The sequence below is a fragment of the Nuphar pumila genome, chromosome 13 (genome assembly GCF_984573655.1).
Source record: "Nuphar pumila chromosome 13, dmNupPumi1.hap1.1, whole genome shotgun sequence".
NCBI lineage: Eukaryota > Viridiplantae > Streptophyta > Magnoliopsida > Nymphaeales > Nymphaeaceae > Nuphar > Nuphar pumila.
In genome coordinates this window covers 39,954,752-40,026,840 of record NC_143261.1, presented here as the reverse complement: position 1 = coordinate 40,026,840, position 72,089 = coordinate 39,954,752, and the positions used below count along the sequence as shown (strand labels likewise).

The 72,089-nt window shown below is 37.7% G+C and overlaps 1 protein-coding gene across 3 annotated transcripts; it reads right to left on the bottom strand.

The window, feature by feature from the left end:
- Positions 1–24,544: 24,544 nt before the first annotated feature.
- On the bottom strand, positions 24,545–57,417 carry LOC149818267 (uncharacterized). Of its 3 annotated transcripts, none has more exons than XM_089984161.1 (5): positions 57,317–57,417; positions 56,787–57,100; positions 56,538–56,661; positions 25,772–25,939; positions 24,545–25,690 (listed from the first exon to the last, which is right to left on the bottom strand). In XM_089984161.1, the coding sequence occupies exons 2-5, from the start codon at positions 56,972–56,974 to the stop codon at positions 24,782–24,784; spliced, it is 1,389 nt and encodes a 462-aa protein (XP_089840287.1). In that variant the 5' UTR covers positions 56,975–57,100; positions 57,317–57,417; the 3' UTR covers positions 24,545–24,781. The 3 variants fall into 3 exon arrangements, with proteins under 3 accessions (XP_089840287.1, XP_089840289.1, XP_089840288.1); XM_089984163.1 differs by having other exon boundaries at positions 57,296–57,410; XM_089984162.1 differs by having other exon boundaries at positions 56,787–57,334.
- Positions 57,418–72,089: the final 14,672 nt, after the last annotated feature.

Genomic DNA, 72,089 nt, shown 5'->3' with positions numbered 1-72,089 from the left:
ATATGTTAACTAGTTTCATCTTATTGAAATTTTACCCAGCCTAACTGTATGATATTATTGTTGAAAAAACTACATGAACTTATATTATAGCTACTATATATACCATTATTGTCTTCATGCATAGCTATTGTACTTTTAAAAAATGAAGTTATTACCAAGTAATAAGGCCTCCCATGACCCAACCCAACTGGGAATAGAACCATTGTTGACCATCCTACCTGTCACCTGAAATACTATATACATGAACCTGAACAAAAAATGAACCGCATACAAAAATCCTATACTGGTCTAATATGAACATTGGACCAAAATTTGATCGGCTTAATCCAAACAGGTTTAGGGTTGCATTCACTGTCTAGACCTAATGCAAGATCAGGTCAGATGGAACTTGAACAAAACATGACCAGTTGTTGGCCACTTACACGCCTAAAACTAATACACCGGAAAGGACAAGCAGACAACCACATCTTGAATCTGGCTACAGTCGTGTGATTTTATCTTCTCTTCTTGTAGAAACATATCGATGATGATGAGATTCCATACATTTTACAGCTTTGTCAGCTCTGCCTCGAAGCTTTCTGCACTAGCAAGCTGGATTTTACTGGATTGCATTCAAAACACATCACTATTTGGACATGGGGTTAATGCAGATGATGATGTCTATTTTCTTTGATGATGATGGTCATATATTGTATCTAAGCCAAACCATTGGTCATGATGCTAAATACTCATAACTTTTGTAAATGAATGTGGTTGTAAATCACATCAATTTGTAGTTATGAAGTTACCGCGGCAATGATATGTCTTTGTTTATCTTTGTGAACAATGTCGACTTGTATTTATGAAGTTACCTTGATTTGTTTCGTTGAAGTTACCTCGATTTGTAGTTTACTAAGTCTAAACATCGTGTCAATTTGTTTATTATTTTTCTTTTCCACCTTTTATGAATCAATCATTGTGTAAATCGTGATAGAACATAGCGTTCACATTGACAAAACTTGTAAAAGCAAATCGCGATAGGACAAATTTTGTTATATTATGAAACTTAAAGAATTCTGGTTGTAAGTCGATTTGTATTTATCAATTTACCTAGATTTGTACTTTAACAATAAACACCATGTCGATTTGTTTTTTCTTTCTCTTTTTCACCCTTTATCAGCCATTGTGTAAATTGCTATATGACAAATCGTTGTACATATACTGTAATTGAATCATTATACCAGCTAGTGTCCTATAGAGATTTACACAATGACGTCTATGTCGAAGACAACAATTTGCCTTTGCTACAAATATAGGCCATATCGTTCAAATAAACAAAGCTCGTAAAGGAAAATTGCAATATCGATTTGCAACTGTTACTTAAATTGGTATCAAGTTGTAAATTGATTTGTATTTATGAAGTTACCTCAATTTGTAAAGGCAAATCGCAATAGGACATTCAAACGAATTTGGTGGGATGGGATGTATTCGATTGAGAGGATGGGTGTAGGTGGGGAGTGATTGGATTGGATTGGTTGTGAGACCCATTTAGCTCTCATCAAATCCAAACCCAATCTAAACTATTATATATAGAGAGAGAGATACACATTCATATATATATATATATATATATATATATATATATATATATATATATATATATATATATATATATATTGGAAATAAATTTATTTGGGTCTCAAATTCTATTTATTTAAGTAGGATCCATTTGGAATTTAGATAGATCCAAAACTTATTATATTCTAATGAAATTAGTTTCATTTAGATCATAAGTGAATCCAAATCTTTTTTTCTTAAGTAGGATCTATTTGGGTCACAAATTGAATTCAGATCCAAACAAATTCATTTTACCTTCATGAGATCCATTTAGGTCTTAAGTAGATCCAAAAGCCTTATTTACTTATTAGAATCCAATTGGATCTCCAAATGGGTGCAAATGTTAATTTATGTAATGGGATCTAATTGAGTCTTCAAGTAGATTTGATATCTTACTTTCTTAGTAGGATACAATTTGGTCTCTAAATGGATCTAAAATACTTTTTACATTAGATTAGATTTATTTGGTTCTTAAATGGATCCAAATCTCTTATAGGTCTGGTCCAAACCTTGATTTATGTCTAAACTCTTTCCATATCCATGATGGTCATGTATTGTATATAAGACAAACAATTGGTCATGATGTACTTTAACTAAATACACATATTTTAGTAGTTATGAAGTTACCGCGACAGCGATATGTCTTTGTTTAGCTTTATGAACGAAATTGATTTTTATTTATGTAAATCACGATAGGATGTATTGTTCACATAGAGAAAGCTCATAAATGTAAATCGCAATATGAATCTGTATCAAGTTGTAAATCAATTTGTATTTATGAAGTTACCCTATTCTTTGTAAAACCCTATCCGACCTAACACGACCCATTGTCCAGATCTAAAACCCTAATCTATTTAACCTCTATTCCTCTTTTCTGCGGCAATGCAACTTCTTCTTCTTCTTCTTCTTCTTCTTCTTCTTCTTCTTCTTCTTCTTCTTCTTCTTCTTCTTCTTCTTCTTCTTTCTCCTCCGCTTTCTTCTTCTTCTCCTTCTTCCTTGTATTTTGATTTCTTCTTTGTTCTTCTATGTTCCTTCTACCTGTGTTTGATAGATGGGGTTTGATGCTGATAACTTAGTTGTTTCACGCCGTGAGGAAAGATATGGATAATTTTCGATGATGATTATGGTGGTTATCTTCTGTGTATACATTGATATATTCATGACACATACAACTGTGGCGTATTTGTCATGAAGTATATCGAAGTTTATACAGAATATAACAAACATAATCATCCTTAATCATTGCCGCCATACTGGAGCAAGCACAGACATTCTGCATGATAGACAGGGGGTGATGCTAATGACCATCTATTTTATCTATTCCTACTGTCGAACTCTCCATTGTTCGCAAACCATCCTTCATATTTGGAAATATATCTGCCTAATCTTTGTTATACTTCATAACAAATATGCTACAGTCGTATGGGCTCCATCTTCTTTGCCTATTGGGATTCATACCTTCTGCAGCTTCGTCAGCTCTGCCTCGAATCTTTCTGCACTAGCAAGCTAGATTTTCTGCATACCTGGATTGTGTTCGAAGCATATCACTATTTGGACATGGGGGTGATGCTGATGATGATGTCAGTTTTTTTTTTATGATGATGGTCATGTATTGTATCTAAGCCAAACCATTGGTCATGATATATCGTTGAAGATCATCGATTTCTTCTTTACTAAGTCTAAACATGGTGTCGATTTGTTTATTATTTTTCCTTTCTGCCTTTTATGAATCAATCATTGTGTAAATAATGATAGGACATATCATTCACATAGACAAAGCTCGTAAACACAAATCACGATAGGACAAATCATTTCTGCTTTATGTCTATTGCTGTATAGATCGTGATAGAACACTTCTTTTATAAAATAGTGATAGCGATCTGCAGTTGTTACTTAAATAGGTATCAAGTTATAAATTGATTTGTATTTATAAAGTTACCTTGATTTATACTTTTCTAAGTCTAAACATCGTGTCGATTTGTGTACACGTGCGTAAAACCCTATTTTATGTAAAACCTTAATATAGATCTATGTAAAATCCTATTCTATGTAAAACTCTACCCCACCCCACTCGTTCTCCAGGTCTAAAACCTAAATCAGTTTAACCTCTTTTCCTTTTTTCTGCGGCAGCGTAACTTCTTCTTCTTCTTTTTTCTCCTCCGCCTTCTTCTTCTTTCTTGTATTTTTCTTTCTTCTTTGTTCTTCTGTGTTCCTTCTACTTGTGCTTGATAGATGGGGTTTGATGTTGATACCGTAGTTGTTTCACGTCATGTGGAAAGATCTGTATAATCTTTGATGATGATTGTAGTAGTTATCTTTTTTGTATACATTGATATATTCATGACACATACAACTATGGCATATTTATCGTGAAGTATATCGAAGTTTACACAGAATATAACGACCATAATCATCATCAATCATTGCCACCATATCGAAGCAAGCACAGATATTTTGCATGATAGAGAGAGGGTGATGTTGATGACCATCTATTTGATCTATTCTTACTGTCGGACCCACCATCATTCGCAAATCATACTTCACAGCTGGAAAAATATCTACCTAATCTTCGATATACTTCATGACAAATATGATGCAGTCTTGTGAGCTTCATCTTCTCTACGTGTTGGTATCTCATACAATCTGTAGCTATGAAGCTTTCTGCACTAGCAAGTTGTATTTCATGTGCACCTGGATTGCATTCAAAGCATATCACTATTTGGACGTGGGTTTGACACTGGTGATGATATTTGTTTTCTTTGATGATGATGGTCATGTATTGTATTTAAGTCAAACCATTGGTCATGATGTATTGTAACTAAATACTAATATTTTTTGTAAATGAATGTAGTTGTAAATCATGTGGATTTGTAGTTATGAAGTTACCGCGACAACAATATGTCTTTGTTTGTCTTTGTGAACGAAATTGATTTGTATTTAAGAAGTTAACTCGATTTGTATCGTTGAAGTTTCCTTGATTTGTACTTTTCTAATTCTAAACAGGACGTCAATTTGTACCGTTGAAGTAGTCATTATGTAAATCATGATAGGACATATCATTGACATAGACAAAGCCCGTAATAGCAAATCGTGATAGGACAAATCTTTTTCGCTTTATGTTTGTGGTTGTACATGTCATGATCGAACACTTTCTCTATAAAAAACAATTCGTGATCTGTTATGGAAAGAATTATATAATTATAGAATGTTACGTTACATAATGAATTATAATTGGTTGCAAGTCAATCGGTATCATGCAAATCGTGATAGCACGTAGTCTTCATACATACAAATTGCTTCAACCTTTTATTAATCATTATGTAAATCACGATAGGAAGACCATAAAAGAAAATCATAATTTCCATTGTACACAACGCTAATCGCTTTTACGATTTTTATTTACGAAGGTCGAACATTACAACGATTTGTTCAGTGGCACTAGTATTTTACACTTATTAAAAAAAGAATTATACATTTATAGAATGTCACAAAATATTATGAACAAAATATAGAATATCAACTATTACTTAAATCGATTTATACTTTACTAATTATAGAATGTCCTATCGTGATTTACAACCACAAACATTTCATATATACATCGTGACCAATGGTTTGACTTAGATACAATACATGACCATCATCATCACCGACCCGACCCGACCCGTTGTCCAGGTCTAAAACCCTAATCTATTTAACCTCTCTTCCTCTTTTCTGTGGCAGCGCAACTTCTTCTTCTTCTTTTTTCTCCTTCGCCTTCATCTTCTTCTTCTTCTTCTTCTTCTTCTTCTTCCTTGTATTTTTCTTCTTCTTCTTTAATTGTTGTCGCCATACCGGAGCAAGCACAGATATTCTGCATGATAGACAGGGGTGATGCTGATGACCATCTATTTGATTTATTCCTACGACCAGACCCTCCATTGTTCGTAAACCATCCTTCGCAGTTGGAAAAATATCTGCCTAATCTTTGGTATACTTCATGATAAATATACTACAGTCGTGTGACTGCATCTTCTCTGCCTCTAAGGATATCATACCTTATGGAGCTTTATCAGCTCTGCCTCAAAGCTTTCTGCACTAGCCCGCATGCATGAATGAAGGGCTTGGTTGCCTATTGGTCATGTGAAGCCTTATATGTGATCGATCTAAAATAAACAAGGAGACCACAACTGTGGCATATTTATCATGAAGTATATCGACGTTTACGCAAAATATAATAATGATAAATATGCTATAGTTGTGCGGTTCCATTTTCTCTGCCTATAGAAACATATCGATAATGATGGGATCCCATACATTCTGCAGCTTTGTCAGCTCTGTCTTGAAGCTTTCTATACAAGAAAGTTTACCTCAATTTATATTGTTGAAGTTACCTCGATTTGTATCATTGATGTTACCTCGATTTGTAGTTTACTATGTCTAAATCGTGATAGGACATATCATTCACATAGACAAAGCTCATAAAAGCAAATCGTGATAGGACAAATATTGTGATATTATGAAACTTAAAGAATTTTGGTTGTAAGTTGATTTGTATTTATCAAGTTACCTAGATTTGTATTTCACCAATAAACATCATGTCGATTTATTTTTTCTTTATCTTTTTCGCCTTTTATCAGTCATTGTGTAAATCGCGATAAGACAAATCATTGTACATATACTGTATTTGAATTGTTATACCAGATAGTGTCCTACAGTGATTTACACAATGACGTCTATGCCGGAGACAACAATTTGCCTTTGCTACAAATAACAATCCAACTTATTGAAGTGTTTAGTAAAATTGAATTTTTATTTCAACCCAGAGAGATTTACATAATTTGTATACACAGTCTTACAAAATTTATATACACCATCTACAAAATCTGTTAGAAATCTATGTACATCATATTACTCCTAGGGGGTCGCATCGTTTGTTGCCTTCTAGGTATTCTTGTAGGTTGAGTTTTTTTCTCTTCCGCAATTAGAAACTTCCTCAATTTTTGGCATAGTTCTGTGCGGAATCTAGGTATATCATCCTGCAACAAAAAGGTAATGTGACACCAATATATAAATTGAATCTCCAATAATATAGGATAACAAAACATGTTTAAGTGTAGAGCATACAACGTCGAAAACAGGTTCTTGTCCATTATATATTGCTTCAATATACTTCATTACAAATACACCACAATCGATGTCATTATTTTGTAAAGGAGCATCGTGTGCGCAGTGAAACCTCCACTCACCCATGTCGACACCCAAGACGTCTTTGATGAATCCCTCTTGCGGTTAATGTAGAAGCAAGTAAATTCTGGGCCACCGTACAAGATATGATACACTTATAGATAGAAACTTACCAAATGCATAATGTCACGTTGTATACCAGTGTGAAAGTCCAATGAGTTGTAGCACCATAGTTATTTTTTCGTAAATCCATCATGTATAAGACCCAATGCTCAGAATATTGCCACAATGTAGGAATCAATATCTGCAAATTTATAATAAAATATCTTACAAATCGATATGGAAATTCATATTGATAGCTTAGAATCAGCATACAAATCGATATATTAAGAATCAAAACAATGTCTTAAATCGATAGCACAAATCATGTTAGGACTATTATGCCTTATAAACCTTAGACAACAGGTTTCTTCACTTACCTTTTCACTTGACCAAAAGTCTCTGCAGTGATCATTGTTACCTCAACATTGTAGTCCATCTTGAAATCCAATGTCATATGGCAGTCAGCGGATGAAACTCTGTTGAACAAAACAGTGATAATAGTAAGGTTAAAATAAGAAGCAACAAGAGTAAATCAAAAAAGAAAATAAATATATAAGTGAACCGATATACTGTAAACACCCCAAATTTTCCATCTTCATTCACAAGCCCTTTCCTTTGCCACTGGGACCCATTCTCTACAGCCTTCAGGGAACCAGCTGGTCGAATATCTCAACCAGGGTTGTTCATAGCCCAAATTTTACAATAAATTTCAATACTTCATCTTGCAATCAAGATTTAATATCTTATTTGGCTCGATCTCAATCATCAATTCTTGCCTTGTGAACAGAAATGTTCAAATCTTTATCTCTGCCAGGGGTCCGGGACTTCAAATCCCTCATCTAGGGTTTGCCTTTTGCATCTCATTTCATATCATCTCGCATCATTTTATGGCATTTTCGAGATCCAGCACTCTAGTTTTTCAAAATACTTAATCTAGATTCGATTTTAAAACTTTTCTTTCAAAATCAATTTCAAATCGACATTTTGCCATTTGTCAACCCCCAGGATCTTATATTCTTTTATTTTAAAATATTTTTTTTTACAAAATGATCTGAATTCATTTTAAAATCAATTTTAACTGATCTCAATTCTCAGACGAGACCCATCTAGGTGGTGTCACTTCTGGATTCCTTCATTCTTCAAATTTCTTAAATGTTCAAAGTCCTAGTCGGATCAGGACTCTATCTTTTTACCTTTTAAACCTTTTTCAAAATTCCATTTTAGTTTTAAGTCAAAGGTATGCTTATCTCTTGTCCATTTTTGTCATTTTGGCCAAAATCTTAGAGTCTCAGTCGGATTAGGATTCTTTTCTAGAGTTTTGGTCATATCAGGACTCTACTTTTCACTTTTATTTTTATCTCTTTTCGAGAAAAGAGTCCAGATTACCGATGTGATTACCGATGTGTTTCTTGAGGAACTGCCCAGATTACCTCTAAAGCGAGAGATTGAGTTTTGTATTGAGTTATTGTCTGGAACTACTCTGATTTCCAAGGCACCGTACTGTATGGCTCCAGTAGAACTTGAATAACTGAAGCGTCAGTTGCGAAAGTTGATAGAGCAAGGTTTCATCAGACCCAGTGCATCTCTATGGGGTGCACCAGTGTTGTTCGTGAAGAAGAAAGATGGATCCATGAGGTTGTGCATTGATTACAGAATGCTAAACCAAACGACGATCAAGAACAAATATCTGTTACTGAGAATTGAAGATATTTTCAATCAGTTGCAGAGAGCAAAGATATTCTCGAAGATCGACCTCAAATTAGGTTATCATAAACTCTGAATCAAGGAGGAAGATATTTTAAAGACAGCATTTCAAACCAGATACGGATTGTACGAGTTCCTAGTGATACCATTTGGGCTCATGAATGCACCGGCAGCATTCATGGATTTGATAAATTAGATCTTCCATCTATTTGTAAACACCTTTGTGATCATATTCATTGATGATATCTTGATATACTCAGAGAGTCCTGAGCAGCATCGAAAGCATTTGTGTATCATCTTGGGAGTACTTCAGGAGCACAGATTGTTTGCCAAGTTTGCCAAGTGCGAGTTTTGGCTCAAGCGAGTCATGTTTTTGGGTCATGTGATATCCAGTGATGAAGTGTCAGTTGATCCAACGAAAGTTTAAGCCATGTTAGATTGGAAGCAGCCTCAGAATATTTTCGATATCTGAAGTTTTCTTGGATTAGTTGGGTATTATCGGCATTTTATTCATGATTTCTCCAGAATTGCGCTATCGATGATGAAGCTTTAGTGTAAAGGAGTCAAGTTTGAGTGGACTGACTCATGTGAAGAGAGCTTCCAGATCCTAAAGCTGACGACCTCTCTGGTGTTAGATTTACCTTCTGGCAGAGGTGATTTTATGGTGTACACAGATGCCTTAGGAATAGGATTGGGATGTGTGCTAATATAGCACGATAGAGTTATCACGTATGCATCGAGACAGTTGAAAGTTTATGAGAGGAATTATCCAACTCACAACTTGAAGTTAGCAGCAGTAGTGTTTGCCTTAAAATCTTGGCGACATTATTTGTATGGAGATACGTTTGAGGTCTTTTCTAACCATAAGAGTATCAAGTATTTATTTTCCCAAAAGGAATTGAATATGAGACAGCATCGTTGGCTTGAGTTCATCAAGGATTATGAGTTCACGTTGCCTTACCACCCTGGTATGGTGAACGTCATAGCAGATGCCCTTAGTCACAAATCAAACACTGTTCTGGTGAGCTTGGTGTGGAGCCAAAAGTTGATCGAAGATTTCATGGCTTGGAAGCTATTTTCGATTGGAGGCGGAACCATCAGATTGTCTGGTTTGACTATTCGATCAGAGTTTTTGCCTAAGATTATCGAGGCACAAAAGTAAGACACATGTTATGAGAAGTTTATAGAGCGAGCACGTGAAGATGGCTCAATTTTTTGCATTCATGACAATGGTAGTATTCGTATGAAGCATCGACTTTGGGTGTCAGGTAACTCTGAGTTGAAGAAAGAGATTCTTAATGAAGCACATCTATCGAAGTACATAGTTCATCCTGGTGGTACTAAGATGTTCAAGGATCTTCAGCAAAAGTATTGGTGGAACGGTATGAAGCGAGAAGTAGCAACGTAAGTATCGCGGTATTTGACTTGTCAGCAAATCAAGATTGAGCACCAACGTCCCAGAGGTTCCATGCAAAGGATCAAGATTTCTCAGTGAAAATGGGAAGATGTCACTATGGATTTTGTGGTAGGTTTACTGCGAACCAGACGGAAGCATGATGCGATTTGGGTAAATATGGATAGACTCACCAAGTCTTCTCATTTCTTACCTATCCGGATCAGTCAATCGCTTGAGAGCTTAACCGATTTGTATATTCGAGAGATTGTATGGTTACATGGTGTACCGATGTCCATTATTTCAGACTGTGATCCCAGATTCATGTCGCAACTATGGGGACAGTTACAATCAGCTTTGGGAACGGGGTTGAAGTTCAGTACTGTCTTTCACCCTCAAATTGATGAACAATCAGAAAGAATGATTCAGACATTAGAGGATATGTTGTGAGCTTGTATGCTTGATTAGAAAGGTGAGTGGGATACGCACTTATGTTTAGTCAAGTTTGCCTACAATAACAGTTATCACGCTAGTATCGAGATGGTTCCATACAAAGATTTGTACGGAAGACCTTGCTGATCACCATCATATTGGGATGATATCAGTGATAGATCCAGTGAATTGTCGATTGTTCTTCAGCACTACACTCAATAAATGCAGAAGATTCAAGAGCGTTTAAAGGCAGCTCAAGATAGACAGAAGAGTTACGCCGATAAAAGATGGTGAGAGTTTCATTTCAATGTTAGTGATATGGTATTCATGAAGGTGTCACCGATGAAGAGTGTTTTTTGTTTCGGAAAGAAGGGAAAATTGAGTCTCAGATACGTCAAACCGTTCAAGATTCTCGAGAGAATCAGAGAAGCAACTTATCGGGTTGAGCTACCTCAACAATATGCCCAGATTCACAATGTTTTTCATGTGTTGATGTTAAGGAAGTACATTCCTGATCCATCACACATCATCCGATATGAAGATATGGAAGTTCAAGAAGACCTGACAATGATCGAGAAGCCTGTCGAGATCGTTGAGATCAAGTTTTGCGTACCAAGACCATTCCATTGGTTAAAGTATGTTGGCGACACCATGGCATCGAAGAATGCACATGGGAACCTGAAGCAAGCATGAGGGAGAAAATACCCTAATCTCTTTGTTGATTGATGTTTGTGATTTCGCAGACGAAATCCTTTTTAAGGAGGGTAGGATGTAAGACCCACGAATTTTCTGAGAAAAATTCAATACATTATGAGAATTTAAAAAAAAATTTATATACCTACGTGGATCCTTGCACACACACACACACATATATATATATATATAGAGATGTGAAACCCTAATATATATATATATATATATATATATATATATATATATATATATATATATATATATTGATATAAATATATATGTATGCATATCGTAATGCATTTTTCATCGAAACCCTAAGTTTCATTTAAATTTCATAAAAATTAATCGAATTGCAAACCAAAGAGTTTGAATGATTTTAAAGCCCTTTCACTTTACGTAATTTGGCAAAGAATGTATTTCTAAAGAATTATGGGTTTTACCGGAATTGAAATTGAGCATTTCAATATATACATATATATATATATATATATATATATATAATTTTAAGTGTAATTTGTAATACAACAAAAGTGGATTTGTGGGGTGTTTGTGCTCGACTTGGAGAGCCCGAACATAGACCCAGCTGGGCGTGTTTGACCAGCTGGGTGGTGGCCTAGTTGTAAATAACTCAAAGTTTTATAAAGGAGCGGCAGCCCTATGGCAATTTTGAAAGAAAAACAAAGAAGAATGTAGGTTGAATGCCTATTGGTCCCTAGGGGCGGCAGCCCTGGAACACCTTTTGAAATATTTTTAAAACCAAGAGGGCATAAGAGACCTTAAGTCAATGGCATTTTTGAAAAGCTTTTCAAAGAATTCAAATAATAGAAGCTCATTGGGAGCGTGAGAGGCAAGCTTATGGTATTACAACCTTTCCATGACCTAGATGGGTGTGAAACAACCCCAAACCATTCATTTTTTCTGAGATTTAATCACACCCACACGTTTGATTAAACCCTAGCATATAAAGATTTTGAAGGAAGAGAGAGAAGACCATAAGCTAGGGGGGATTTTTTTTTAGCTCTCTCTCTCTCCCTTTCTCCAAAACCGTGCAACCTCTTTTGAACCCACCTTGAGTTTTGTGTAGGGCTGGGTACCGAAGAGGGACTCCTCTCGACACCCAAAGCCAAGCGTAGTATCCGGCTCTCCTCCTCCTCTCCGAGACAAGGTGAGAAAATATTGACATTTCCATTTGTTTTCGTTTTGAAACAATGCATATCTCATCTCTTTTTATCAAACATGAAACCGAATGTCCTCCAATGCACTTGTGAAACGCATGGTGGATTTGGTGGATTAGGTATGTAAATGGTTGTATCTCTGTGTTCTTCTTTTCATTCACTGTAGGTAAAGCACATGTTGACTCACACACGCACAATCCCTATTTCATGTGTGCATATTTCTTTTACCATTGTGGTTTGACCCACACCTCGGCTGGGTGTCCCACGATTTCTCTATGGACATGTGGACCCCAAGCACATGGAATAAAACCTAGTATGGTGGCTGAAATGCACCCTCTCAGTCGTTGGTACAAAGGTTGTCATTCTGTCACCCCATCAAAAATATATATATAATAAAAATAAAAGTGTGTTTCATATCGGTTCTTCTTTTGCTGTGTTCCAGATTCGGTTTTGTTGGGGGACCCTGACCAGGATTTGAACCACGTGGTTCAGACATGGTCAGTCTGCCCAGACCAGCAAGCCTCTGGTCTGGTCCATTCGGACTAGACCTGGGCGTTCATCATACCCAACTGCACTTTGGGGTTTGCTCAGAACCAAATCTGCCTGTGTACAATATATATATATATATATAAGGAACCAACATTTCCAAGTCAAATCATTTTTTAAAAAAAATGCATAGGCTTTTCTCCTTTGTACTCGGTTTTTGCTCACATTTTTGGGCTGAGCAGGCGAGCCTGGACCAGCTAGTCAGCAAGCTGACCAGGCTGTGTGTCGGCCCCATTGTGGTAGCGACTCGTGGCTGCCTGGTTCAGCTGCTGGGTGCTCCAATTGCATGAGCCCGAACAGCTTGCACTTGTAGTGCGCACGGTTGCCTTTCATACACCCTGGCCGACAGGTCTGGGCCTGCATGTCAGGCCAGACCAGGATGTTTGTTGGCCCAATTGTGGGCCGTGTACCTGCCACTCCAACCCTGCCCAGCAAGGGCAGCAGCTTGTGCACTTGCACAGCAAGCCTTCGAACTCCTCCTACGCGAGAACCAGCAAGAGTCAGTGTGTTCCTTAGCACTAGGAAAACCAACCCTTGGGTCAGCCCCTTCACCGGCCCTTGTCCCGCACTGAGAGCACCTTGGTGACAGCACCTATAGTGCTGAAAACTCCTGATGTATGTTCGTAATATCAGCACTTACAGTGTTGCATTTTATGCCCCAGTGTTTGGGAGATATAGCAGCACACCTCTCACCGCGATCTCCGGCACTCGAACGTGTTTTCGGTCAGCACTAATCTGCTGCATTATTTTCCAGCATGTTGGTATTGGTGTCAGCACCTCGAATGCTGCCACTCCGTTGTGAAATCACACTTGCATGGCAGCAAACAGTTTGCTGCAAATTTTGTATGCACTTGTCACACGTATGGCAGCCCCTAGCTGCTGCAATTTTTTGCACGTGAGGCGCTTGCTGGCAGCACCTCGTGCACAGCAAACTCCATGTAGCAGTGCGCTTGCTGGCAGCTGTTAGTGGGCTGTGTTTTCCCTGCACACTTTGAGTATATGGCGGCAAGTGAGTTGATGTGATTTTCTCTATGCAATTCACACACATTTGGCAGCACATAGCTGCTGCAGTTTTCCTGCATCGTTGGCATTTTGGGCAGCACCTTGGCTGCCGTTGTTGCGACAGTTAAATCACCACTTGAACTATATATAGTTGCTGCCTTTTCATTGCACCTATGACATTTGTTGGCTGCACTTACATTTTAATGTAAATATTACAATTCGAGCCCAAACGAAGTTATTGCAACTTGAATGTGATATATCACAATCATTTCTAAGCACGATTGTGAACTTTACAATGTTAACCATGATGTTCAAATGTAGTAGCTTTTCACAATATACGTGATGGAATGACTCATATCATGTGCACTTGTCGCACATCTTGACACAATTTCAAGTATACAGATGAGCATGATATGACAAGAAAACATTAACGTGATAACATGTGGAATGATTCAAGAATCATATATGATAGTTATGGTTGTTTGTGCAATGAATTTTGTTGCTAAGGTACACTCCACACTTGCACATATTGGCACGATCTTGATATGAAGCATATGTGACATGCTTAGTTGGTACAATTCGCACTTTAGTACGTTTAAGGTATTATTGAAAATATGCATGATGGAATTGAAATGTTTACACGTGCACATGGCTCATGCAAGGGCTGGTGTTAATGAATTAGCAAACTTTTTGCAACAAGCTTGACTATGTCTTAACGCATGTGTAATACTTGACATGGCTGCGAATTTTCTATCATATGCATGATATTCAAGCATTGTGATGTTTCGCATTATGCTTAATGGAGAACACTACTTGGCACGGTTACAAATTTTACATTATGAGCATGATATGACATGAAAATATCAATGTTATAGCACGAATAAAAACTTGCCACTTGCACATCATGTCACTGAACTCAGATGGATTGATTGGATCATGCTTATAGTCAAGTGCCTTATGATTATAGTTGAACTATGAATGTGCAATGCTACTACTTGTATAAATATCTTGAATAGACTCTTGTATGATTTACATCACATGGATGTATATGCACATTTGACACTTGACTCGTCCTGAATGACAAGGAGACATAAACATCACAGTAGGGTTATGACACGTGTTTACAAATTTGGGTGCACTTTGGAACTCCATGGCGAGTTGTGTTGGGCATTGGGCCCTTTTTGTAAGTAGAGCTCACTTGTGCTTGTTGTGTCATAAACCCCTAAATAATGAATGTGTGATGGTCGCCTTCACAGGCGAAGAGCGCTTTTGTGGCCGTGTGAGGCTTGAGCACGTGAATAGGCGGGGTAGACTTTGTGTGTTGTTCGTCTTTCTCTGCGGGGAACACAATGTTAGATGGGCCTAAGTTCCTCAAAATGAGGGAATGTTGACTAACTAAAGCCCTAAAAGATAAACCGCATAGTTTCTCATTCACAAAACAGTTCACCTTAGAGAGGGTGGATGGTACAACCCTGAGTGACCGATCAATTTTATCACACGTTTTAAGAAGTAAAGGCATCCTTTGACCACTAGTCACTCAGAGTTAGGGAGGTCGAGGTGACCTATTGAGGTGCCTCAGATACTGCAGTAGTGTGGATTGCAATCTATCACATATACGAGGTTTTCTCTTAACCACGGTCTACTTGCATGAGATTTTACTCAATCTGTAGGTACTCTGGATATCACATAACATAGAATAATAAACGTCGGCGGTATTTTTCACAGAATATGAGGTTTCTTCGCATACCCGAAGGAGTAATCAAGACAGAGCAAATAAACTAACTTGCTAACTACTAACTCATGAATTAATGCTTATGTCGTAGTTCAATTCTTAGTTGTTTAACTGCTTAATTGTTCAATTGCTTACTTGATTGAATGCTTAATTTCACTTTCTGAATCATGCTAGTTATTTATGGTTGATTGCTTCTATCCTGCTTATTGTTCCTTTCTTGTTTATAGTTGCACTTGTCAATTATTGCAAATGTTTCTAACTTTTCCATCATGTTAGATTTACTTGTGTTGATTACTGCCTATGTTTTTCATAAATGGAATGTTGTGGATATAATCTCACTAACTCGCAAGAGTACTGACCCTGTTTTATAGGGATACAGGTGATGATTGTTAGTAGTGTGATCGCGACAAATGTGCGGTAGAGACTTTGGACATATGCGGTCTTGGCAGTTGGTTTTGGGAAAATCTCTAGTTTTTGGGAGACATTTTGTAAATGAAATGATGTACACTTTTGTCTCATTTTGTAACTCATTGGTAATGGAATGTTTTTTTTGTTGATCATTTTGTAACTTGCTCAAATTTTTCCAACTGTTTTTCTCTTATGATTTGTTTTTGCTTGCGCAATATATTTAAAAAAAAAAATCTCTAAAAATTTAAGGATTTTCCAAGTTGGGATTTTGGGGCATTACAAGTTGTGTAGTTGTTGTCGTCTCCTTCCTTGCCATCATTACCTCCTTTGCGACGAAACAGCTTATATGTTCAACCCACGAACACATCATTTATAAAAGAAATGTCGGTTCGTCTATTCTTTACTCATGAAGCAAAACCAATCGACACCCTCCTGAACTTGTGTGATGTGTCATTCATTTATAAAGAAAACGTCATTTCACTCTACTTGTTTTCAAAAATCGTGCATAAATAAATTCCATTGTGCATTAATTAAAAATGTCGTTTCATTTGCCTTTTACAAAAAAGAATTATAATTGTTTGTAAGTCAATCGGCATCAAGCAAAGATATGTCTTTGTTTGTCTTTGTGAAAGAAATCGATATGTATTTATGAAGTAACATTGATTTGTATCGTTGAAGTTACATCGATTTGTACTTTACTAAGTCTAAACATCGTGTCAATTTGTTTATTATTTTTCTTTTCTGCCTTTTATGAATTTGTCACTGTGTAAATCATGATAGGACATATCGTTCACATAGACAAAGCTCGTAAAAGCAAATCGTGATAGGACAAATATTGTTATAGTATGAAACTCAAATTATTGTACATATATTGTATTTGAATCGTTATACCAGATAGTGTCCTTGAGCGATTTACACAATGACGTCTATGTCGGAGACAACGATTTGCCTTTGCTACAAATAACAGTCCAACTTATTGACGTGTTTAGTAAAATTGAATTTTTATTTCAACCCACAGAGATTTACAAAATTTGCTTGTTATATATTCGACCCACAAACATGTCATTTATAAAGGAAACGTTGGTTCATTTGTTCCTTATTGATGAAGCAAAGCGAAGTGGCACCCTTCTGAAATTGTGTGACGTGTCATTCATTTATAAAGGAAACGTCATTTCACATACCGCTCGTTTTCAAAAATCATGCGCAAATAAATTGCATTGCGCATTAATTTAAAAATGTTGTTTCATTTGCCTTTTACAAAAAAGAAGTATAACTGGTTGCAAGTCAATCGGTATCAAGCAACGATGTATTTGTTTGTCTTTCTGAACGAAATCGATTTTTATTTATAGATCCGAAACTTAAACCCTAAACCCCTAAAACCCTAAACCCTAGACCGTAAACCCTATAACCTAAAGCCTAAACCCTAAACCCTTAAAACCCAAAACCCTAAATCCTAAACCCTAAACCCTAAACCTAAACCCTAAACCCTAATCGCAATAAGACATATTGTTCACATAGAAAAAACTCATAAACGCAAATCGCGATAGGATAAATCATTTTTGCTTTATGTTCGTGGTTGTACAGATCGTGATAGAATACTTCTTCTACAAAAAATAAATCGCGATCTCTTATAGAACTGGTTGCAAGCCAATCGGTATCAAGCAAATTGCGATGGCACGTAGCCTTTATACGTACAAATCATTTCAACCTTTTATCAATTTTTGTGTAAATCACGATAGGAAGACAACTCGTAAAAGTAAATCATTTTCGCAATACACAACGCTAAACACTTTTTCAATTTTTTTTTATGAAGGCCAAACATTATAACGATTTTTTCAATGGCACTTATGTGTTACACTTATTAAAAAAAGATTTATACATTTATAGAATGTCACGTTACAAAAAAGAATTATAGAATTACAACAAAGAATTATCGAGATACAAAAATCACATAATGTTTATTCAGTGGCACTTGACGACTCATATGGACTATGACATACAAACTGTCTTTTTATTTTCCTTGGTGGACTCTCTTTCCTTGGTGGCCTCTTGGTTCCCTTGATCTTATTAAAACCACTGATAATCATCTCTATCGGTGTACCATATTGTGACCGCATTTGTCTTCCCAAATTCTGTACTTGCTTCCGTAACTTCTTATTCTCTCTCTCCAATATCTCTAACCTTGTGGCAGAGACTACCCTCTTTTTTGTGAGTTGTGTTCTCTCCTCATCATGTACTGCAACTGAGGGAATCATTGTTGTAGCCGGAGAGACGCGATGGACATTTTTCTATGCTAGGAGACGACATGCTAGGGTACAAGAGGGACACCTGGGTTCCCAATATTTCCACGTTGCTTCTTCTCAATCTCCAGATTTCGACGCATGGGTTCTCAATATTGTCATTCTTTATAATCATATGCTATGTCATGAACACCTCCTTTGTTTCAGCTATCCAACTGTTTCCTGAAGCATTCGTGTCAATTCACGTTCCTGGCCCCACCACTATTTATCTTCCTTCTCACTTTCATAGGCTACTTTAGGGTAAATTGACCCAAGTCAGCTTGTAAGAGAACTCAAATACTATGATGCAACTCGGCTTTAGATTTGCTAAACAGCCAAATATCACAGCCAGACAGTCTCGCAGCCTCAGCAACAACCTCTTGATCCTCGTCATCCTCATCTTCATACGGTCTTTACAAAACCTGTACATTGGAGATTATGGTTTACGTATAGACATAATTATTCATGCTAATGAATGCTAAATATTAAAATAATTTATAATAACAAGTGCTAAATATATTACAACGATTGTTACTAATGAATGCTTTGTATTAAAATGATTTACACTAATGAATGCTATATATTACAATATTTTACAATAATGAATGCTAAATGCTAAAACGATAACGCTTTGTACTAACGAAGACAAAATCCTGCAACGATCATTACTTAATAATGCTAAAGATTACAACAATTTACACTAATGAAAGTTAAATGCTAAAGCGATAACGATTTATACTAAGGAATACAAAATCCTGCAACGATCATTACTTAAGAATGTCAAACATTAAAATGATTTATACTAATGAATGCTAAATGCTAATGTGATAACGATTTGTACTAACGAAATAAAATCTTGCAGCAATGATTACTTAAGAATGCTAAACATTTCAAAGATTTACACTAATGAAAGTTAAGTGCTAAAGTGATAACGATTTGTACTAAGGAATACAAAATCCTGCAATGATCATTACTTTAGAATGTTAAATATTAGAATGATTTATACTAATGAATGCTAAATGATAATGCGATAATGATTTATACTAACGAAGATAAAATCCTGCAACGATGATTACTTAAGAATGCTTAACATTTCAATGATTCATACTAATGAATGATAAATGCTATTCTAAACGATTTTAAATCATTTACCTCATTTAATTACAGAACATCTAAAATGAACTTAGCATCATCCTCGACATTTATTATAGTCCACCGGCCGATCTTAGGAAAACCATAAATCGCAGGGCCACACTGAGGACGCATGGCGATAATATGCTCTCACACCTAGGCCTACAAAAATAATATATTAATAAGACTATAACCTTCAACGATCTTAGTCTACAACTACCAAACATGTAATAAATAATTACCTGGACAAATGGCCAAAACCCTCCAACGATTTTTTTACCCTTACTCGCACGGTAAAGTTGACTGTACAAGTGTGCGAGCATAGCAGCACCCTATGCATAGTTGTCGACTTCATCTAAGTCTTCCAAGAACTGCAGCCATAGGTAACTTAACCTCAAACCAGACAAATCCGAAAATAGAGTAAGTCCAAAAAAATAAAGAAGGAAGCCACGCAACTATTGGTCAATTCTTTTATATGCACATGTAGCGGACCAACCTTCCCATTTATTACAGAAAGGAAAAACTTTCAGCGATGTGGAATTGCTTCCACCAAAAATACATTGACCTCAGTCCTCCATCGACATTACTAGAAGGGTCGTGCACTTGTCCCTTTGCGTTATAGTTTGAATCTCGTGCTAGGACAGCAATTTTATGGCACTTAAGACCCGTAATTCGCGTCACATCTTCTAGGGTCATGGTGATCTCAAAATAATCAAACTGAAATGTGTTCGTCTTATGATTCCACTTATTGACCAGGTGGGTCATTGTGTTCCAGCATGTTTCAAAATAATGCTGGTCCAGAAGCCTCTGAAGTGCATATTTCGTAATCGATCCTTCTGATATTCACTCAGTTGTCCATACCACGATAGAACTACAGGCCACTGACAGCGCCCTCTAAGCTTTTCACCTGGTGCTCTACTTCTCTCCTGACCTCCTTGTAACATAAAATAGTGTATTATTAATATCAAATCAAAATTAGTTTCATTTATACTTCTACACGTCGTTGTACACAGTAATTGATATATATAATAATCGTTGAACACTCGCTATCACTGTAATCGTATACACAATAATCGATATCAAAGTAATCGCTATATGTACTAATCGCTATACATAGGTTAAAGTAATCGCTATGCATAGTAATCGTTATCACAGTAATCGATATACATAGTAATCGCTATACATAATAATATCTATCATAGTAAATCTTTACGTAATCGTTATATGTACTAATCGCTATTATGGTAATTGCTATACATAGGTCACAATAATCGTTATATATAGTAATCGTTATCATAGTAATTGCTATCACAGTAATCGTTATACATAATAATACCTATCACAGTAAATCGTGACAGACAAGAGCGATTTACGTACCTTGGTCACACTTTTCTCCTCTTCATCCCCTTTCTCCATCCTCTGCCTTTCTTGTTGATTCATCATTCGCTCCTCCTCCTCCCTCATCTTCCTTTCTTGTTCTCCATTCATTCTTTCCTCCTCCTCTCCTACTCTGCCTTTCTTGTTGCTCCTTCGCTCCGACACCTCCCTCTTTTTCTTTTCTACTTCTTCCTTCCTTCGCTCATTCGCCTCCCTCCTCTGCTTTTCTACTTCTTCTTTCCTTTTCCTTTTCCTTTTCCTTTTTCTTTTCCTTTTCCTTTTCCTTTTTCTTTTCCTTTTCCTTTTTCTTTCCCTTTCCTTCTCTTCCTCCCCCTACTTCTTCATTTCTCTTTCCTTATCTTCCTCATCCTTCTTATCCTTCATTTGCCTTTCCTTCTCTTCCTCGTCCTCTTTCTCCTTCCTTTGCCTTTCCTTCTCTTCGTCGTCATCTTTTTCTTTCCTTTGCCTTTTCTTCTCTTCCTCATCCTGATGCTTCTTTCTTTGTCTTTCATCTTCCATCTTCATCGTTTGCCTTTCCTTCTCTTCCTCCTTCTCCTTCTTCTTCTTCTTCAATTGTCTTTCCTTTTCTTCCTCCTTCTCCTTCTTCTTCTTCAATTGTCTTTCCTTCTCTTTCTCCTTCTCCTTATTCTTTGTCTTTCCCTCTCCTCCTCCTCCTTCTTCATTTGCCTTTTCTTCCTTTGCTTTTCATTCTCCTCCTCCTTCTTCCTTTGTCTTTCCCTCTCATCCTCCTCCTTCTTCATCTACCTTTTCTTTCTTTGCTTTTCATTCTCCTTCTCCTTCTTCTTCTTCATCTTTAGTTCTTCTTCATCCTTCTTTTGCTCTTCAGCCTCAATATCTGATGGATAATGCTTCGCATTATACAATTTCAATGCTTTGCCCATGTCTTGATCATTCTCAATCTTCATTATATTTTGGTACCTTTCATAGCGCTCATATATATGGGACTGGCGGATAATTTCTCCAATAGTCATCCCATCGAACGGCAGGAGCTTTCTTGTCTTACAAACTTTAGTCATTGCTAATCTGCACAACACATAAAATTAACCACATCATTATATGTTACAATCGCCTCCCCAAGTATATATTATTACAAATTATCACATTCGTTAAACAATCACCAACATTACAAATCGTCATAATATTTGGCTTCATAAGTAAACATCGTTGCAAGATTTAGCAAACTTAAGTACAAATCGAGGTAACTTCATAAATACACATCGTTATTACTTTAAATGTATAAATTGTTGTTGCATTGAACGTACAAATCGCTATTGCATTAAATGTATAAATCATTGTTGCATTCCAACGTACAAATCATTGTAGAAATTTAGCCTTCATAAGTACATATCGTTGTAATGTTTGGCCTTCATAAGAACAAATTGTGCTAACTATTTTTCGATGCCTAGAAGGTGGATAGGTACAAATCAATTTGCTTCAGTATGAAAATAGGTATTATTTAGCATGAATAGTACAACCAGTTGTAAGATTTAGCATTCAGATTTACAAATCGATTTGTTTACATAACAAAACCTTAGACAAAACCCACTGAAACACCATGAGTTTTGATAATCCGACAGTGGAGGAGAAATACCCAAAAGGTAGATACAACCGATGGTGGCAACGATGCTCCCACTATTCAGACGATGACAACGGGTGCTCTGGTGACAGCAGACGATGGCAAAGGGTGCATCGTCAAAGGGAGCTCCTGTTATAGCAGATGGTGCAAACGTTAACTGCTTAGGGCAAAAACAGAACGTTTGGACTTTGAAGAGTTAACATCATCCTCCCTTTTCTGAATGAACATTTTTGTCTTTTTTTTCAACCGGCGTTTCACTTTTTTAGATGGAAGGCATTTTTGTTTTTTTTATCGAACCGTCGTTTCATGGCAAAAATAGCAGGAAAGGGTATTTAAGTCTTTGTAACCGCACCAAACTCTGACGCTAAGTGATGCCGACACACACGAGGATACGAGCCCCACATGCTTATATACGTGGTGCTTATTCGGACCCCGAACACGCACCTGTGTCTTTGGGGGGGAACATATAACCTAATTAGAAGGAAGATAATTGGCATGTTTTTAAGAATCTTATGCTGATGGACTCACGGCAAAAGCAGCATGAGACTGCGAATGATCATGCTAGTTGTCAAAAGTGGTATTCAACTGCTAGAGCCTGCACAAAAAGCAAGAGCAGAAAATTTCCAACGCCACGTGGATTGCCCCAGATATATTAATAGATGATAATTTTACAAAAACACGCTCAACTTTTCATTTATTTACAAAAACACGCCTAACCCCTAAAAAAATTACGGATCCCCCTTGATTTAAGAAACTAATTCCCAAAGACAAGCCATATTCATTTAGCTGGCTTTACCATGGTTAAATCATAGTTTAACATGATAAATTTACTTTATTGCCCTTCTTGTTTCTAATCCCCCTTTCTCTCGACCCCTTGTAAGCCTCAAACCAGCAGCTGGGTCTCCACATTATTCATGTACCCAGAACCCCAAAAACCCTAAACTACTATGTGTTCCTCAAGATGCAGCTAGAGGAAGAGCAAGCAAGCGACCTCACCCTCCTTTCTGACCAAATCCTGGCAAGAATCCTCTCAAAGCTCCCACTGCCCCATTGCTCATGCTCTTCCACACCTTGAAACCCAAGGGAGAAGGGAGAGAGAATGGGAGAGACAACCCAAGTTTAGTAGAATTAAAAGAGAAAGGGCAATGTAGCAATTTTACCATATGAATTAATCATGGTAAAGCCAGCTAAGTGAAAGTGAGGGAGAAGTGTTTTTGAGAAGGCAGTTATCCTTGATTTTTGAAAGGTTTGGTTGTTTTTGTAAATAGGTCAAAAGTTGAGCGTGCTTTTGTAAAATTTTCTTAACAAAATTCAGCCTATGCATCCAAGTATTATTCACGCAGCACGCTAAAAAGCCTTTGGAAAAAAAAGTTGGCAGGAGATTAAAAATCCGACAAGGTGCCCCGGGAACTTTCGGATGAATAGAGACCAGAGTATGACATGACTAAGGCCACACATGTTCCCCTGATCATGCCGCTTTAACGAGAGAGAGAGAGAGAGAGAGAGAGAGAGCTAATCTACAAGACAACAAGGATAACCATGGTTTCGCCTTCATATCATGCTGATCAAGCCCAGGTCCACAGCCCGCATCTTATCCACAACCCTCTTGGCATGCACACCATGCTCAACAGCGTCAGCCAGTTACACCGAATCAAATATCCAATGACTTCTAACAAATGAGGAAAGAAAAAGTAAAAAAATGGCTGCAGCCTGCAGACACTGTAAATCCTATTCTTCCACTTGATTTCAGCAATTAAAATAAACAAGTGCACTCGGACCTGCGACCAGGCTGGTTTTGGAAATCTTTAGGGAGATGCACCACAAGTTCACAGGCAGATTCTCATGAGACCTGCATCAAACCTGGGACCAGGCTGGTTTTGGAAAATCCATGAACAAACAAATTAGATCAAGATCCAAGAACCATAAGCGTGCAGAAAAACAGATTTAAAATTAACTGTGATTGAACCAACCACAAACTTTTAGGGCGCATTTGACGCCCAGAAGAAGGTTATGCCGGTCCTGGGAGAAGTTCCACCGGGCAGAACCCCGCCCCCGCCCCCGCCAGGGAGAAAAAGGCTCCTATTTTTTGAGAAACTTCCCCCAGAACGTGGGGGGGAAATCCACCCGTGTTTGCTTGGGCACGTGGGACCCACTGAAAAAGATGGGGCGTCAAACGCACCCTTTAGGATGTAAGGTAAGACCACAGTCATATTGTGGCAAGATCATGGATTACATGAAAAGCGTAGAGTTAAATGCAGTTCAACTGATCTTGATTCTGCTTAGTGCTGAAGAATTGCAGGACATGTTGGACCAGCCACAACTCAGGGATGACATCCCAGGGGATCCACCGAGTGTGAGAGTCAGGATCTCAACTTGTTTGGAAGCCACTTGACATCGGCCTTCTCCTAATTATACTTGCTCACAACGTTGCAGTTTGTTGGATTCTGTTCACCGCCTAAAAGTGTTTCCTTCCTCAGTTTCTGATCGGCCCTGCAGGTAGAAAGTCCGCTCCCGCACGCTTTCTGCTATAGTAGACCTTCCCCCTTTCTGTGTACCATATATGCTCTTTTGAGCTGCATCCATGAAATTTCTGCCAGAAGCCCTTTGGTTGATTTCCTCCCGGGCATCAACCTCCGACGCTTTCTTAAGACGTTTCCATCGTTGATCTTCATGCGTCTCAGCATCAAGTTGCATCTGACGAAGCCGGGCTGCCTTCTCTTCTTCAGAAAGTTTTCCTGATTGGAGCTTGTTTTGATGTGCGTGGGGATACCCTCTCTTTAACTCATCCTCCACACGTCGATTATCAGATGCAATATGCTGACTGGGGTGTACACGTTCATGATATTCTTTTGTTTGGTTATCTCTATTCCTGTCGGAACTTGATGCATCAGGATGAAATCTGGCCTTCCTACTCTCTTTCCTTCCACTATGATCGGTTTCTTGACTTTCCTTCTTCCTACCAACACTGGATCCAACAAGATCTTGACATCTCTTTTCCCGTTCCCTCTCACTACTACAAGTTTCTTGGTTACTTTTCCACTCATTATCTCTTGAAACAACAAGATGCTGCCTCTGCCCCATGCTTTCATCTGTTTCTCGGATATCTTTCTTCCTAACAATGCTTGACCCATCAAGTTGGCCACTTTTCTTGCTCTCTTTCTTTCTGCTACCATCCATATCTCGGCTGTTTTTCTTAGTTACACTCGAGTAATCATCATGGTGTTGTCCTCTCTTCCTCCTATGCTCCTCACTGTCATCAGTTTCAGATCCTAAGCGCCCAACCCTTAAATGCTTGTCATGATCTGACCTCTTGTGATGCTTCTCATGTTTCCTCTTCTCCACCTCCTTCTCTTTCATCTGTAAGAAAAGAAACAGCTTCATGTTATTAGAATTTCTTTTAAAAAACTTAAATTTTCATGGACGAGGACTGGAATTTACAGAGTTTCTAATGGCATCCATCTTGATTGGGTTGTTCTTTATCTTTGCCAGGGCCTCTTGCTCCTTCTGACGAATCAAGAGCAGTGGATCAGAGTGCAGTTTTCTCCAGGTATCATTTGCAGACTGAGGCTTATCGGCTGAGAATAAAGCTCCCGGGACAGATGATTGCTGCAGAAACAATTAAACAGCCACTTTAATACAGATAACAGAAGATGAAAGTAAAGGCCACCTTAAAATCAAGAAAAATCCAGAAAAAAGAATGATTAAAAAAAAGATCTCTGGACTATGAATATGCAGCATTGCTATCTAAAAGCAGTACTGGAAGGAACCACATCTTGAGATGAAAAGACATGACATGGAACCATACTGGAGATAATGGCTGCATGACCCTATCCTGCACTACCGGATGTTCATCCATCTCAAGATGAATGGCTTTGTTACAGCCCTGCTATAGAAAATACCCTTGAAAATCAGATGCAGCACATATGCAGCCAAATTCAATAATGGCAATTCACCTGACTGGCACCCACATTTCACTATCCAAAACAAACATGTTCCTACTAAGGTTAATACATCCAGAACATGGTTACCAGAGGTTTCTACATATGGTAAAGTCATTTTGGAAGCCGGAAACTAGATGCTTTTGAAGTTCACTTCACATGTTATAGGAAGCACATTCATCAACACAAGATTTTAGACACAAGTGTACTTCCATTAAAAATGCAACCAATTTACACAATTAAAGAATTGTGATCCCAATAATAAGAGTTATTTTAATTGAATTGAAAGGCAAATTATAAATGATAGTTCATTTTTAACTTCATTAACACAAAAAAAAGATGTACTTTTATTAAACAGTCTTTTAGTAATCCATCTAAAAGAATAAGGGAAGTTAATGGTGTCACATAAGAACAAAAGTTAATATGTTGCTTCTTATCAATTTTTGACATTATTAATATTGATTTTTGTTTTTTTTTAAGACCATTCATATCAAATTTTGTATAATTATAATGAGAAATAAATTTTAGATTACATGAAAAGATTTAAAGGCAAACAAGTTACCTAATTAGTAGAAGCATATAGCATGATAATTTTGACTCCTTTTAATTCTAAATTCTCAAAAACTTCCTCAGTCACATCTCAGACATCGCCCAGCCTCTTCTCATGTCCCACTTTATATGAACCTAAATGAACTCATCCCACTTCCCTCATTGCTTCAGTACTATTACTTTCCTTGGCAACCTTGGCCTAGAGGGTACTTCAACTGGAAGATTACATCCTACAAATATCAATGAGCATTTCTAAAATCTCTTGAATTAATGAACCATGTAACCTTATGTGATGGGGTTTAATAGCATCTAGGACTACTTGAAACAATCTTGTTGAGGAAGGCGTGAAATAGTTCTTCAGAAATATATTTTAAAGTTCATGGTACGTCCATAATTTTCCATTAGTTGTGATAATAAAATGTAGCAAAGTATTTTTGTAACTCTACTCACTATGTCAACAACATCAAAAGGATGTGTAGCCCTAGACATAGCTATCAATCCTTTGTTGCATTGTGTTTCCACTCGTATTTTCATATTCACTCTTTTGCAAGGCACATACTTCTAGGCAAGCTTCCAAAGGTATTAGTGAGAGGCGAGCAGCAAGTCTTGATTAAATCAAGGTTGTTGGTTCCATAGTCAAAAATATCGATATCGACTATATCTCATAAAGCTATTTCTCGCAATATTATAGATTTGGTGATAAATCTCAGAAAATCTTGATGCTTAAATTTTTTAAAAAAATATAAAAATAACAAAAATAAGTAAGAAAATATCATGTTTGGACAATAAAATACATATGTAATAAAAGAAACAAGTAAAAAATGTAAAAGAAAGAAGAAAAATATATTAAAGATGTCGGAAATAAATACAAACAGTAAAAGTAATCGATAATATCATGTTATAATCAAATTGGTGATATTTTCAAAATATCATGATATTTTGCCTATAATATTGTTTGCTGAAAATGCAGTGTTAATATAGCAATACTTTGAAAATATCACCGATATCTGTGTTAAAATATATATATATATAACCTATGTCACATGGGTGCGGGTGCGGGGTTGCAGCACTTTCAAAAAACTTGGGTGCGGGGGTGCAGCAAAAATATAAATATATATATAATCCAAAAGTTGGACATAAATGACCATGGGTGCGGTCAACACACCCAGGGTCAGGTTGACCGCACCGGGTGACGCGGGTGCGGCACCCAGATGGCCGAGTCCCTGTGACATAGTATGTAACTAGGTTGGATTTTTAGTTTTATTTTTTAGTTCTAGTTGGACTAGTCAACACAAGGTTGACTTGTCAAAAGGAGTCATTGGAGCAGGTCCAAAGAGACTCTCTACATTGTATATAAATAGGAGTGAAACCCCTCTCAAATGTAATGCTTCTTGCATGGATTCCTCTTGAATAAAATAATATTTTTATATTTGTGAGTGTTCCTTGTGTGCCCATTGAGTGGCTTTTGTGTGTGAGCCTATTTTGTGGTTCTTTGTGGTATTTTCGGTGGATCTTATTGTGATTCTTTTGGGTATCCACTTTGGTGATTTAGAGAACATTGTCGGAGGTTCTCATTTCCTTACCATCTGTGACTGGTTGATCCCCCTATTACTTTCTCTTTACTTCTTACTTGCCTATCCTCTTCCAATATTCTCTCCTCTATACTCACCTTTATGTATTTCATTCATCCTTTTCTGAAGCCTATTTTTACTTGCTTTTCATGCACTCTTCTAATTGTTCCTCATATGCACTTTAAGTCAACTACATTCTTCTTCCACCAACCAAAGGAAACAAGGAAAAGAAATAGAACCAAACAGATCAGATCATTTGGTAGTCTCTCTCTCTCTCTCTCTCTCTCTCTCTCTCTCTCTCTCTCTCTCTCTCTCTCTCTCTCTCTCTCTCTCTCTCTCTGAGATTTTGCTTCGCATTCACAGCATTTTGAATTGCCTCTGACTCTTCAACAACCTACAAGGGCAAGAGAGATAGGTTAGGAGTGTTTTTTTATATCTTCATCAAAATCATAGCAGGATGTTTTATTTTTTTCATTTGCATTTAATATCTTCAAAATGCAAAGAAAGTCGTGGATTTCTAGTCCGATTGGAGAAGGGGGGAAGGGGTCAGACCATGAATCTACTGATATGAGATTGAAGTATATCATATAAAGATCCTAATTTCAGATCCAGTTGGGGGTGCTTGAACTGCAAGATGCATTGGGGGCATTGGGGTGACGAGAATATTAAGGGAGAATCAGGTGCAATGTAATTGCACACTTTTAGTGTGCTGCTGCACCTGATCACCCTCCATTTTCCCCACAACTGACAGGTTGTATCCTAAAAATAGGATTTGAGATCAGGTGCAATGTGATTGTACACTTTAAGTGTGCTGCATCACCCACCATCTGCTGTTGGGCCCAGCAGCTGACAGGCTGTACCTCAAAGATGGTGGGTGATCACCAACTAAAATTGTACAAAAGATTGCACCTCATCCTCCCTCTAAAAATGGAGGGTGATCAGGTGCAGCAGCAGCACACTAAAAGTGTGCAATTACATTGCACCTGATCCTCTCTCTCTCCCTCTCTCTCAATAAGAAACAAAGGAAGAAGAAGAAAGGATGGCATGCATCATAAATACATTGTACATTTTTTGATATCCGTATTTTCCTGATGCAACCGGACAATTCGGTCTGATACTTAGGTTGGTTTTTATTCTTAAAAAGTGAGGGAAATCATCTGTTGATATCAGCAGACCCACAGTCAAATCTCCCTGCTTCTGAACCCTGAATGCATCATCCCACATCCAAAGTTGTTGGACAGTATTTAAATTGTCGTTTAGATCTTCTAACTGATCATTCCTATTAAATTTAAAATATTTAAAAAAAGGGGAAAGAACATGCAATATGTTTTCTGGATTGTTCCAGCCAGTGTCATTTGCTCATTTCTCCTATGAGTCACTCTTATGGCTTCTTCTTCCACTACCAATACCGTAAATTCTTCATCAGTCAATCAACTACTGAAAGGTTGGACAGATCCAATATTACATGAGAAAAATAATCACTCCTTTATCAGCAGCTATCATTCAATGGTCACCTTGATCGAACTATACCTATGCCATTGGTGTTTGCCAAGCAAGATTACAATAGGAGACCAGCAAAAGGGTTCAACTGCAAAATCTAGTTTATGTTACTATGTGCAAGAATGACCAATTTGTAGTTGTGTATGTGATGACAACCTTGTCTCCTAAAGTTTTACTTCAGATTCCTACAGGTATGCATATATCTACTCCTAAGATATGCAACATAAAATAATGTCTCGGGCTTTCTCAATTGTGTTATGTATGTGACTGACCGACAGCAACTGGGACTTATATATCGTATGAAGATATTTACTTGCAGAATCAGAATATAAAAGGATTAAGTTTCAAAATAACAAGTCTGTAGCAATGTACACAAGGTGAATTCCTCGACCATCTTTCAATAAGATTAAATCATGCTACTAGAATTTGATGTTAAGTTTAACATTAACATTCTGTCTTCAGCCAAGAAAGAAGACAGCTCCATCATGAAATCATGGTGGATGCATCTGGTACAGGTTAGACTTGAGCAAATAACTATTTTGCAAGGTTGAATTGCAACAGGGCAAGAACCAAAGCCAACTTTTTGGTTGCGGGATCGGTCCATTGCCCATGCAATCTACGCATCCAAATTAGTCAGATACCTTCCTAGTTCTTGCTATAAGGCATACTTTAATTTCAGTGTTTAAATTAATTGATCAAACAAGCCCTTGTGCATGTTTTTTCCTTTGCCCCCTTTTGTTTCTATGAAGGAACTCCACATGAATTGGATCCTAGATAAGAGAAAAGGTGTAAGGATCTTTATGTGAAAAACGAAGGTGAGATGGTGTTTCTTTTGTCAGTGACAGGTGAGAAAAGAAGGAAATAAGGAAGAAGGGGAAAAGGAAAGAAAGAACAAAAGAAGGAAAAAAGGAAAGGAGGAAAGAAGGAAAGAAGAAAGAAGGGAAAAAGGAAACAAGAAGGAAAGGAAAGAAGGAAGCTTGTCTGGAATCCCTAGATTTTATGTTTTTTCCTATTTTTTAATTTTTATTTTTTAAATATTTTCCCTAGATTTATTGAAAAACATATAATATCCCGAGATTTTGCCTTATATGTGCCAAGACCAATATTTGTGACCTTATATGTATGTATATATATATATATATATAATATATATATGGGTTTAACATTTGGTGCCTTTGAAGGCACCAAATTATATGAAACAATTGAGATGAAAAGCATAGGTTCAAGCTTTATCAACTCAATCTGACCACATAGATCAGTTGAGGAAGGTTTGTTTGCTAAGGATCAATCCTTGGATTGTGTTATTTCGATTCAAAAATATGATTTTTTGAGTCATGAAATTTCAGTGCATTGTAGACCGTTCATTTTTAAGCCCTTAAAAAACCTGCTTATGTGTCACAATCATATGATTGAAAACTCATTTCCCACTAAACAAACATTGTAGATCACATCCATAAGATTTAATTTAAAAAAAAAATAAAATGTATGATTTTCAGCTCAATAGTTCCACATAGCTTGGTACCTTCAAAGGCACCAAATATTAACCCTATATATATGTTGTGAGATTGGATCGGATCAGGATCCATATCTAAGCATTTGAAGAAATTGATATTGAGTAGGAGGGGAAGGGCAATACTTTTAGGGGAAAAAAGAAGAGAGGGAAAAGGGCTATGTCACATGATTATGGATATAGAAAAGGAACATCGTGCGGATACACTTGGTATGACAATAATTTTCATAAATTAGGACACAAGGTGTCACGCCCAAAACCGGCTCATAATGTCTTAGGGTGTGTGATTATAGTGTTGTTCATATATGTCTTTAGGTCTTAAATAAATTAGACAAAACTTTACAAAAGCAAGAATATGAATATTTGTAGAGCATTCAAACAACTTTATTTAATAATTCATCTTTCATTAAGATCTCCAATAAAATACAAAATACAACTACGTGATGATTATCATGTCATTTAAAAGTTCAAATTAACAACTCTACTACGGTTCAGATGCTTGACTTCCTTGTTGATATCCTCGTCGAAATATCTTGTGAGCGACTCTAAATTTTTGCTAATTTTATCAAAATTCTCACTCTGAAAAACAATAACATTTTATGAGCTACATGCTTAGTATGCAACTAATTACAGTCATAATAATTAGGTTTATGAGTGTTTTAAAAAAAAGACATTTGAAAAGGACATTTTTGAAAAGACAACGTAATAGATCTTAAGACACCTTTGCAAACTTCATTTGAATAACAAAACCAGTTTTTCAAAATGTAGTACATATATAAAAGACAATAAAACTGAATTTTAAACACTTTGCAAACTCATGATACTTTCTTTTCAAAATATAGTACATATAAAGGACAGTAAAATTGATCTTAAAACACTTTCCAAATCTCTGTACAACTTCAGAAAAAGTTGCCTTTCAAATCCAATACAATTATATAATTTTTTGTTTTATTAAACCTTTAGAAAACAATTTCTTTTATATTTGATTCACATTCCCATTGAAGGCTCGAAGGACCGATAAATCCCAATTTTACTTGGGCCGATGAAATCCCTCCATACTTAAAATGGGCCGATAACACTACCAATGGTGGGCGCCGCCACCCATTGGATATCCGATTGGACCAAAGATCTTGTATCCCTTTCAAAAACTCCAATGAGCCACACGTTGGTGGGAGACTCCACCTTTCTCATTGACTATTGTTGAGACTAAGAGGTTTTTAGTTAAAAGTTTTTCTAAACTAGAGGTTATTTGAATTTTAATATTTAATGAGGGACCTGGGTGTAATTTCGTTCTTTGGACTATCTCTATTTAATATAGAGATTAGCCCTAATCCAAAAAGGTAACGAGTTCTCTTTTCATACAGTCGTCTCTCTCTCTCTCTCTCTCTCTCTCTCTCTCTGTGTATTTGTTTTCAGGTCGTCAACATGGTATCAGAGCAGTAGATCTCGGGAGCGTGATCGATCTACACACCAACGAAAAAAAAATCAAATAAAACCGAAAGAGGTGGAAACAGGTGTGCTGCTCTTTTTTTTCTCTCTGATGACAGATCTTTGACACGATGAGTGTGTGTCATTAAGATCTGGATATGAAAAGTTTTTTTTGGTTGCTGAAGAAAAAAAACAAACAAAAGTTTCTGGATGTCGTGATTTCTATGCTTCTGTGTGCGCCTGTAATCGTGGGTCGTGAATCTGTGTCGAGTTCTCCTTAAAATATATTTGGGTGTTTGATTTCAGACGTGATTCCCTGCTGAGTCGTGAAATTTTTCTTCCAGCGATAACATGTTGTCATTGGTCGTGAATCTGGGTGTCGAGTTCTTCTCGGATCTTATTTGGTTGTTCATTCTCAAAACATGAATATCAGCAGTCGTAATTTCTGTTGTGTCGTGACTTTTTTTTCAGTCGTAGCATGAGTGCTGTGAAAACAGAATGTTAATAGCAATTTTTGTTCGTGGAAGCAGCAGGCGTGAGCAGCAGGCTGTGTCGTGAATTTTTTTTTTCAGTCGTAGCAGGAGTGCTGTGAAAACAGAATGTTAATAGCAATTTTTTTCTGTGGAAGCAGCAGGCGTGATTCCCTGCTGTGTGGAAACATATGTTGCTTGTGGAAAGTTTTTTTAATTAGTACTGCTGCGGGTCGTAGTATTGGCTTGTGATAATTTTTTTTAATTAGTACTACTGCTGTGTGAAAACATATGTTGCGTGATTCTATTGTTTGGGCATGGTCGTAGTATTGGCTTGTGGAAAGTTTTTTAATTAGTATTGTTGCTGTGTGGAAACATTTGTCACCTGTCAAGACTTCATTTCTAGTGTGACAGCTTGTGTAGTCGTGGACTTGCCTGACGTGGGGTTATAACACACGCCGTTGAGTAAGTCCGATTTTTTTTTTAAGCTGAAATAGGATTCAATATTCAGTATGGGTGAATCTTCGAAATGTGACTCCAAAATTGAACATATTGGGGAATATAAGGCTTTTGCAAATCCCTTCTCGTATGGTTCCTCTGTAAGGTTGAATGAAACGAACTATGCCAGGTGGTCCAGAACTTTTATGATGTCGGTATCTGGACATCGTAGAAAACATATTTTGTTGGAAGATGAACCTAATGAAAAGGTTGGAAAATACGTTACTTGGGATGAAGATAATGACATAGTTATGTCATGGATCATGAATAGTGTCAAACCCCATATTGCAGATGGTTTAATTTACTATCATACAGCCAAACAGTTGTGGGATAATCTTCGAGATACGTACTCACAAGAGACTAATGTGAGTCGTATCCTACAAGTCGAACAGGAGATATATAATTTGCAGCATGGAGATCAGACCTTGGCCCAGTACTATGCCTCTGTCAAAGCTGCGTTTGAAAGACTCAATGCTCACAGGCCTCTTTGTTGCTCGAAGCAAAAGGATCATCAAGAACAAACTATGGTTGCTCGGTTTCTTACAGGTCTCTCTTTAGAATTTTCTGTTGCAAAAGTCCAAATGTTGACTAGATCAGATGTACCTACTCTTGTTGATGCATACAATCGTCTGAATAGACTTGTGATCTCTCTTCTACAATCTCAGCCTGTGACTCAATCATCTGCTCTTGTTGTCTCGTCTGGTTATGGGCGTGGAAATATTCAGAATATCAGAGGACGAGGTCGTGGACGAGGTATGGGAGGCAGAGGAAAACTTCAATGTACATTCTATGGAAAATCTGAACATTTAGAAGATCGTTGCTGGGATAAGCAGGGTCGGCCAACCTCTTCTTCATCAAAGTCTTATGCTCATAAAGCAAATGTTACTACTCTCGAGGCAACAAATGTACAGGATAATATCTCTGCAAGTGACAGTAGTATCACCCTCAGTCGTGCTGAATATGATGAACTGATAGCTCTTCGACCCTTGAGTTCGACTCCTCCTGTAGCTGGTGTTGCCTACTCAACAGGAAATCATCTTCATCCTACTGACAGTAAGTGGATTATTGACTCTAGTGCATCCAGACACTTGTGTGGAAATTCACTTGTTTTTTCAGATCTAAAGGATATTACTGTTCATCGAGGAGTCTCATTAGCTGATGAGAGTTCCTCCCCGGTTCTTGGTCAGGGAAATATTTTTATATCCTCCTCCTTACAGTTGAAAAATGTTCTTCATGCTCCAAACTTTCCTCAAAGTCTACTCTTTGTTAATTGCCTTACAAAAGAACAAAACTGTAGAGTAATATTTGATCCGATGGGTTATCATTTTCAGGATTTGCTGACGGGGAAGAAGATTGGTGGAGGCTATGAAGAAAATGGAGTCTACTACCTACATCATCCAGTGGGTAATGTTCATGTTGCAGTGGAACACTCATTCAGTCATGTTCAGTGGCATCTTGGTCATCCTTCATTGTCAAAGATTTGGTTTGTCTTTCCTTAAATTCCTTCCACTACATCCTTTCAGTGTGAAGCATGTCAGCTGGCAAGCATCATCGAAGTTCGTTTCCTTCGAGTCAGAGTCAGAGTCAGTAATAAAGTTTTTGAACTTCTTCATGCAGATGTATGGCGTCCTAGTAAGATTCCTACTAGGACTCAGTGTCTATATTATCTTGTTATTGTTGATGATTTCTCTAAGTTGCCATGGGTGTTTTTAATAAAAGAACGATCTGAAGTTCCAAGTATTATCAAATCCTTAATTCTTGAAATAAAAACTCAGTTTGAATCTATTGTCAAGATTGTTCGCACTGATAATGTTCTTGAGTTTAAATCAAAAGTTCTGTTACAATTTTACCAAGATCATGGCATCCAACCCCAAACTTCTTGTGCCTATTCATCTCAACAAAATTGGGTGGCTGAGCGAAAACATCGACACCTGCTTGATATTGCCCAGACCATTATGATTCAATCCAATGTTCCTGTGTTATACTGGGGTGATGTGATTACCACTGCTTGTTATCTGATCAACCGCATGCCTTCATCATCTGTGGGTGATCAAATTCCATTACATATCCTAAAACCTAATGCCCCACTCTTCTCTTTCTAGCCAAAAAGATTTGGATGTGTTTGTTTTGTACACAAACTTGGACCTGACCGTGATAAATTAGTTGCTCAAGCTACAAAATGCATATTTATAGGTTATCCCAAAAATCAAAAGGGATATCGATGTTATGATCCTATTTCTCGCCGAGAGTATGTCTGTGCGGATGTATCTTTCTTGGAATTCACTCCATATTTATGTAGTACCGGTTCCCCGCTGCAGGTTGATCCAGCTGAGTCTTTTCCATTACCTATACCTCCTTTTCCTTTGAAGTCTGTGCCCTCATTACTGAACCAAACTTCATCCTCTTCAAGATTTAATGTTCCTCCATTGGTATATGTGCGTAGAGCTCCACCTCCGCAAGTGCCTTCATCTTCTTTTTTCCCTGAGGTAAGTTCTACTGACAATAGTGATCTTCATGATGATGATAACAGGCCTATTGCTCTACGCAAAGGGACACAACAATGTACCTTATATCCCATATCTCATTTTGTCTCTGATGCCAGAATTGGAAATCAGATGAAAACATTTATTTCAGCCTTATCTGCTGAAACTATTCCTCTGAACTATCAACAGGCAGAGCTTGATAACCGCTGGAAGCTGGCTATGCAAGAAGAAATGGATGCTTTAGTATCTCAGCATACATGGGATCTAGTTGATTCCCCAGCAGATGCTGACATTGTTGGATGTAAATGGGTATATACAATAAAGTATAAATTTGATGGTTCTATTGAAAGGTATAAGGCCAGATTAGTAGCAAAAGGGTATACTCAGACATATGGTATTGATTTCTTTGAAACATTTTCTCCTGTTGCACGGATGGGTACCATTCGTCTTGTTCTCTCAGTAGTTGTTCAGCATGGTTGGAGTTTGTGCTAATTAGATGTGAAAAATGTATTTCTATATGGAGATCTATCTGAGACTGTTTACATGCAACAACCTCCAGGATTCGAGGTTGAGGGAGAATGTCAGAAGGTGTGTAGATTGAGGAAGGCGATTTATGGTTTGAAACAAAGTCCTCGTGCATGGTTTCAGAAGTTGTTTGAAGTGATGTCATGCTTTGGCTTTAATAGGTCAGCGGCAGATCATACACTGTTTATCAAGAAAACTAATTCAGACATAGTTGTTATGGTGGTATATGTGGATGACATCATTCTTACAGGAGACAATGTGAAAGATATTGAAGCTACAAAGGCTCATCTTCAAAAACACTTTGTTACAAAAGACCTTGGTTCACTTAGATATTTCCTGGGTATAGAAGTTGTTAGGAGCCGTGAAGGGATGGTTTTGTCTCAACAAAAGTATGTTCTTGACTTATTAAAGGAAACGGGAATGTTAGGAGCTAAACCAGCAAATATTCCCATGGACCAGAAAGTTCAGTTGTTTGAAGAAGGGTCAAAACCGATTGATAGCAAAAGCTATCGCTCCCTAGTAGGGAAGCTACTGTATGTAACTGTGACCAGGCCGAATATTGCTTTAGCAGTAAGCAAAGTTAGTCAGTTTATGGACAAACCAACTGAGGTACACAGGAATGCAACTATAATGATTCTCAGATATCTAAAATCTTCTCCTGGAAAGGGATTATTGTTCAAGAAAAGTGGAACTCTGGAGATAGTGGCCTATTCTGATGCTGACTATGCAGGATCTGTAGTGGATAGAAAATCTACCACAGGATTCTGTGTGTTTCTGGGAGACAACTTGATTTCTTGGAGAAGTAAGAAACAAAATGTGGTTTCTAGGTCGAGTGCAGAATCAGAATATCGGGCTATGGCCCAAACAGCTGCTGAATTTATGTGGGTTCGTACTGTTCTTCATGATCTTCAGGTGAAGGTTTCCTCTCCTATGATCATGATGTGTGATAACAAGGCTGCCACATATATAGTGAACAATCCTGTCTTTCATGAGAGAACAAAGCACATTGAAGTTGATTGCCACTATGTAAGAGATATGGTGCAAGCTGGTCATATCACTACCAAATATCTAAAGTCAGAAGATCAAGTTGCAGATATGTTTACAAAGCCTCTTGCTAGACCAAATTTCTCAAAATGTTGTGACAAGCTGAGCATGATTGATATCTATGCTCCAGCTTGAGGGGGAGTGTTGAGACTAAGAGGTTTTTAGTTAAAAGTTTTTCTAAACTAGAGGTTATTTGAATTTTAATATTTAATGAGGGACCTGGGTGTAATTTCGTTCTTTGGACTATCTCTATTTAATATAGAGATTAGCCCTAATCCAAAAAGGTAACGAGTTCTCTTTTCATACAGTCGTCTCTCTCTCTCTCTCTTTCTCTCTCTCTCTCTCTGCCTCGGTTTCTGTATTTGTTTTCAGGTCGTCAACAACTACATCAAAGGGCCACTTGATTTCCCAAGACTAAGTCCAAATAGGCCGATTGCCTTTTTTTAGAAAGGGGCTTGCAACTTTTTAATTCCTAAAACTATAATTAATCACTTACCTAGTTACACGAACTGCTCATGTCATCCTCTAACCTCCATTCCTTAGCCCCATCCTCCTTCCTTTCTTTCTTTTTTTCCATACCCCTTAGGGGTATTTGTAGAGAGACTAAAGCACAAAGGGGGGTGACCCATGGGTAAAATTATCATTTCGCCCCCGACTTCTATCTTATTTGCATGTAATACTGTTTAAGTAAATTCCATTTATTTTGATTTTCTTTTTATTCTCCACTTAAGATATAACATGTAAATAAGTGAATACCCCTTTTTTGAATCCAGTTAAAAATTCAAAATCCTGAAGAATAATTAAGTCTTCAGGGTTTCAGTACAAATTCCAAAATTGTCTCTTAAAATCTTAAGTATTTCTTTGGTCTTATATTTATAAAAAATTTATCTTTGCATTTTGTGAATTTGTGTCAAAAGTCCTAGAGAAATCTTTTAGAATTTAATTATTAAAAATATTTTCCTGTTATGGGCACCTTTCACAGTACTTGGACAGATGAAGACCTAGGTTTGACTTTTATATAAATCACTATATTTGAAGCAATATTAAGGCCTATAAATGTGAAAATAGGGTGTATGTTACACGAGGACATCGACCATATACATGTACAAACACACATAGATATATGTATATATGTATGCATATTTATATCTTACCTAAAGCAATAATATAGGAATACTATAATACAAGAATATCATCTCAAGTGCAAAACTCTTGAGCAATAATTCTAAATCATTATAATTACAACATCAAATATTGAAATGTAATATAATTGAGAACAAATTTTAAAAGAAAAAGATGCACGTGAATAGAAAATAAGCAATTAATACCATACAAGGAAATAGATAAAGTTAATGACACAATATTGATTGTGTCTGACACTGACTTGACTATGTCCATGATGTGTCATGGTGTGTCCGAGTGTTGTGTCAAGTTATCATGGGATACACATGCAAAGTGAAGTGTCTATATGAGATAGGGGGATTGTGATATATTTTAAGTAAAACAAAAAGGGAGAAAGTAGGATGTGATGATATTTCTAGTAAAATAAATAAGGGGAGAAAGGGGAAGAAGAATCCCCATTTTGTCCACCATCCTCTCTCTCTCTCTCTCTCTCTCTCTCTCTCTCTCTCTTGCACAAAGCTTGAGTTCGAGCTCAACTTGTTTAAGTCAAGCCTCAACCAGTGTTGTGAAAAGCGTTGAGGCGTAGTGAGGCACTCCACCAAAAACCGAGGCGAGGTGTAATCCTCGAGGCGTAAAGCGTAAGCCTCATTTTTTTTTTAAAACTTAAAAAAAATTATAAAAAAAAAAATATCTAAAAATATAAATAAATAAAGAAATGCTTTATTAACTCCGCCTGTGTATAACTGTTTAGTTATACACTGCCGGTCCCAAGCCCGGATAGAGGAGGAGGGTTGCGGTAGGCCTGTGACAGCCAGCATAAAAACCTAGTCATACCCTTTGAATATGAACCAATATGAGAATTTCGTTGGGGTGTTCCCCACTGAGCGACGCGCTGTACTCTATAGGCCCGGAGGCAATGATAAATGGGCAAGGGTTGCTAGGTCGTCGCCCGGAAGCGACGCGTCACACCGGCGCCCGGGTGTGGTGTCAAATAGGCAAGGGTTCCCTCACGTTGTTGGACGGGTGGGGGTAAAGAAGTTAGTCCAAGACCATAAAATTAGGTTAGCCACTTGGAACATAGGATCTTTAACTGGTAAGTTGGTAGAGTTAGTAGATGTTATGTGTAGGAGAAAGATTGATATTTTATGTCTACAAGAGACCAAATGGGTAGGTGAGAAAGCAAAAGTGACAGAGCCTTGGGGATATAAGATTTGGTATACAGGAATAAATAGGAATAGGAATGGAGTAGGGATTGTTATGAGTCGTGAGTTTATAGATAATGTAGTTGAGGTTCGTAGAAAGGGTGATAGGATTTTACTTATTAAATTAGTATTAGGTACGAATTTTATTAATATTATTAGTGTTTATGCACCTCAAGTAAGTTTAGATGATTCCATTAAGCATCAATTTTGAGAAGATTTAGATGGAGTAGTACAAGGGATATCTTATGGAGAAAAGCTTTTCATCGGCGGTGACCTGAATGGGTATGTAGGCATTAGTAGGGATGGATTTGAGAGTATCCATGGAGGCTATGGTATAGGAGAAAGAAACGAAAGTGGAGAAAGGATTTTAGATTTTGGTTTGTCCTATGATATGATCTTAGCAAACACTTGGTTTAGGAAGAGGGAGTCTCACCTAGTAACATTTAAAAGTGGGGTTAATACGAGTCAGATAGATTTTTTCCTACTTAGAAAGAGAGATAGGGGTTGTTGCATCGATTGTAAGGTTATACCGGGATAAAGTGTAGCTACACAACATAGAGTCTTAATTTTAGATCTTAGAATTAGACAATACCGTAAAAGGGATAGACATATGATAGATCCTAGAATTAAGTGGTGGGCACTGAAAGAAGCTAAACAAGGAATGTTTGTAGAGCGGGTAGTTAAGGAAGTTGATTGGTGTCTCGAGGAGGATTCAGAATCTATGTGGAATAAGATAGCGGGTGGCATGAGAAATGTGGCTAAGGAGGTATTGGGTGAGTCTAAAGGCGGTGCACCGCTAGGTAAGGATACATCGTGGTGGAACGAGGATGTCAAATTAGCTATTAAGGTTAAAAGAGAGTGTTATAGAAATCTAAGTAAAAATCGTGATAATGAGAATTTGGAGAAGTATATGATAGCAAAGAAGGAAGCTAAAAAAGTAGTTCGGAACGAGAGGGATAAGGTATATAAGGAGGTTTATGACAAGTTGGATACCAAAGAGGGTGAGAAGGATATTTATAGGCTTGCAAAGATGAGAGATAGGAAATCGAAGAATCTGGGTATGGTTAGATGTATCAAAAATGAAACACAAAGGGTTTTAGTCAAAGATGAGGAGATTAAGGAGAGATGGAAAGATTATTTTGATAAGCTATTTAATGAAAGTCATGCTCAGGATCTTGGAGACTTTTCAATTCCTTTTCATGAGATGAATCGTGACTTCATGCGCAAGATTCAAAAGAAAGAAATTGCAGAGGCTTTGAAGAAAATGAAATCAAGAAGGGCAGTTGGCCCAGATGGTATACCTATCGAGGCTTGGAAATGCTTGGGAGAGAAAGGTTTAGAATGGTTGACAAATCTTTTTAACAAGATTTGGCGGACAAATAAGATGCCTAATGAGTGGAGGAAGAGTACTTTGGTGCCTCTATATAAGAATAAGGGTGATATACAAGATTGCACAAACTATCGTGGTATAAAACTCATGAGTCATACTATGAAACTTTAGGAGAGGGTGATTGAGTCTAGGTTGAGGAAGATTGTCATGATATCGGAGAATCAATTTGGTTTTATGCCTGGAAGATCAACTATGGAAGCTATACATCTTCTTAGATAACTTATTGAGAGAAATGGAGAGAGGAACAAAGATTTGCATATGGTTTTTATTGATTTGGAGAAGGCTTACGATAGAGTACCTAAGGACGTTCTCTGGTGGACAATGATGAAGAAAGGTGTTTCTCTCAAGTACATTAGTATAATTAAAGATATGTATGAAGGAGTAGTAACCAATGTCCGCACTTGTGGAGGGGTGACAACCAATTTTCCTATAACGGTTGGGTTACATCAAGGATCTGCTTTAAGCCCTTTCCTATTTGCTATAGTGATGGATGAGCTTACGAGATCGAAAATGTGCTGTGGTGTATGTTGTTTGCTGATGATATTGTTTTGATTGATGAGTCTAGAGCTGGGGTTAATGCTAAGTTAGAATTATGGAGACAGACATTGGAAGCAAGAGGTTTTAAGTTGAGTAAGAGTAAGACAGAATACATGAAATGTCGATTTAGTAAGCAACAAAGTAATGATGGGAGTGTAGTGAAGCTTGGTGAGCACGAAATACCGGTGGATGATTCTTTCAAATATTTGGGATCTATCATTCAAAAGTATGGAGAAATTAATGGAGATGTAAATCATAGAATAAAGGTTGGGTGGATGAAATGGAAGAGTGCAACTGGAGTGTTGTGCGATCGTAGAATGCCATTGCGGTTGAAGGGGAAGTTTTATAGGACGACTATTAGGCCCGCTTTACTATATAGTACGGAATGTTGGGCTGCCAAGAGACATCATATTCAAAAAATGTGTAGCTGAGATGCGTATGCTGAGATGGATGTGTGGAAATACAATAAAAGATAAGATTCGGAACGAGGAGATACGTAAGAAGGTAGGTGTTGCACCCATTGAAAATAAGATGAGAGAGAATCGTTTACGGTGGTTTGGACATATTCGACGTAGGCCAAATGATGCTCCAGTTAGAAGGATGGAGAAATGGGAAAATATATTAGTTAAAAGTGGTCGGGGTAGGCCTAGGAAGACATGGATGGAGGTGATAAGAAAGGATATGAATGCTTTGAACCTCACCGAGGACATGGCATTGGATAGAAATGAATGGAGGAGAAGGATTCATGTGGAAGACCCATAATGATTTTCTTTGTTGGTTCATATCGCCGACCCCAATTGTTTTGGGATGAAGGCGTAGTTGTTGTTGTTGTTGTTGTTGTTGTTGTTGTAAAGAAATGCTTTATTGATAAAATAACAACCAATAAGAAATAGAAAATCTCAAATAAGTACTAAAAAATATGAGATTAACATATAAAAGTAACTAAAAACTGATTACATAACTGGAAAATATATGAGATTAACCAAAAAAAGTTAAAATATACTAAGAAACGGATTACATAACTGAAATAACTGGAAAATATATGAGATTAACCTAAAAAAGTTAAAATATATGAGATTATTCTAAAAAATATGAGATTAACATATAAAAGTAACTAAAAAAATGATTACATAACTGGAAAATATATGAGATTAACCAACAAAAGATAAAATATACTAAGAAACGGATTATATAACTGAAATAACTGGAAAATATATGAGATTAACCTAAAAAAGTTAAAATATATGAGATTATTCTAAAAAATATGAGATTAACATATAAAAGTAACTAAAAAACTGATTACATAACTAAGCTTTATGAAATTAACCAACAGTGTTATTAAAAACGTGCCTCAAGACGCAAAAAGCGTGCCTCGCCTCAAGGCGAGGGGCTTTATGCCTTGAGGCGCATGTACAAAGCGCAACAGCCCCGAGGCATGCGCCTCATACCCCTCGAGGCAAGGCGCGCCTCAAGCCGAGGCGTACACGCCTTAAATTTTTTAGTCAAAGCCCTCATTTGACCAAAAATTAGAGTTTTTTTACGCAGTTTTAACTAAGCTGCTAGTAAAAAGGGCATTTATTACCCTGTTCAAGCCTGCTGACCGTAAGTACGTCCGGCAAAGACAACATCGCCAGGTCTATGATCCTAAGGGTGGTTTCTATGTGTAAATATAAAAAAATCAAACATAAGCCCAAAAAAAAACTTTCGGGGGGGGGGGGGGGAAGTCCCCCCCCCCCCCGCCAAGGGCGGCCCCCCAGACCTTGTTTCCTTCCTTTCTTTCCCTTATCAATCTTGATCTTCTTTCTTGTTTCCTTCCTTTCTTTCTCTATATCTTCTCTTGGTTATTTCTTCTTTTCTCAATATCGCCATGCCCTTCAAAAAGAAAATCACAGCCTCCAAAGGAATTCAGATCTGAATAATTTCAGATCCGAGTCAGATTTTATAATATCGTTCCAAAAAAAGGGAACAAAGTCGTTCAGAAAAAAGAGGAAAGGTAGAACGACCCTTTCAATAATTTCTTTTTCCCAAATAGTTTATTCTTGCTTCTTGAACTTGTTTCTTTCACTCTTGTTCTTGAAAAGATTTTTTTTTGCCTCTTTCATTGATTCTTTCCTTCTTTCCCGATTCTTGAAAAAACACATATATATATATTCTCAAAAAAATAGGAAGAAGGATTTGAATATTGTCTGCAGCACTCTTTTTTGGTCTGTGTTTACTATTACCGACCAGCAAAAAAAATGTGTTGGTATTGATTCCTCCTTTTGTCCTTTGTTATGTCTACCTTAGGCTCCAGTTCTCCCACTAACTATGTCACAGGGATTCGGCTAGCAGGGTGTCGCACCCGCGTCGACGCGACGCAATGAGAATGCGGCACCGGGTGTGGTCAACGCGACCCTGGGTACGGTCAACGCACCCATGGTCATTTTGGTCCAATTTTTCAGACTTAAAAAAAAAATTGCCAAGAATTTTTTTTTAATATATGTCACAGGGATTCTCCAACTAGGTGCCTCACCCACACCCGATGTGGTCAACCTGACCCTGGGTGCAGTCAATGCACCCAGGGTCATTTATGTCCAACTTTTGGATTTTATATATATATATATATATATATATATTTTTTTTTTTTTTTTGCCGCACCCCCGCACCCGGGTTTTTTGGAAGTGCTGCATCCCTGCACCCATGTGACATAGCCCACTAATTCTTCATTCCTCAGTCAGCTTGTCTCAGACTCCTCCAACTTTGTTACTTGGAAAAAGCAAATCATCCCCTTTATCAGCAACCACGGTTTGATTGGGCACCTCGACGGGACTCTATCTGTTCCTGCAGAGTTTGTATTACAGTCTGAATCAAAGGATGGCAAGCTGACGGAAAAACTTGTGCCAAATTTGTATTTCTCTATATGGTCTAAGAAAGACCAAGCAGTTGTAGCCTACATTGCAGCTACTTTGTCTAAGAAAGTCTTGCTTCATATTCCCACTGGAGTTAATGATAGCGATATATGGCAAATCTTACATCGTTGGTTTGAGCAGATCTCTACACCTAAAATCTATCATCTAAAGGAAGGATTTACAAAGGAGATTCTAGTGTGATAGATTATCTGAGCAAGGTAAAATCTATCACCGACTAGCTCGCAACAATAGGTGCACCTATTGCAGATGAAGATATATGCATGCAGACTCTTAGAGGCTTGGGAAAAGAATTCAATATGTTTGTCACTATGTACTCAAGACAGAGACTGTGACCTCCCTTCGATCAATTGGATTCTATGTTGCTAGAACACGAGGCTATGTTTGACCTTGGCACCTCCTTAGGAAAGAAGCATATGTATCCCACGTCTAATGAGGTTATGTTTATTGGCTCGTATTATGTGCCTAGTCACAGTGGAAGAGGCAGAGGACGTGGTAGAACTAATGCTTTTGGTAGAGATACAGGACTTTTACCAACTCCCAGTGGTGGCCACATCCGAATGGAAATGTCACATGTTAGATGTGTAGGAAACGCGGGTACACTATTTAAGATTGTTATTGGAGGTATGTGTCCACATATCGTCCACCAGCAGTTCCTATTCTAGCTTGTTAAGCACACTTTCAAGAGTTTCTTTTGGAGGTCAAAGGCCTCCATCACCCTCTATAGCACCATCTTCGGCGCCACCTTCGCATCTTGTGTCTGTTGCCTCATATCAGGGTCATGATGCCTTTAGCACAACATTCAGACAACTGAACTTGCAACAAGCCCAATCCGTGAATTTGTGGTTTACAGGTCCACATGTGTAGCAGAACATTAGAGGACAGGTCACTCCCTCCTCACAAGCTTCTTCTCAAAATACTTGCTGACTAGATTTTGGGGCAGTTCACCATGTGACAGGCGATTCAGATAAATTTGTGTATGATATGCCTTATCATGGATTAGGTCGTATTATTATAGGAGATGGTAAACATCACCCCATCACTCACATAGGCATTGTCATGGTACCTACCAGTTATAGTCCCTTTTATTTGTCCAACACTTCTTTCTCCTAGTATTAAGCCTAATCTTATTTTTGTTTCTCAATTGTCCAACCAAATGAATTCTCATGTTTCCTTTTTTCCGTCTTCTATTTCTGTGAAGGATATTCACACGAAGCGGATACTCGTTGAAGAGAAAAGATGTGGTGGTCTTTATGTGGTAAATGAAGTTCCTCCGTCATGTCTTCTCTCCTTATGGTTCTTCATTGCTTCTGTTTGGAGTAACTCGTCATGTTGGTGATGTTGAGATGTGGCATCGTAGATTAGGTATTTTCATTATGGTTTCTTAAGTCTTTTGTCTAATAAAAATCTCATTTTGAGAGATAAAGTCAAGGAGTCTTTTCTTTCTTGTAATGTGTGTGTAAGAGACATGATTTACCGTTTGGACATTCTAATAAAATAGCATTTACTTTTGAACTTGTTCATTCTGATGTGTGGGTACCAGCACCTCTTATGTCTTATTCTAAATCCAAATACTATGTAATTTTTTTGGATGACTTTAGCCACTATACTTGGATTTTCTTTCTGAAGTCCAAGGATCAAGTTTTTCCTATTTTTAAATAGTTAAAAGCCTATGTTGAAAGACAATTCTCCAGCAAAATCCTTGTCTTTCATAGTGATAGGGGTGACAAATATACTTTGACTTATTGTATTGAATATCTTTGCGATAATGGCATTGTGCATGAAATGTCTTGTCCAAGGATTGCAGTTCAGAATGGAACAGCTGAAAGGAAGCACCATCATGTGGTAGAAACAACTCTCATTGTGATGAATGATTCTAAATTGAGAACAAACCTATGGACATAAGCCTTTCATATCATTATGTTTCTCATTAATCGGATGTCTTTGGATGGGTTGAATGGTGAAACGCCCTTTCTCAAGTTGTTTGGAAAGCATCCTAATTATTCTAATCTTTGTGCCTTTGGTTGCAAGTGTTATGTCCATGTTGATGATTCCCTTCGAAATAAGTTTGCTCCAAAAGCTCAAGTTTGCCAATTTCTTGGATATGATGATGAGGTTAAAGGTTATATGTGCTTTAATCTAGAGACTAATTGTCTCCTTATTTCCAAACATGTTATATTCTATGAAAATGAGTGACATTTCAGCTGAAAAAGATAATTCAAATCAGTTCAAGTCATTGATAAGGTTCTAGCCCATAGCAGTTCAAACTTCAAACAACGTCCAATGATTCTCAATCACATGAGGGAACATCTTCAAGTCATATGTGGTCAAAAGTCAGCCATCTAAAGGCAGCCAGCAACTCTTGATGTGGATGTCAACCACACTGAGGTCCGTCCAACAAGATATGGAACTTCCCCAAATCCTTGCTGCCAAAACCTAGATACTAATAATATCTCAATCTTCAGATTTCCTTAATACAATCTCTCATAAGTATGGTGTTCTCCAAATAGCCTTCTATGCACCTATGTCACACGGACTCCTCTAACAGGGCACTGCACCCGCGTTGCACCCGCACCGCGACACTTGGACACAGCTTCCTTTGTGTTAGGTGAAGTCAACCACACTGAGGTCCACTTCTATCCAAAAGTAGATTCAGTTAACCCTAATCAAGTCCATTTTTATCTATATTATATATATATATAAATACATAAATGCACACACATATACATAGTGTTAACTTAAAACTGTTAAAAATTATATATATCTATATACCCTCCCCGCACCCCCACACCCAAGTTTTTTTAAAGTGCCGCATCGCCGCACCCGCATCCGCACCTGCACCTATGTGACATAGCTATGCACATAATATAAGGTTCTCCAAATTATCAGAATAACTTCCTTAGATCTAAGAAGCCAAGTAACTAGTGATCACTTCAACCATTTTTGAGTTCTCACAACTTTAATTTCTCCCTTTAGAAAAGAACACCAAGGATCAGAGCTATGTACATCTCTTAGGTATCTTGAAATCGAATTCACAATAGGACATGACATAAAAGCACAACAGCCAGTCTGGAATGAACCACCACAGCAAATCCTTCATGGAAATGTTTTGAATGTGGTCCTTAGCTACTAACCTTACATCTTATCTGTTAAAAAACAGCTGCAGTTGAAGTTCATGATGTGCATGTGATGAGTATCTTCTAAGCAAAAAGAATAGGCAACCAAATTTCTAGTTTTCTTCAAACTGTCATCTAATTATCAGAGCCTCCTTCAACCTTCAACGTGGAATTGATCAAATAACCAAGTTAATGATAGAAACCCATGGAGGATATCCCATGAGAGGAGGAGCTCATTATGCTAGCCTAGTTCACCTAAGGCTCATTGAGAGGGAAGACCATACTTGTAATGGGTTTGGGTCAACAACTGTAAAGGGTATTGGGTCAAATCAAATGTACATGAGAGGCACTAGCCTATGGGTGGAGGGTATAATGGTCTTTGTAAGAGAGCCATGGAGCTTATAAATAGGCTCATATACTCATTGTATCATCCATCCATCATTTTCTTAATGAATTGACTCTTAGTAGTCTTTGGCCCTCTCTCTAGTGCATCTAGGGTTAGGAATTGGCTTTCTCTAAAATCCCTTTAGAGTGGAGATCCACCATCTTTCCTCTCTTCTATCTCTCTCTCTACTACCTTTCTTACCTCTTCCTCTCAATTTTCCCTACCTAAGGAAGGTCTACCATTTGGTATTAGAACATAGATCCACCATCATTAGCCTCTTAGATCAAAATCCAAAAAAATCACCCTAGCTGATTTGGAGACCTACCCGATTCTCATGTGAAAATGAATAAATTTGTGTGCTACGCCATAATTCGCATGAAGAACCATCAGATCGGCTTTTGATCATGTTTAGATCACGGAAATCTACCAAATCAGACATTGAGTGAACCAGATTAAAGAGGATTCAAGCCGATTCATCAAGATCCACCATTCTTAGAGTGAAATTGGTGAGATCTTTCATTTTCATAATTAAATTGTTGTGGGTTGTTTTAAATTTTAGATCGAGTTTTTTTATGAAAATGAATTGTATGCATGACCTGGAATACATTTGAGGTGATTTGGGGGCGTTTTGAAGGGTTGAAAGTCATGAGATTATACCTAATTGCCTCCGGTCATCATTCTGTTTTTTCCGGTGATTTTCTGAATTTTTTGGTAAACTTGAATCATCAATTTGACTGAGTTTTTGTTATCAAACGGAATTCAAATTTGGTATACAGATTGTTAAGAGTGTCTAGATATTTTTAGAATAAAAAATTTTTGAAATTAGATTCAAGAAGTGGGAAATATCAACCGATCTTTGCAAACTGTTCAGCCTTCAGCAAAACAGGACTGCAAAAATACATCGGAAAGATCAGATTACTGGGAATTACTCGTACATTCTCTGAGGATGAAATTTGGATGGTGGATTCTACAGATTTTTTACTTCACTATATAATTTTATTTCGTTCAAATCGAATACGGGATGAGTGCCAAAAGCTCCTTTAAGTCAGGCTAAGTTCAACTTCATAAATTCTGCAGCAAAACTGTTTGACAGAATTACTCTAAGATTGAAAAATCGGTTTGAGGGATAATTTGACAGAAAAAATCTGCAAAATTTACTGTAGACTTCTGCATTTGTGTAGTTGGTGATAAAATTTTATTTGGCATTAATTGGATCTATGAAGTGGAAGAAATATCAGTTCTTTTGGAACCTTTCAGAATTGAGATGCTCTTTTCTCTGAGACCAGTCCTGAAAAACCCTGAAGTTGCAGACTCCCAAACCGTACCACTTCTAAACCTAAAAATCTGTACCAAATTAGCTCCACTTGTCCTTAACCTAATCCAATTTACAGAACCTCAAGATTCATTCCCTGCCTGGAGATAAATCCAATTTATCAGACCCCACTTTTCTGTGACTTTAGGAAATAAATTTTGTCATAGCACAGACTTTCATAGTATAGCCTTTTTCACCTACCTAAACCTTACCATAAATCACAAAAAAAATATCTAGAACCTAGCCAACTCCTATATCTTTGAGACCAAACTAAATTTTGGCATTAACACTCAACCTAAACCTTTGAACCAGAAGCAACTTTCTAGCAGCAGAAATCTTCTAGTGGCAGAGTTGGACAGAACTTGAGTCAAATGGGTTGAGATGGACAATTGTATGTCTGGAATATGAAGAGAAGTCAAGAAGCTCAAGCATATGAAGAGAAGCAACAAGTCAAATGGGTTGAGATGGACAATTGTATGTCTGGAACAGAAGAAAAAATGGATGCTCTTAGTGCACAATTAACTCAGTTGATAAATATGATGCAAAACCGGGGACCTACACAGTCCCGAGCGCATGAAGGGACTCCAACAAGCCCAAGGGCCAACTTGAGTCATAGCAATGACTCAGAATCTTCAAGGAAGGAGGTACAAATATGTAAGACAGTTGGAATTTCCAAAATTTTCCAGCAAAGATCTTATTAGTTGGTTGTACCTGATAAGGATAATGCTCACACGGTTACAACTCCCACTGGTAATGGGTTCTCAGAAACCAAATACGCTAAACATGTTCTGCATAACTCAAATGAGGTAATAAGGAATCGGACTCAATTAGGAATATCATGAGCCAACCGTATATCTGATAATCCGATATTATCGTTTTTGATAGAGTTATCAAAAACGATAATTGTTGTTATTTGCTATCTTTAGTTGTTTTGTTATTCTATCTAACAATGTAAGTCAATGTTCTAAAATTGTGTATTCTAAACATTGTAAAACTCTATTATGCTTATAAATAGAATACTCGACCTCTCGGTGGACAAGAGAGTGAAAAATCATGTTTATCATCCTGCTTATTGTTCTTTCATGGTATCAGAGCTATCAAGCTCCAACGAGTTTTCAATGGCTTCTTCATCATCTCTTCCCTCTCCTATAACCCAGTGGAACACCTTGTCTCGATAAAATTAAATTGAGACAACTACTTGTTGTGAAGATCTCAACTCGAATCGATCATGATCAGCCAGGATCTCCTCAAGTTTGTCGATGGCTCTTCTCCTCAACCAGATCTCTTCATTGCCGCAACAGATAGAGGTAACATAGAGAATCCAAATTATCCTATTTGAGTTCGTTCTGATCTGCTGGATCAAAGCTACCATTTTTGAAACTGTTCTCGGTCAAATCATGAGAACAAAAACAGCCCATGAAGCATGGCTTGTCCTGAAAAAAACATATGGATCTCAATCTCCTCTAAGACTCATGAATATGAAGAAAGACCTGACTTTTAGTAAGAAAGAAAGCATGGATATGTTGTCTTATCTAGACCGCATAAAGTTCCTAGTCAACTCTCTTGCCGCCGCCAATCACCCCGTAAAAGATGATGAATTAGTTTAAATAACTTTCAATGACCTTCCTCTCGAGTATGAAAGCTTTGTGACCTCTGTCACCACCAATCCGGCATTGTATACCTTCAGATACCTATATGATCTGCTTCTTAATCAGGAAAAACATGTGCTTCTAATCGAGGTCGTGGTAGAGAACAAGAGAGACATTCCTCTCCAAACACGTCTAACAGCAACCCTGTGTCCCAAACTCAAGGTGGTCGTGGGGCAGTCACCTGTCAATATTGTGAAAAACGCGAACATATTGCTAAAACTTGTTGGGATATCCCCAAAGCCTTCTCTGCCATGTGTCTTTAGTAATCCTCTTATGACTATTGGTATCCTTACATTGGTGCCACAAATCATCTAACTATGGATGACCAACAATTCTGCAATAAATCACAATATCATGGGGGTGAGCAAATAATGGTTGGCAATGATAAGATGCTTCCCATCTCCCACACTGGTAATCTCATTCTGAAATCTCATGGCGCTTCCTTTGATTTAAAAAATGTTATTCATGTCCCTGCTATCACGAAGAACCTTTTATCTATGAGCCAATTTATTGAAGATAATGATTATATTTTTTAATTCACTCATTTTGAATTCCTTGTCAAGGATCGTTCTCAGGGGACCAAAATTCAGCGTGGGACTCTATCAAATCAAATCTAATTATCATATGCAAGTGGCGGCATATGCAGGCAAAATTGGCATCTTTTGATATATGGCACCAACGTCTCGGACATGCAAATAAGAAGATCGTTTCTTACTTAAACTCTAGTTATGCTATTTCTGTTAATAAAAATAACAAAATAAAAGTGTGTGAGAGTTGTCTCGTTGGCAAAGCTCACAAACTTCCTTTTGGTCACTCTTTTTCTTCTACGGCATCTCCACTTGAACTTCTCCACGCCGATGTCTGGGGACCTACTCCAGTCTCTTCACGTGAAGGATTTTGCTTTTATCTCCTCATAGTGAATGATTTTTCTCGTTTTTCATGGCTCTTTTCATTGCATACTAAGTCTTAAGTGTACGAGTGTTTTAAGTCTTTCAAGCATGTCACCAAAAAGCAACTTCAACTCCCAATCTGTGCTTTTCAAACTGATAACGGAGGTAAATTTACCAGTCGTGATTTTGAAAATTTTTTACAGGACCATGGCATACTTCATCGATTTTTGTGCCCGCATACCCCGAAACAAAACGGGCTCATTGAGCGCAAACATCGGCATGTCGTTGAAACCGAGCTCAGCTTGTTACATACTTCCTCTCTGTCATATTCCTTCTGGGTCGATGTTTGTCGCGCTGCCATTTACATCATCAACCATCTTCCAACCCTAGTACTTAATTGTACGACCCTGTACGAGCTTCTCTTTTACAAACCGACCGACTATCATCATCTATGTGTTTTTGGTACTCGTGGCTATCCGCTTTTAATGCCCAATCATACCTCTAAATTCCAGCCCAAGACTACTACTTGTACCTTTCTTGGCTATGCCTCTCGCCATAAGGGCTATCTTTGCTTTGACCCCTCTCACAACCGCACATATATCTCTCGCCATGTTTACTTTGATGAATCTGTCTTTGGACCTGTCTCTACCTTAGTTCGTCCCTTCCTCACCTAATCTTTCTGAATGGGGTCTCTCTCAAACCATCGTCCTACCTCCTCTCGTTCCTCATCAGTCGCTTCTTCCTAATCCGACGGTCCCCCCGGATATCTCTATTTCTCCTGACTCGCCTACTTCTTCCTCTCCTATGAGCCACATTCCCACTGCTGAACCACTCGATTCTTCCTCGCCACTGCCCTCTTCTTCCCCTCTTCCTGACCCCATCGTTAGTTGTTTGTCTGACCATACCCACCCCATGATCACTCGCTCTATGACCAACTCTCTTAAATCATGTGCGTTCATCACTACCTGCTATCCCCTCTCCCTTGGTTGTTTTAGCTCTGTTCTACTCACACCTGAACCTACTTCGTTTAAACAGGCTAATCTTTACCCCAAATGGGGCACGACCATGCAAGATGAGTTTAACGCACTCCAACTTAATCATACTTGGCACCTCGTTCCTCCTCGTCCTCATTATAATATCATTGGCTCCAAATGGGTTTTTCGGATTAAATGACAAGTTGATGGCTCCATGGCTTGCTACAAAATTTGTCTCGTTGCTAAGGGTTTTCACCAAGAGGAAGGCATCGGTTTTTTTGAGACTTTTAGTCCAGTTGTGAAACCCACTATCATCCGCGTTGTTCTTGCTCTTGCAGTTTCATCAGATTGGTCGATTCATCAATTGGATTTTAATAATACTTTTTTAAATGGCCTCCTTTCTGAAGATGTTTATATGGCACACCTTCCAGGTTTTGAAGACTCTTCTTATCCTCAGCATATATACAAGCTAGATCGGGCCTTGTACTGTCCCAAGCAAGCTCCGCGTGCCTGGTACCAACGTCTCAGCTCTTATCTTCAGTCCCGCAGATTTAGTATCTCTCTTTCCAATGCTTCGTTATTTATTTTTCGAGATAGCGGTCTGGTTATTTATTTACTGGTTTATGTTGATGATATCATCATCACCGGCAGCTCCACAGTTGTCATTAAGCAGTTGATTCAACACCTTAGTCTTGCCTTTTCCATCAAAGATCTTGGGCACTTAAATTATTTTTTGGGTATTGAAGTTCATTATGCCTCCTCAGGTCTTTTTCTCTGCCAACGCACATATGCACTTACGTTACTTCATCGTGCCTCTATAACTGGTGTGAAGCCGATCTCTACTCGTCGGAGCTCTACTACTCGGTTATCTAAGGATGATGCCCCTCTTTTGCATTACTTTATATCGAAACATCGTGTGGGGTCTCCGATATCTCACCATCACACGGCCTGACATTGCCTTTGCGGTAAACAAGGTTTGTCAGTTCATGCATCAGCCCACGGTTACCCACCGGTATGTTGTCAAATGCATCATTCGCTATCTCAAGGATACCATTCAACATGGTTTGTTCTTCGTACGGTCTTCCTCTCTCCAGCTCAGCGCCTTCTCTGATGCTAACTGGGCTCGTAGCCTTGATGACTGCAAGTCTACAAGTAGCTTTGCCATTTTTTTAGGCTCTAATTTGATTTTTTAGTCTTCTCGCAAGCAACGGACCATAGCTCGATCCAACATTGAAGCTGAGTACAAGTCTCTCGCTTGTGCTGCGTCTGATCTTCCTTGGCTCAAATCTCTTCTCATTGAGCTTGGCTTTGTTCCTTCTTCGCCACCTACTCTTTGGTACGACAATATTGGGGCTTTATATTTCGCAGCGAATCCGGTTTTTCATGCTCGCACCAAACATGTTGAAATTGATTTTCATTTTGTTCGGGATCACGTGCAAAAGGGTCATCTTCGAGTTTAGTTTATCACCTCCTCTGGCCAGTTGGCTTATGATCTCACTAAACAGTTTTCATTTGTGACAAGCTCAACGTCGTGGACCCCACGTTGAGCTCACAGGGGCATGATAAGGATGATGCTCATACAGTTACAACTCCCACTAGTAATGGGTTCTCATAAACCAAATACGCTAAACATGTTCTGGATAACTCAAATGAGGTTACAAGGAATCGAACTCAATCAGGAATATCATGAGCCAACCGTATATCTGATAATCTGATATTATCATTTTTTATAGAGTTATCAAAAACAATAATTGATGTCATTTGTTATCTTTAGTTGTTTTGTTATTTTATCTAATTGTGTAAGTCAATATTCTAGAATTGTGTATTCTAAACATTGTAAAACTCTGTTATGCTTATAAATAGAATACTCGACCTCTCGGTGGACAAGAGAGTGAAAAATAGAGTTTATCATCCTGCTTATTGTTCTTTCAGTACAATTGTGAGTAATATTTTAAAATTGCTCAAATACCGAATAATGAGAGTGTGTACCTTGCCACAATCTACATGGAAGAGGATGTTATTGGATGGTTTAATTGGTTTGAGTCTAACCTTGGCACACCATTTTGGGAGTCTTTCTCCAAGGCTCTCACAATCTGGTTTGGACCAAAGTTGTCAATCGAGGAAGCAGGAGTGGGAAGCGATTCGGGAAGCGGAAAGCGAGGCACTTTAAAAAATTTATTCAAAATTTTAAGAAGCGGGAAGCGTGGGACAACTTAGAAGTGAACCAAGAATCATTTCGAAAGCGAACCGAAAGTGAACCAGAAGCGAACCGATAGCAACCTAGGAAGAAGGGGGAAGCGTAAAAAGAGAAAAAAATATAAACAAATGAAAAACAAGCTTCCCCTAAATTGGGAAGATGGGAAGCGCGCTTCCCTTTTTTTTTGCGCTTCCAAACACGTTTCGGAAGCGCGACGATTCGCGCTTCGGGAAAGCGTGCTTCCCCATTCCCTATGGCGCTTCTGGTAACTCTGTTTTGGACCTTCGGTGCTCGTGAACCACAATGTTTCCCTCTAGTATCTGGCAAATCGGAAATGTTATAGAATATCAAGCCAAGTTTGAGAGGTTGAGTAATTTGGTGGCCGGATGGTCAAAGGATGCTCTCATTGGCACATTCATTGCGGGGCTGAAGTATGATATTCAAATTGAAGTCTCAGTCGCACGCCCAATTAGTGTTATGCAATGCTTTGAATTAGCTAGATTAGTCGAAGAGAAGCTAGCAAGGAGCCGGTGGGGCCGTTCCGGTGCAGGAAGTGGCTATAAAGGAGACCAACCCTCCAAATGGGAGAACATTCCAGAAGCCAATTTTGAAGATCCAAAACCAACTCAAGGTGCCTCCAAAGTTCCCTCAAAGGCCCAAGAAGCCTCTACAAACAAATACATCTAAGACTTCTTTTTCTTTTTTTCTCTTTTGTATCTTATTTGTTTAGTTTCCTAAACCCCAAACTCTCAATTTATGCATGTTCTTTGGTATCAAAAGCAGAAGAGGAAAAATAATAAGGAACTCCAATCTGCTAGGAGGGGCAAATGAACTCTGAAGCAAGACGCAGTCAAAGTCAGGATTTACTCAACAAAATTTTAGAATTTAGAGAGATCTGCACAAGATCTTCCCGGATCAAACAGATGCCTTCAGCAACATAAACATGAAGGAGAGAAAAGCGACTTGAGCAAGCAAGGAAGAAGAAGAAGGAAAGAAGAGAGAACTTACCGTGGAAGCATCGTTTGAAGTTTCGGCAGCAGAAGGAAGGGTTTCGAACGCTTTGAATCCATCAGAACCGCTCTTTCCCACAGCCAATCCCGAGTCATAAAGGAATTCCAACCTCTCTTGCTTGCTGCTCGATTCTCAAACAGTGATGGAAAGGACAATCATGAGAAATTGACCAGGACGATGCTTAGCCATATGAGAGAGAGAGAGAGATTGGACTAGGGCAAGAGGGGCAAAGAAGGAAGGACATACGGGACAAGGCCGGCCTGCTCCTGCAAGAGGCGGAACTCGTGCCGCTCCCTTTCTTCCTGGATCTGATTCCTGAACTCCTCCAACTTCTTCTCCTCCGCCTGCTGTTTCTGCTCCGCCTTCCAAACGTTCTCGATGTTCCTGAGGCTCCCCGTGTGCCATCCTTTCTTGTTCAGAAACTTGAGAGCCATCACCGCAGATCAAAGATGCCCTCCTTCTCCTTCCACCCGCCTCCACGTGTTTCCTGATTGATGTGAATATGATAGGTCTGAACAACGAGAGCTGAGAGAGAGATGGCGAAGGGGTCGATCGCCGCCCTGCAGAGTCAATCGATGAGCCGGACGTAAATAGCTGAAACTACAAGCAAAAACAAGCAACCGAATAGTTTTAAAATTTTGCACTAGGATCCCCTTGTTTTGAATCAAAAGAGTGATGAGCTGATCATTTCCCCTTTTGTTCCCATAAAAAATACAAAACACGCTGAGAGAGAGAGAGAGCCCCTCTGACTTCACCAGAATGCCGGAGATGCTCACCGGCCGGAAAGCCCTTTCTGTCTGAGATGCTGTGTGAGAGAGAGAGAGAGGCAGGCTATAAGAAGGAAAAGAAAGGATCGAGGCTCGACGGGTCGGAAGCAGATCAGGTCATGATGAACATGAGCTTTTTGCTCATGCCAACATCGTGGCCGACTGTTTGCATTTTGGATGAATGCCACGTAGCATATAACTGTTCACGGCCACGTTGTTGGGATGAGAAAAAAAAAAACTCATGTTCAGAATGACCTGATCTGCTTCCCGACGGGTCGGGTTACCCCCAACCTGCTCAAATAATAAATTACTTAGTTGGTTTTTGCCAGGTCACGAAAAGAAAATCTCAAACCCGAGTCTGCATTATTTTAAAATTTTATTTTTATTAAAAATATATATATAATTCTCAGGTTCAGCACTTTCCATACTCGTACCCGTAAATTCTGATTCGAATTGAATACTTTGTACAAACCTGACCCGTTGAACCCTAGCCATAGGGCTACCTTGCGGAACTTTCCCCTTCCCTTCTTTCCTTTAAGTCTCAAGCTCACACCCCCATCATGGTCTCATTGTGTGGCAGCAAATGAAAACAAAGGGAGAGCACGCACCCCGACTTTGTGAGTACCTTGCTCACATAAATTGCATGCGTCCATCGTCTCCGCCCTAGATGGTTCCAGAAATTTAACGGTTTCACTTTTCACCCACAAGGAAGCCACACGATCTCTCTCAGACGTCATATTTCAACGTGCGTTTTAAATGTTTAGTATATTGCGATATTTTCAAAACATTATCATAATTTTAAATGAAACTATCATGATTTTATTGCAATCTCAAGAAGAAACATTTATTTTACTTTTTCACATTTAAAATTTTTGTTTTTAACAATTTGAAAGTGACAACTTATTTGGAAAATTGGTGTCTTTTGATCTTTTCTTTGGAATCATCGTCTTGGGTGTGCAATAAAAAAAAATAGTGTTTTTTAAAACTCTAATCATACAATTTTTTTTAGTATAAACAAAAAAATAAAAGTATGTGAGAGGTGTCTAGCTGGAAAGGCTCACAAGATTTCTTTTGGTCAGTCTTTCTCATTCACGACATCTCCTCTCAAGCTTCTTCATGCTGATGTTTGGGGACCAGCTTCAGTTTCTTCTCGAAAAGGTTTTCAGTATTATCTTCTTATCGTGGATGACTTTACTTGCTCTTCGTGGCTCTTTCTTATGCTTGTTAAGTCTCAAGTGTTTGAGTGTTTCAAGAACTTTAAGCAGATTGTTAAAAAGCAATTTCAAATCTCTATTAAATCTTTTCAATATGACAATGGTGGTAAATTTATTGGTCATGATTTTAAAAAAATTCTACCGGAGCATGGTATTTATTCATAGATTTCATACCTGCATACACCTCAACAAAATGACCTAGTTGAGCGCAAACATAAACATATTGTTGAAACCGGACTAAGTATGATGCACACATCTTCTCCTGCTTATGATTTTTGGGTTGATGCATTTCGGACAGCCACATATATTATCAATCAACTTCCAACTTTAGTGCTTGGACACAAGTCACCTTATGAGTTTTTTTTTAAAAGCCCGCTACTTATCATTATCTTTGTGTTTTTTGTGCTCTTTGTTATTCTTCTTGACCACATATAATACCTCCAAATTTCAACCAAAAACCAAACCATGTGTGTTTCTTGGTTATGCCTTTCACCACAAAGGTTACCTTTGTTTTGATCCCAATAGCCGTCGTATATACATTTTTCATCATATTTACATTGATGAATCTCAATTTGACCCTGAATACCTAATCAATCAACCTTCCCCACCTGACCTATCTCGATGGGGTCTCACACAGCTAGTTGTCCTTCCTCTATTCGCTTTTCTGACGTTAACCCAGCCTTATCGGACCCAATTGACCCAGATTCACCTGGTCAAGTCGAATCCACCTCACCCGTGCCTCTCACTCCTTCCAGTGTGTCGACCTCCAACCCGCCCTCTCCACCTCCTGACGACCTTTTGCCCTCATTGGCCTTGCCTACCTCGCTACCATCACCTCCTAGTGTTATCCCTCTTAGTCGACCTGCAGACCACATCCACCCTATGGTTACACTGTCCATGATTGGCTCTCTCAAGCCAAGGACATTTTTTAGTTCACTCTATCCTATCTCACTTACCTATTTTCATTTTGTTCTACTTGACCCCAAACGAGCTACCTTTAAACAAGCTAACCTTCATCCTAAATGGTGGGGAGCTATGGGGGATGATTTTTGGGCACTTTAACTCAATCACACCTTGCATCTCGTCCCTCTCAAGCATCAATATAATGTCATTGGATCCAAATGGGTCTTTCATATAAAGAAGCATGCAGATAGCTTTGTAGCTCGATACAAGGCTTGTTTGGTTTCAAAGGGTTTTCATCTGGAAGAATGTATTGACATTTTTTAAACATTTAGTCCATTCGTTAAACCCACTACTATTCGGGTTGTTTTTGCGTGTGCGGTCTCGTTGCAATCCATTCATCAGTTGAACTTTAATAATGCTTTCTTGAATGGCTTACTCTCTGAAAATGTATATATGCTCCAACCTCAAGGTTTTGAAGATTCTTGTTTTCTCGATTATGTGAGCAAATTGGATGAGGCCCTGTATGGGCTCAAGCAGGCACCACGTGCCTAGTACCAGTGCCTCAGCTCATACTTTCAATCTCACATCTTTTTCATTTCTCAATCAGATGCCTCCTTATTTATTTTTCAAAATAATGTTCTTATTGTATATTTGTTGGTGTGTGTTGATGATATTATCATCAATAGGAGTTCCTCTATGGTCATTCAATAGCTAATTTGTCGCTTAGGCCTTGCATTCTCAATTAAAGATATTGGATGACTGAATTATTTTCTTGGCATCAAAGTTAGCTATGCCCCTTCAAGCCTATATCTATGTCAGCATACTTATGCTCTCAGTCTGCTTCACAAAGCCTCTATGGCTCCAAGACTATTTTCGCCCCATTAAGCACCAGTACCAAGTTATCAAAAGTTGACTCTTTCATGATCCAACTTTATATTGGAGCAGTGTTAGAGGGCTACAATACCTCACCATCACTAGACCCAACATTGCATTCACAGTCAACAAGATTTGCCAATTTATGCACCAACCCAAAGTCGCCCATTGGTCTGCAGTCAAATGTATCCTACATTATCTCAAGGATATGATTCATCATGGCTCATTTTATAAGCGATCTTCGTTCATGCAACTTAGTGTCTACTCTAATGTCGACTGGGCGGGCTGACCCGATAATAGAAAATCTACAAGAGGCTTTACCATTTTTTCGGTCCTAATTTAGTATCTTGGTCGTCTCACAAACAAAGAACTGTTGTAACACCCCGATCTGGGACCTCGAGAGTCCAAGTCTGGTTGGTATTACTTTCTAGAGGGAAAGTATACAGAGTTCACATAGAGAAAACTTGGTTAAAAAAATCATTATTTTTTCAATAACTCACTTTCTTTCACAGAGTTCATCATTCTTAACATAAGAAAATAGCAAGTACATGAATGTTCAATGACAATAAAATAAAAACTACCAAGTACTCTGTTGAAGTAGTCATCCACGTCCTGCCTACACTTGTGTGCCATTAACCTAGAGTTGTAAATATACAAGGGGTGAGTCCACAACCCAGTAAGGAATTATTATAAGCAAATAATGACTTTAACTTACAACTGTAGTGGGCTCTAAGTCTCTAGTCTGAGTTTAGTTTTTGATACACCACACAAGGTTTGTATGTTTTAATTATCCTCTATTTAATTATCTCAAACACTCACTCACACCAAACTAAAACACTAGGTTGGCTATACTGGTCATAGTCGTCTATGAGCAACTCACGTAGAACACCAAAATTCTACATGTTGGTCAGACTATGAACCATACACTCCTAGTAATCCCTGGATCACAGGCACTGCAGTGAAACAAAAAGCTGACCCCACCAATAGCTAGCCGGGAGGTCAGGGTCAATCTCAATCTCAGCATGGTTCATGTTACATCCTAACCATGATGGCTGTCAACCATTCATGATTGTCTAGAGTCTCAAACACTGTGTAAATATAACCCTAAGTCATATCTTAAGTTTATACATTGAACTATATTCTCAAGATTGTGTTTCACTCATTCTCTCACGAGTGATATAGTGAAATGATCACGACAGGTCTCACTCTCACTCTCATAATGATATTAGGGTTCACACTTATCTCATACTAAGCACGTAACAATGTAATGTTCCTACATTGTTAAATCACCAGTGGCCCTCTCCATGGTGTCTGCATTCTGGCCGCGAACTAGATAGCATTTTCTATAGGTCATCGCTTTCGAGATTTAAGGGGTTATACATGTCAATCTCAATGTAAAAGTCACATAACATGACTAGAATAAAGGGACTCAAGTCTAATCACAATCTCATCATGATGCATGTTATTTGCAATTTATAACATAGATATGATATCTCAAAAAATAATCTCTTTTTAATATGCATGACATATCACGACTAACATGTGTATGTAATCATCTCATAATTTCATACATGGTCATTTTATGTATATCATGTTCACACTGAAGAGCTATCTTTCTAATCATGCTAATACATAACATCATCAATAACATGCAACGCAAAAATGTTTATTCACAACTAAAATTACTTATAATACCCCTTACCTTGAATATAAATATCGTGCTTTAGTCGTAAATGAGCCTCAAGAGGCTCTAACAGTAGGATCTGATCATCACACAAGCATGTTCGTATCAATACACATAACTTCTCATATTTTAATAAAATTACCAAAATACCTCTTCCGAGTTTACTTGTCAGACTTTAATTTTTGTGCTTCTAATTTGACCAGAACCATATGACACAGAGATTCCCCTCTACGATATGAGTCCAATGTACTAAACTTCATTCAATTCTAAATTCGGTGTGCAAAGTTATGCCCATTTTACTTAATCAAATCTTGGGTACACGCGAGGGTAATTTAGTTATTTCGACTCTTATGATTTGACCTGGCTCGTCCTTGGTAAAAACAGGTTCGGTCTGAACTTAGAGCACTAGGTTTACCAAACCTAGTCTTGACCCATCTAGGTTAGGTTCGAAACTCAATTGGATTCTCAAAACTCGTAAATACTTACAAATTGGATCTAGATACATTTTTTATCTTGATCCCAAAACTGTTAGACTGAATCCAAACCCAGTTTTGATCTGGATCTAGAACTGATCCATCCAATTATAAGTTAGATTCGAATCCAGCTCTGATATGGATCTAGCTCTGATCTGGATCTAGATCTGATCCATTCAGTTGAATCCATGTCTAGTTATGAACTGGATCTAGCATTGATCTAAACAGATCCAATTTTGATATGAATCCAGATATGTCAGACATGATCCAAACCCTGATTTATTTGGATCTAATTTCATTTGGATCGGTCCAAACTGACTGGATCCAACTGAACCTAGATTATGTCTCGTTCAGATCAGACCAAATCCAAACTGAGAAACGAGACTCAATCAGACCCGAGTTGGTTTGGTTCACACCTAGACTGATTCGGTTAGACCCGATACCGATTTTTTGTTTCTTCTTACCCGGTTTGGTTTGGGTGTGACCCAGACCGACCTGGTTCGGTCTGGGTCACACCGAGACCGATTAGTCTGGTCTAATTAAAAAGGGTGAAAGGGGCTCAACCCCCTCCCATCTCTTCCTCTAAATAGCAGAGGAGTCGATCATTGGAGTTGGCCCTCTCTCTCTTTCTCTTTGTTGCAGAGGGGTCGGTCATCAGTGTCGACCGACCAACCCTTTCTCTCTCTCTCTCTCTCTCTGTAGCCACAATTTTTTCTCTCTTTTTTTGCACCAGTAACCCGCCTGCAGCCATGGCTATCAGCCCTATGTTTGATTGAAAAAAGAAAGGAGAAAAAGGAGAAGAGTGTCGTACCTAATGTCGTCGACCCATATTCTGATAAGCTCTCCTTCCCTGTTGTTCCTCGTTTCTCCTCTTTTTTTCAAGCCTCGCTTCCTTTCTTTGTTGTTCGCTTGATCATTGGTGGAGGAGGCTGCATGGGGGCTTTTATAGCCCTCACGGTGGGTGAGGATAAACCTCACCTCCCTCCCGTCGATCGTGGGGGGTGAGGTTTATCCTCATCCCCCTCTCTCTACGCGATTTAGGGAAGGCGGTTTTCCGATTTTGGGAGAACTGTCTTCTCTTTTTTTTTTTTAATTACTCGCCACCCCCCAGCGATTTCGTCAGGGATGGTTTTACAATCGTGGTCCGATCCAGCACTGAGGCGAGTATGTCTCTTGCCTATGTTGCCTCTGACCACATTTGGCTCATGTCTCTCTTGAATAAGCTTGGATTCTTAGCACCTGCAACACCCATTCTTTGGTGGGATAACATGATAACATTGGTGCATCATACCTAGCAGCAAATTCAGTGTTTCATGATCGCACCAAACACATAGAAATTGACTTCTATTTTATCCAAGATCAAGGTAATATTCAAGTTCACTTCATTGTCTCTTGTGATCAGTTAGCCGATGGCCATACCAAGCCTCTGTCGTATGCTTGTTTTACCTTCCTCTGATACAAGTTGAACGTAGGTCCAATACATGAGACGCCAACCAAGAAAGAGTCCTTCTCACAAGGAAACTTCAGCTCTAAAGAAAAGTCTGTGTGATTTCACTAAATGCAAGAGACACAGTTAATGTATGGAATCTTTCCCACCTTAGTCGACCTCCATCTCATTTGGTTTGGCTAAAGCAGTTAATGTGAGATTAGGAAAGATAAGTTGTTTGTTAATTATCTTGTTCATTGTCAATATGTATATCCAAAACATGTACCTCGTCTGGAAGGTTTCCAGATCTCATATTATAGTCATATCATCTATATAATCAAACAACTTGATTCTCTCGGTGGAGGGGGGGTGTTGTGTGTTTTCCCTCGAAGATGCAGGGTTTGCTACAATGCGTGTTTGGGGGTTCGAATGAGCGCCATGTATATAAGCACGTGGGGCTCGTATCTTCGTGTGTGTCGGCATCACTTAGCGTTGAAGTTCGGTGCGATTGCAAAGACTTAACTACCCTTTTCTGCCATTCTTGTCATGAAATGATGGTTCAAGAAAAGGACAAAAATGTCCTCCATCCAGAAAAGGGAGGATGATCTTAACTCTTCAAAAAGTCCAAACGTTTCGTTTTCGCCCTAAGCAGTAAATTTCTATGCTGCCAGCGGATCACTCTTTGACCATGCACCATCTGTTGTAACAGGAGCTCCCTTTAACGATGCACCCTTTACAGTCATCTGTTGTCATCGGAGCACCCTTTGTTGTCGTCTCGAGTCTAGGTTCCCGCCTTGATTTTTAGCTTGTGTTACAACATATTGTCGCCTTCTCGTTCCTGCCTTGTGTTATAAAACATTCCTAGGTTCGTTCCTACCTCATGGAGATAACTATAAATCGATCGACTGATTCGATCATTGGTGGGCGTCACAGGGGCATTTGTCGACCATCTCTTTTTACAGTCTTCTCTTCTTCTTTGTTTTTGTTATGCAGTATGAAAAAAAGCAATAACGCAAAAATATTCCAACAAGTGCCATTAAGGCATCGTGAGTATCTTTCTATGTCATCATGCTATTGTTGAAGAATGTATGTCATCGTGAGTGCCATTAAGGCGTTGTTTTGTTATTGTTGGTGGATGTTAACTTTTCGATGGTTGGAAAATTAAAGACATTTGTAAGATGTTGGGACCTGTTGACAAGAATGCCTGTTTACAGATGTGAGGAAGGGCCTCTACCCCATCCGATATTGTCCATTCACTCAGTATATGCAATGTAACGCAAATCACAGTTGTAGTAATATACTACTGATTTATGAGATATTGTTTTGTTTGTTAATATTGATTTGTAAGCTATTATGCTGATTTTTTGTATCGATTTGTAAGTTGTTATACTGAATTTTCGTATTGATTTGTAATATATTATGCGATATGTATATCGATTTGTAAGATATTATGTGTTTTGTAATGTCGATTTATAAGCTATTATGCTGAATTGTCGTATCGATTTGTAATATATTATGTGATATGTATATCGATTTGTAAGATATTATGTGTTTTCTAGTATCGATTTGTAAGATATTTGTAGTATGATTTTAAAACGTGTGTGTACGAAAATACATTGTTGTGCGCTTGCGATGACGATTTGTGTATTCAAATCATTGCTCATTTAGCGATTTCTATTTAAATTACTTTACAACGTCGTAGATATAATTAAATCGCTGTCACGTGAATTGCTATCATCAACACACATATATGATAAATCATTTCTTTTATTGGCATGGTAAATAACAACTCAATGCATAGTATAAGCAAATAACAAATTGTTATTGCTTTTATACTGTGATTCATTCAATCGTTTCTTTGACTTGCTTGACCTTATCGGTATCTGTTGTTATATGCATCTTGAATAAATCGTAGTAAACGTATGTGCTGGCTAACGCAAATTGATACCTTTCTTATGGCAGTGGTGAGCTTATCAGCTGATTGCAGTGAAGATGATGTATCTCAATCATTGGAAAGTTATAGAGAAGTGAACAACTATACTGATGATGCACCTGAAGAAGTGAACATGTGCACTAATGATGCACATGATAAGAAAGGTGCAGGCATTGGATTCACTATTGACTTGAATGTTTCAACAAAAAAAATGTAATTCAATAATGAGGTAGATGATCATGACAGTACACTTGATAAAGGTGCAGACACTGAGAATGTACATGATAGTACACTTGACTCTGTTCTCGTAGAAGGAATGCAATTTAATAATGAGAAAGCTGCATATAAATTTTACAATGATTATGCCTTAAAACTTGGTTTCAGTGTTAGAAGGTATTCTTGGTCAAAAAATGCATAGGGTGTCATGGTAAGAAAAACATATGTTTGTTCTAAGGAAGATTGGAAGAAGTCAATTGGAAATCCAACAAGGAGCAAGCCAGATTCAAGATGTGGATGTCCAGCGATAATGGTATTAAGAAGACTTCCGAATGAAAAATATGTAGTTCGTACTTTAATCAGTGATCATAACTATGAATTAGCAGCTTCATGTATGACTCATATGTTAAGGTCGTATCGTAAAGTCACTGAAGTGCATGCCGCAATTGCTGATAGCGCTGGCATTGCACCAAGGAAGACATATAATTTGTGCACGCACATAGATGGTAGTCGCGAGAATGTTCCATTCACACCTATGGATCTAAGAAACCACTTGAGAAGGAAGTGAATAGATAACATAAAGAAAGGAGAAATATGTTCTTTGGTTGATTACTTACAGAAGAAATCAAACAATGACCCTAGTTTCTTTAGTGCAATGCAACTGGATGAAGATGAATATGCTATGAATATGTTTTGGGCAGATTCAAAGTCAAGAGTAGATTATGAATGTTTCAATGATGTGCTTATTTTTTTATATGACAGTGAAGATTAATACTGAACAGTGGCCATTTATGTAGTTTGTCAGAGTGAATCATCACTCACAAAGTTGTATATTAGGCAACACTTTTTTGTATGACCAGACCAAGGAAAACTTTGAGTGGTTGTTCAGAGTATTTACACAGGCAATTAATGTGAAGCAACATGAAGTTGTACTTACAAATGGTGATCACGCAATTGCGGCTGCATTGTCTCATGTATGGCTAGATGCACATCACCACCTATGTTTGTGACATATCTTTCAAAATGCAACAAAGAACATGACACATATTTAATCAGAAGATAGGGTTTGACAAAAAATTTACAAGGTGTGTACTTGAGAGTGTAGATGAGGTCACCTTTATGTCTGATTAGGAGAAAATAATTCAGATGTACGACCTTGAAGACTGTGTGTGGTTACAAAATTTATATGAAGACAAAAAGAAGTGAACATTGGCATATAAAAGACAATACTTCTGTGCTGGTATGATAAGCACACAAAGAGTTGAATCGATGCATGCCACACTAAAGAAAATCTTGTATTCATGTTTAACAATGTTTCACTTCATGGAACAATATGAATTATTTGTAGATGGTCTTAGACAGAATGAGCTTGAACAAGATGTGAAATGCTTCAATACACGCCCTGTAACTTTGGGCATAAAAATATTGATGCGACCTGCAGATATGTATACACTAACTGTATTTGAATGGATTAAGAATGAGGTTATACAGGTCATGAATTGCAACATAGAAGGACACATGGAAACCGATAATATACACATATATCATATTGTATGGGAGGGCGAAGAGCATCTGAAAAGGCAAGAAGCACATGTTACGTATAATGTTGACAACAGAACAATTAAATGTACGTGCAAAATGTATGAATTTAAAGGTATCTTATGTTGTCATGCATTAAAGTCACTTAATCAAGAGAAGATACAAGAAATACCTGAGTCATATTTAATGCGAAGATGGATAAGACAAGCAAAGATTGAACTGCTGGATACAAATAATGTCAATCAATCTGGTGTTAATGAGAAGTGCTACATAGCCTCCCGTTACCAACAACTATGTAGGTCACTTATGCATGTTGCAAATTTGGCATCGAAAAGTGAAGAAGCATATGTATGCATGAGAAAAGTGTCAAGAGAATTACTTGAAAACGTGCACTTAATTCGCCATAAGTCAGTTGCAGCTCATGAAGACCAGTCTAAGAAAATGGGAGCAAACAACGAAGGTGAAAATCATGCTTCCCTTGACCCGCATGAGAAGTTGCGCTGAAGCGTAAACATCATTTTCAATAAGTCAGAAGTCAACATTATAGATTCTGATAGAAAAAATCAGCTAGCGAAGGGTATCAAAAGGAAACATGCCTCTGATCGCAGTCGTCAGAGGACAAAGGGTGCACTAGAATTGGTTGGCAAAAAAAGGTCTAAAAAACAACCAACCCCTAAGCAAAAGCAACCAAGCCCTTCGCATGAACATGTATGTAATACATTATACTCCTTCTCATATAAATTGCATTACCTGCAGTTTATCAATATCTAACTTGTGTAATTTTCAACATGCAGCAATACCCTACCGACATGCACTACAACATTGAAACCTGCAATCCTCCTGACTAGTTGTTCTAGAATAATAACATCAGTTTTATAAGTCTTTTGGTATGTAATCAATGTTTGGAGGATGTTTGCATTTCTTGTGAAACTTAATGTAGTGTCTTATATTGTTCTGTTTCATGACAGGCTCAGTTCAATTCGAAAGTGAGCTATGGAACACAAAAATCACGTGCAAATTCTTTTTAATAATATATCATTCACATGTATAAATCATTGTAATATGTATCTTTCATATGTATAAATCGTTGTCTTATCTAGCTTACAGAACTACAATTTTGATATCGTAGGTAAATCACCGTTGTTCAGTGATTATACCATTAGTAAAAATCATTGTCTCATCTAGCCTTCATATATACAAATCGTTATACATATACTGTAGTTGAATCGTTGCGCAAAAAGTAATTCTATTAACAAACTGTCTTAAAAGTAAAAGGTTATTACATTTACTACCTGTGCATGATCATTGTTAAATCGATGTAGCTTAATTTTTATACCATTAGTAAATCGTCTGTATGATGATTTATTTGGTATATAAATCGTTATACCATGTAGTGTCCTATTACGATCTACACAATGACGTCTATGTCGGCCACAACTGGATGAAAATAGCACTATGCATGAGTATAAATCACGATAAAAGTTTAAATACAAATCATTGTCTTATCTAGCCTTCACATATACACATTGTTGTACATATAGTGTAGTTGAATCATTGTGCAAAAAGTTATTGTGTAAATAAACACTATTAAAGTACCAAATAAATTTAATTAAATTATATATATGTAAATATGTATCTCTATATATATAATAATGTAGACTGAGTTTGGATTTGATGATAGCTAAATGGGTCTCACAACCAAACACAATCCAATCACTCCCCTACCTAAACCCATAAATACAAATCGACGTGAAATTCAATGATAAAAATTAAGGTAAATTCAACGATACATATCTATTTACAGCATGATACTGATTTACATTTTATACAGAAGCAATATTTTAGTAACAATTGCAAATCGATATGATTAAATACGATATTACATATCAATATCGTTCACAAAGACAAACAAAGATATATCGTTGTCGCGGTAGCTTATTAAATATAAATTGTCGTGATTTACAACCATATTTATTTACCAAAAATATGAGTATCTAGTTACAATACATCATGACCAATGATTTGGCCATGAAACGATTTACACAATGACTAATGCATAAGCGACATAAAAGAAAAATAATAAACAAATCGACACGATGTTTAGACCAAATACTCGTGCGAGCTTCATCTTCTCCATGTGTTGGTATCCCATACAATCTTTAGCTTTGAAGCTTTCTGCACTAGCAAGTTGTATTTCATGCGCACCTCGATTGCATTTGAAATACATCATTATTTGGACATGGGTTTCATACTGGTGATGATATCTGTTTTCTTTGATGATGATGGTCATGTATTGTATCTAAGCTAAACCATTTGTCATGGTGTATTGTAACTAAATACTCATATTTTTTGTAAATGAATGTGATTGTAAATCATGTGGATTTGTAGTTAAGAAGTTACCATGACAACGATACGTTTTTGTTTGTCTTTGTGAACGAAATCGATTTGTATTTAAGAAGTTAACTTGATTTGTATCATTGAAGTTACCTCAATTTATACTTTACTAATTCTAAATGGAACGTCGATTTGTACCGTTGAAGCAATCATTTTGTAAATCGTGATAGGAAATATCGTTGACATAGACATAACCCGTAAAAGCAAATCGCGATAGCACGTAGCCTTCATACGTATAAATCATTTCAACATTTTATCAATTATTGTGTAAATCGCGATAGGAAGACCGTAAAAGCAAATCATAATTTCCACTATACACAACGCTAATCACTTTTACCATTTTTATTTACGAAGGCCGAACATTACAACAATTTGTTCAGTGGAATTAGTGTTTTACACTTATTAAAAAAAAATTATACATTTATAGAATTTCATGAAATATTGTGAACGAAATATAGAATATCAACTGTTACTTAAATCAATTTGTACTTTACTAATTATAGAATGTCCTATCACGATTTAAAACCACAAATGGGGTAATTGTCATGTGACAACAATTTTCGTTTGCTACAAATAACAGTTTAACCTATTGACGTGTTTGGTCGAATCAGAGTAATTATTGAATTTTTATTTCAACCCAGAGAGATTTACATAATTTGAATACACAGTCTTACAAAATTTGTATACATAGCCTACAAAATCTGTTACAAATCTCTGTACATCATATTACTCCTGGGGGTCGTATCGTTCGTTGCCTTCTAGATATTCTTTTTGTTTGAGATTTTTTCTCTTCTGCAATTAGAAACTCCATCATTTTTTTGCATAGTTTTGTGCAAAATCCTGGTATATCATCCTGCAACAAAAAGGTTGAGTCCTTAATAATATAGGATAATAAAACATGTTTAAGTGTAGAGCATATAGTGTCGAAATCAGGTTCTCGTTCATTGTATATTATTTTAATATACTTCATTACAAATACGTTACAATCGACATCATTATTTTGTAAAGGAGCATCGCTTGCGCAGTGAAACCTCCACTCGCCAATGTCGACACCCAAGACTTCTTTGACGAATCCTTCCTGTGGTTAATGCAGAAGCAAGTAAATTTTGGGCCACCATACAAGATACGATACACTTATAGATAGAAACTTACCAAATGAATAATGTCACATTGTATACCAATGCGAAAGTCCAATGAGTTGTAGCACCATATTTGTTTTTTTTTTTTTGTAAATCCATCACATATAAGACCCAATGCTCACAAGATTGCTACAATACATGAATCAATATCTACAAATCGATAATAAAATATCTTACAAATAGATATAAAAATTCATATTGATAGCTTAGAATCAGCATATAAATCGATATTAAGAATCAAAACAATGTCTTAAATCGATATAATATCTTGAACAACAGGTTTCTTCACTTACCTTTTCACTTGAACAAAAGTCTCTGCAGTGATCATCGTTACCCCAACATTGTAGTCCATCTTGAAATCCAATGGTGTATGGCAGTCGGCGGACAAAATCTGTTGAATGAAACAATGATAATAGTATGGTTAAAACACAAAGCAATAAGAGTAAATAAAAAAAAATAAACATATAAGAGAACCGATATATCATGAAATAAGGGGTGATGATGCGCCTAGTATTGGTTGTTGCGTTGCTTTGAATATACATGACAAAATTGTATATAGTCAGTTTGCAATAAATATGCATGTGTTAACATACATACTCATGGCATAAGTAAATATGTAACTGATAGTGGTTTCATACGTACAAAATTACTGATAGTGTTTCCTTCTGCAAACTCATCTTGCAGCCTGTTGATGTTATCTTGGAGCCCTTTGCTGAGTTTTCGGGCACCTTTTTTTGTGGATGTTCCACTGACATTAGCAGAATATTCAATAAATGATATTGCAATTCCTTTCTATAGTACACAACATAAATCAAATATACGCCATAAAAGAGATAAATTTTAAAGGAAATCATCACGAGGTTTAGAAAATATATGCTTGATTCGCCATTGCTGGCCATGTAGCTGTCATCATCTCCTTCCTCGCCATCGCTGGCCGTGTAGCTGTTGCCGTCTCCTTCCTCGCCATCGCTTGCCCTCTTTGCGACGA

Coding starts and splice junctions, on each gene's coding strand:
- LOC149818267 (XM_089984161.1), bottom strand. CDS start 56,974: ATGGCTCTCAAGTTTCTGAACAAGAAAGGATGGCACACGGGGAGCCTC. Junction 25,940..56,537: donor CTTCAAACGATGCTTCCACG/GTAAGTTCTCTC, acceptor TTGTTTCTGCAG/CAATCATCTGTCCCGGGAGC. Junction 25,691..25,771: donor TGGATGCCATTAGAAACTCT/GTAAATTCCAGT, acceptor CTTTTCTTACAG/ATGAAAGAGAAGGAGGTGGA.